This window comes from Azolla caroliniana, unplaced genomic scaffold (genome assembly GCF_043228905.1).
Source record: "Azolla caroliniana isolate FFs.n. ecotype wild unplaced genomic scaffold, voAzoCaro1.0.p SCAF_15, whole genome shotgun sequence".
Lineage (NCBI taxonomy): Eukaryota > Viridiplantae > Streptophyta > Polypodiopsida > Salviniales > Salviniaceae > Azolla > Azolla caroliniana.
In genome coordinates, this window is record NW_028230450.1 from 11,155,883 (window position 1) to 11,227,971 (window position 72,089).

Consider the following 72,089-nt stretch of genomic DNA (forward strand, 5'->3'; position numbering starts at 1 on the left):
ACTCTCTTTTGCCAACTCCTCGTCCGAATCCAACCGGTCCACTTAGCTCTTCGGCTACCATTCGGCTTTCGGCCGATTGAGTGTGTATCTCATCTAGTAATTCTCTTCCAGTCGGTTGGGATGGTGATCACTCCATCTCCCAATCGGCAATAGTTTTTTCTTCCATGAATACTATGTCCCAGCTCCTGATAACCTTCTTGCCGATCAAGTCCCATAACCAGTTGTTTTTGGGTGGGGGGTGGAGCCAATAACAGCTTGACCCTCCCTGCCAAGGGGTTTACACGTGAGGGGGAGAGAGGGGGAGGGGGGGGGGCAAAGAGAAACAATGAGATAGAGAAATGAGAGGGAAAAGTTTTATATTCCATTCTATGCCCCATAGGGGGTTTGTATAACACATAATATGACTGTTACAAAAAAGACCATTACATTCTTGTACACATGCACATAATTGTGCATGTGTTTATACACATTTATCCTTACTCACACTCACACTCATATACATTACACATATACCACAAACCCTTTATCACGTTTGACCCTTACACTACCCCGTACACTCCTACGAGTAACACTGGTAGCCGAATTCGTCTTCACGGTAACCGAGAAATAGACATAGTCGGCTCTTGGGATCAAGTTTCCCCCTCTGGTCCTTAGTTATATGCACATAGGGAAGGCAATCGAATACCCTCAGTGTTAGGAAATAGGTCCCTCCGGATGGGAAGGAAAGCATGAGCCAAACTGAAGTCCCAGGAACCAACCGGATGAAGGAGAGTGACCCAGATCAATTTGATCCAATGAAGAGTGAGCACTAGATGGGATGAGTACGAGCCGAACCAGATGGCTCCGACCCAGAGCTGGATCGGTCGGATGGCATCTGGTTGGATCCGGAGATGAATCCGGAAGAGGACATATCTGTAAATATGTTCTGATGTGCCTACTATAGGCTATATTTGTAGATAGCCCATACAATGTTTAAGTATATATACAACTAGGGCGAATCATTAATATTAAGGGACATATAGTTGTTGTTGGTCGTTGCCTTGGTAACTGAGAGTGTGTAGGAGAGTGTGAGAGAGAGTAGTAACTCTGTTGTAACGGTCGTTTGACAAAGAAGAACTCAAGGTAGTTGCCTTCGAGTTTCTTATTTGTATTCCTCCTGCATATAGTGACATTTTGGAGCTTGTGGACTCCCATGGCTTTTCCATTTTAGGATTTTCCACATAAAATACTTGTGTCTCTGTACTTTAGTTTATTTCTGTCATTTCGATCTTTGTACCCACATTTGCACATGTGACAACCGGTTGTGGCCGGTAGTATCCTCATCAAATTGGTATCAGAGCAAGAGGGACGAACATTTTGGTCGAATGTTTGTAAAGAATTATGTGCAGAAGCCAAGACAACTGGCTCGTCCGGATAACAACAGACAATAGAAAATAGAGATGGAGGTTTAATGGAAACCTTAAACACACATACACAGGAGAGAGAGAGAGAGAGAGAGAGAGAGAGAGAGAGAGAGAGCAGAACCAAACTCAACTAAAACAATAATGATCTGTACATACAATGCGCTCAGTAAGACTTTCATACAAGTCCATATAAGGACTGACAGAAGTACTGACATGTACTTCAATGCTCATACGAACGACTAACACTAACTCCAAGGAATATGCCTACGTACTAGGCTGGGACCATAGGCCTCCAACGCCGTACTGGTTCACACTATTCCGGAGTACGATCTGGTTCGCCGGTCTGGCTCTAGGTTCTGAATACTAATCTATCTGGACACTGAGTATATATTGAAGGAGGATGGTCTAGAATGCATTGTGTGTGGAGAAATCTATAGCCAAAGCTTTGTAGATTATTGCATATCTAGACACCACTAACCTTGTGGAGAGACATTTGCAATTTATTAAATACACAACCTTCAGAGTAACAATTAATCGGTCAATTATTGATTTAATGTATGCTTTAATCAATGTATCTTGTACTTGCATTGGAGGTATTGCAATAGAATGATATATGCAAAAGCAAAAGGTTTGTGAGAGAGATAGATTCCAACCTCGTACAAATTATAAGGATCAAATTTAAGATTGAAAGAGGCAAGGATGATATTAGAGAGTTGTGGTTGATAATAATACATTCCAAATTGTGGTTGAAGCAAGATTTTTTTTTGAATTTTCAGCATGAAAACTCCAACTCTATGGTACAATGTCTTGTTGGGTTGTTCCCTCCTACATGGAGGAAGAGGTCCAAATATTTAATTGGGTCTATGCTTTCCCACATTAGTATGTGGATATGTATATCGTAATGGGTTCAACTTTATGTATGAAAACGGCCCAAACAAAATTTCTTCGTAAGGGTAATAAGGGGTTTTCTAGAAACATAACCCGTATTATTACTATTTCTGTTTTTGAGAATATACTAAAAAGAACATGGAGCAAGAAAGAAAGAGAAAGAGATAGAAGATAGAAATAGAGTAGCTAGCTACTATTCTTGCCCCGATCGATGACCAAATGACCACCGATCGTCTCTAAAGTTTGATGGGTTGCTACTGATACTATCTTCTTCAAATCCAACTGTTGGATTATTGTTTTGATCTCTCTATCTTCATCGATTCTACTTTAATTAGAATTTTTGAAATTTGCCACTATATGTGATGATTTGTAGAGATTTGTTGATCCAAGGACTTACCTTGAAGATTGTAAAGCCTCTAGTTTCAAACTAGAAATGAAAACCTGTTGTACCCACTAGATTATTGATTATTAGTGGAGTGTTGGTGCCGTTGTGAACGGTCCCGTGGTTTTTCCCCACATTGGGGTCTTCCACGAAAATCTCGGGTCTCTTTGGTCATTTGTTTGTTAGTGTTTCAATGTGGAGTTTCTTGTTGAATTGTTGTCCATATTAGTTTGGTTTCATTGTGATCTTATATTTTAAAACACAAGTGGAGAAAAGATTTATTAGCTTCCGTGTGGAATAGTGGTATTGTCTTGTGCTTCCCCAACATGTCTTAATTCAATGATCTTATTGTGATTGTCAAGATATTCCAAGTAAATGTAAACATATCCTTGGAATTCGAATGATAATAGAAAGACATTTGCCAACGATGTGTGGCTTTTTTCCATTTGTAGATCATGCAACAAAAATGCGAATGGATGATGCAATATACGAACATGTGAAAATGAATGTAGTGGCAAGAAATGATGCAATAGCATACGAGTGTGATTCATCATACCTCAATTTCATGTACATACACATAAACATTTACATATATACAACTTGTACCCCTTATAGAAGCTGAATATACAAAAACTATGACTTATGGTGGCCCCAAAACATGGCGTTCCCATTGAGCCATACCAACTCCACGTCTTTGTGCCTTGTACCATGGATCTGATCCCTAATCTTAGAAGCCGTTTAAGAGGTGATCTTTGAATATATTGAAATACGAAGTTGGAAGACGCATGCAAAATTTGTTGATTCCAAACCTTGTATGAACTCCTCGATGAGCATTAGAATACAATGTCGCATATAATGGCCACAATCAATAACACTGGGTTGTGTTGGTATGTGGATCGCTTGATGTTTGTTTTCGAATATAATCTTTTGATCTTTAATGTTGGCTCAAAGAGTGTTTTACACATAATTGCATACTCAAAAATCCATGAATACTTTCCCTTTCATTACTTTATTTGCATTCAGCCCATTGGGAGTATTCATGATTTTGATCCTAAGAACCCAATATTCAGCATGAAAGCCAAATACCTATCCAATGGCACAAGTCTAAGTATGGTCTCCACCATAATGTTGTGCACATACAATTGGACCCATAAAGGATCTACAATCGAAAACTTATCTGATATGGTTTGCAGGTGCATATATTCCAGCCACATGTAGAAAAGGTTCATCGTCCATGTTCTTGCCATCTCTCCAGTGTGCATAACGTCTTTAATTCTGATTCACAAGAGCAGCAAGAAAGAATCAACCTTCTACATGCAATTTGGAACTTACTCACAATTCAATAAATCCAAATGCACATTTGCATCAATTAAACAGGCATCTCAACATATGGCTTAATACAAGCCATACCTTGTGCATCTCTTTCCACTTTTCATATTAGATCATCTCAATACATTCCCATAGCCGATGCGAACAGATCCTAAGTTATCTTGATCATCATCTGCATCAGACTAAATCACCACATTGGTTTTGGTCCACCTCTTTCCGTTTAGTCAGAATTTTTACTCTTCTTGAACTCGACTGATGAAACGACCATGGATCGTTTTGAATTTCGCTTGAATTATTCCCGTCATCTTCTCGTCCTTGCAACTGATGAGCCCTATAATACAAATACTGTTCGTGATATTATATACGTCCATGATATTAAGGATATACAATACATACTTACATATAAGCTTCGTACCTTTTCGCAATCTTTGCTTGTATCTTCTCCATCCACTTCTCTTTTGTTGAATCATAAATTTTCAACTCCAGTCTACAGAATTGTTGTATGAATTCATTATTCATCATAGTTCCAAATGTAATATAATTCAAAATCATAGTTCATTATCTGAAATGTAATATCAAAATCGCAAGGATAAAAGTATATATCAAAATCGTCAGAATACAAGGAACTAACAATAAATACTTGTTGAACTCGAAGAAACTTCTAGTTGATGAGTATGTTCACGGGATGTAATATCATCTTTTCTCGAGTGTTTGTTACCATCCTAATGGGAATTGTCTAACTCAGACCTCTCTACCTTTGGGAAAGACATGCTCGTAATGATCTCCATTAATAGTGATATCTCCATCTTTCTCGTTCTCTTACTTATGAAACCCCTTATTACAAAATACATGCTAGCATTTAAAAGAGAAGAAGTTTGGATGCACGCGTTAGAAGAATAGAAAGAAATACATTGTGGAATGCTGAAAAATAATTGATGGAATAATTACAGAAAAGGTCTAGATAAGGAAACGCAATCGAACATGTACAGAAATACCTTGCCTTGGCCGGCCCTATTTTCACCACAATCTTGATCCCTCTCAACGAAAATTGAGGATCTAGAGGCCATCTATGCTACCAATAAATAAAAAACAAGCATTATCAAATGGTCTAAGCTGTATTTTGTTACAGTAATGAAACCAATGTGTTTTTGTGTACCAAACGTTGAGCAATTTGAGAATAGTGGATTACATTTAATGAATATGAAATTCAGTGGATTATATGTAATGTTCATACAACAAAATCAAACAAAAAATAAAAACAGAATTTATATAAGCATCTCTCCCTCTCTCAGCCACAAAATCAAATAAAAAGACTTCGCAAATAGAATAAAAGCAAATACATACCACATATTAGGTATTTGCTGCAATAAAAAGGAAATACATACAAGATAACAAAAGTTCTGAGTAGTTCTCTCAATTGCAGCTACAAGTAGTTGACTAGTAATCAGGTTTCATAGATTTCCTTGCAGGTTCAGACTTTGAAATTTCGAGTAGTCCAACCCAGTTTTCGGAGGTTTAGCCATAATTATAATCGGGTTAGATGTAAATTGCGGTCAGGTTAGAACTTATTGTCGGTTTAGAATTGAGGGCAAGTTAGATGCAAAATGGCCGGGTTAGAAAGTATGCATGGGTTGGGTTAGATGTAGATCCGGGTTAGAAAAAATGGTCAGGTTAGATGTAGATAGCCCAAGTTCAAAATTATGGGTCTGATTGGCAAATACAATAGCCGATTAGAAATCACGGGGGATACGATTCCCATGCTTTCACTAGATAATGATCTAACGATGCAGATTTCACATCATTATCAAAGAACTACCTAACGCAAGCATGCGTTGCCGAGATCACCTTCCCTATTTAATATTCGGAACCCAAATGTATCAATCTTTATTTAGCTTGTGGACCTTCGTTATGGTTGTCTAACTTTACCTTGATTTTTACATGTTTTTAATAGATTATTAGTAGTCTACGTGACAAAGGAAGATAGCTATTGATGAAATTTTGTCGACAAATTATATGGTCAATGTACATATTTTTGTTAATGCGCACATGTACAAATGCAAATATATTTCCCTAATGTTATTCTCATACATGTATAAATGTATGTTAATGTGAGTGGTAGTGTGTTCGATGTTGATGAAAAGTTGATGAAATTATATATGGTCAATGTTGGTATTTATTATTACACACATGTGTACGGTTTAATTCATGTGTGCGCACTGACATGCTAAAGTTTGGGGGATGGGAATAGATAGAAACAGGGGACTTGAAGAGATAGAGAAGTGGCAAAATATTTCAACTTTTTTATGCTTGTCTTCCTTACTTTTTGGAGATAAATCATTTTATGTTTGCTAGTTGTAAGGACCTCCTAAAGTGACCACAAAATAATCCTACCAAAATTCCCATTTATCTTTACCTTGCAACTTCTATTTGCCCTCTAAAAGATATCTCACTACCAACGATCTTCTACCAAGAAAGACGCGTAAGATAGGAGCACCTCAAGAAACATGTGTAGATTCTATACTAAACCTCCTCCTTCAATTATAAGGTGAAGTAAATCATGAAAGTCAAACACTAGTAGAGAAGATAAATACGATATGACCATATGAGCATAACTAACACCATAACATGAGGATTTAATGCCAATATGAAGACCTCACACCAATGGTGTAACATTGGTGTGCAAAACTTCTATGAAGGTCTTGACCGACTACCTAGCAAAGGATTAACTCTTGGAAGTTTTGATTTATTTTCACCGCCTTCATCACTTAGGCATTTCCATTGACACTAAGTCTTACTCTAAATTCCATGGACACTTAGCTTGATGCATCCTCTTGGGCAAGTCTTCCTTCCCACACTCTCTACTCAAGACAATTATTCGAATATTCATAAGGTATTTGTCCGACTCAACGAATCATATGTTGCTTAATCATGCCTCGGATCAACATATATACGCGAATGTAATTGATTCAATATTCCACATTACATACTCCAAATAAATTACTTAAATGACTTGTTCTTTTCACACAGTAAAAAAAAAAATGTACTTCAAAGATATCATTACAACATATAAGAAATAAGGGCTGTGTTTTCTAAAATGGAGGAAGGATTTGATTGCCATAATTCCTTTTCATAATGGTGCACAAAATAAATGTCCTTCCAAGACAACAACAGCTGAGCTAAGCTCATACAAACAGATAAAAATACGAGATATATCTCAAACTCACATTGAATTCCAGCAATCAAAAATATGTCATAAGATATGAAGCATTAATTGATGCACCTTTCCTCTTTTCAATTTCCGTTGCTACTTCTCCAAAGACATGCTCATAATTTCCTTACACGAAAAAAACATCGATCGATCAACTCAACATGTGCAATATATATTGTTTTCAATGCCAATATCATATACCTTTCGAATCCGAGGTTTTTTTAAACTTTGGTTTGTTGCCAAACATGAAATTGGTGGGCAAAATCTAATGTGCCTTAGGATTCCGACATGAGTTGCGAAATCTTGCCCTCTTGAGCCACGAAGCCTTGTTCCCTGACACGCAGCCACAAGCAAACGGCACTAAAGCTCACAATCAAGCTAATGAGGCCACTGGCGAGCCCGATGCCTACAATAGTGAGCACCGAGAGGCCATGGCTACTCTCAGGGGGCAGAGGGTAGCCATAAAGGTCCGGATTGCCGACAAATGAGCTCGCATTGAAGCGGGGAGCGCCAGTCGATGTGTTAGATAATGTAGCCGGGATGGGCCCGGACAAATCATTATCCGAGACATCAAACACTTTGAGCCGTTGGAGTATACCGATTTGTCCCGGAATCATTCCAGAAAGCTTGTTCCTATGCAAATCGATGAAGTTGAGATAGGTGCAGCGCGCGAGCTCAACGGGGATGGGACCGGAGATGCGATTTCCCGAAAAGTTGAGGGCAATGAGGTAGGTGAGGTTACCAATGCTGGCGGGTATGGGTCCTGAGAGGTGATTGGACGAGAGGTCGAGGCTAGCCAGTAGGGTGCAATTGGAGAGGCTAGAAGGGATGGTTCCGACGAGATTGGAGGAATTGAGTGTTATGGAGTAGACTCGATTGTCGTTGCACGTGATCCCCGTGAGGTTTATGAGGGCCGAGGTAATGCAAGGGGTCTTGAGGTAGGGTTCATACCAAGAGGCCACAATCCCTGAATTCATCGAGGCTCGCAGACCCGAGAGGCACGCGGCATCATCACCTGTTCCTGTTCCTGTTCCTGTTCCCATGCTCTGCCCATAACAATATGCACTACTGCTAGTCTTCTTGGAGAAACCATCATGGGTGATGAGAATCAGAATTGCAACACCAAGAAGAAGAAGATGATGATGAAGAGGAAGATAACCATGATGATGATGATGATGATGAATCATGCCTGACATGGCTACTCCGTGTTGTGTTGTTGAAGGATACCATGAAAATGATGTATTCTCTCTTAAGTGTCTTCTTCCTTCCCCACCCCTATATTAGACCTACCCCTGTATCCTCTATACTTCTTCTTCTTCGTCTTCTTCTTTCTCAAATTTAAGTTGCCATGAAGTAGAAACACTCTTCTCTCTCTCTCTCTCTCTCTCTCTCTCTCTCGCTCTCTCTTTAAGTTGGAAACCCTAAATCTTCTGTAAACATGAGAAGAGAGGTGTTACCTGAGTTTTGGAGAGCTCTGAGAGCTCTTCTCTGACCGAGACTGACTGACTGACTGACTGACTGAGGAGTTGGGGAAGGTTGGCTTTTAGTTTTGGGTTGTCAAAGAATGCCTCCCAAAGACATTTTGAATGTGTGTGTGTGTGTGTGTGTGTTTCTTCTTCCTTCACACACATGGAACCAACCTCTCTCTCTCTCTCTCTCTCTCTCTCTCTCTCTCTAATCGGAATACTACTACCAGCATTATGTCTTGGGTTGGAAACCAGATTTTCGGAATGTAGGGGTTGAAGCCATGACCCCTCTCTCTCTTATAATTGATCGTAATTAGCTTTACCTTAGTGGTAAGTTGTTAACACTATAAGCATTATGTCTTTGGATTTGAAACCTAATTTTCTCACCTCTCTATTATATACTTCATACATATCTCTTAAATTCACTAGATGCCACTGCATGAAAGAAGACTACACAATTTTATGGGACTCTACTCCTAAAGCAAAATGTCATCTAGTGTGTTTGATTAGGCATGAAGCCAACGGTGTGGAATCGACTATTAATAAGATGTTTTAAAAGGGTTTCTACCATTTGTCTGAGACTTCATTGGATGGATGAACTCTTTTTGACGTCAAGTACACATAGGTTGCGTTGCCCTTGTTCATCGTGCATTTCCAAACTTCGTTCTCACCATCTAGATCTCATATATTTTCACTTGTTTTACTATTGTGGTCAACTAGATCTCACATACTTGACTCAATTTGTTGAAGGTGCATGGATATTGATAACAATTCCACCTTGATTCCCTTTGGAAGCATTTGTCAAATAATTTGCTGAACAATTGGACATCTTACACAATAACAATACGTGCGCATTATTTGCCCTTAATCCATGTTTATCCTCTAGTTATGAGCATGCGCTTGGCCTTTTCCGTTACATAATCTAGTACTCATTGTTTCTACATTTTACCTTTTTCTAGGCATTAACATGCTCATTTCTCACTCATGTGATCGATTTACCCACCTACATGACTGAAGAATAGTAAATTGTAGGGTTATTTTTATAGGTTCAAACAATAGGATATAAAATTGATACTATTGGCAAGTGCATAACACATGCACTAAACAGGTGTAAAGACCCACAAGTCCTCGGTGAATGTGTAGGCCTAACCTTGTAGTGCATGAAAAATGTAGATATAATACAATTTAGAGGTGTCGATGTGAGTGAATCATTATATCCGAAATAAGGTTCTTATTTTTTGTCAATGGGGTATGAGTAGAATATTGTGTAATAATGCTACTAAAGCAAGATCGTGTCCTCGAAAATAAAAAAAAGCAATATTGTATTCTTTAAGGACACACGCAAACTTATAGAGTTAAACACTACTTTCAAACATTGATTTTCAAATGCATCCACGAGCAAGCAAAACAATGATGATATTGTCAATGTTAAATGGCATGAAATGCTTGAATTAATTTATAATCTCAATCTCATCATCCCTCTGTATCCTCACGTGTTGTTTATAGAAGATATGGTGTGTTGGCATGTATTAAATACACATTGTCCAAGACCTATTATCAATTTCTCAATTTTGTAGACCAACGTTGTTTTTATGTTTTACCTTGTTAATAGACTTCTTTAGCTCTCTCTCTCTCTCTCTAATGGTCAAAGTTGTGACCATGTCATCAAACTTCAAGGGCAATGCACGAATACATCTCCATCTTACTTGACATGAGCAAAGAGGTAGCAAAAAACTATTTTCCTAGTCGAGAAACATAAGTGAATAAAGATACAAAAACAAAGTTTATCGAAACCTACTCAAGGATTACGAGGTTTGAAATTTTAGGCCTATAAATTAAAGTCTTTAAATTGGTCTCTTTTGACGTCAATAATGTTTTCTTAACTACACACGAGACTTAGAAAATTATAATTAGCCTCTCACTCCCTTTCCTATTCAAGTTGAATCTCTCTCTCGCTCTCCACCTCCCTCTTAGCCCTAACAACTCTCCCCAAGGGTCAACCCTAATATCACTCTCTCTTTCCTATCTTTGAAGTTTTATCTCTCTCAACTTACGTTGTAAGTGCTATTTATTTCATTCAATAAATTGGCCATTGCAAGTTACTTGATATATGAAACCCATGTATAGAAATTTTTGGACATTAAGAATCATTACTCAATTCCCTTCATACTAAGTAAAAACGTTTCATTTTTTATCCAATAGGCCATGTTTGATCTCCCAAAATGATAATAAAATAATCAAGCTCTCTCCATTGAATCCTAATCTCCCTCCATCTCCATATGATGAAAAGTAAAGCAATGAGCAACAAAAAATAATAAAAAATAAACAAACACAAAAGGAACCTATATGGAACAGTGTCATGTATCACGTGTCAATAGAAATTTTCTCTTGACATAGTAGTATCTCTTAATTGCAAGGTTCACAATTTGCTTTAAGATATATTATATATAAATATACACACATAATTAGAAGAAGTCACTTATCCAATGGGGTATGCTTTTTAGAATATGCACAAGGACTCGTGTTACTATTATACTTGCATTGACAAATACACCCCTGTCTAAGATTTGGACAAAAACATGGTAGATACAATATACGTCGGATGATTTTGTTGACGTGATATTAGTTAGTTCTATTTTTTGCTATGTTTTCATAAACCACATACACATGCGTCAAGCCTTTTTGAAATTTTGCTTAAATAAGGCATTTTTTAACATCTCGCTAAGATATGAAAAAGAGAATGCGACATATTACCTGTTTCAAATGACCCGGTGTTAACAAGACTTAAGCATTAGATTCAAGCAAGACAAACTCTCTAGTTGAACCCACCTTAGAACACTACAATGGAATGAAACTTTTCATTACATATCTTATTTGCAAAAAGACTTAACCCACTTAGCGAATATTACAAATTCGGGCTATGTAGGATGCCTAGACAATTGGAAATCAACCTCTAGCTATTTCTTCCAATTTGTAAGCGGAGCAATCTCACGAAGATCAAATTTTCAAGAATGCACAATGACCTCGACAACTAAAGCTGGTTATGTAATTGCATCCAACACAACTAAGGGAGCACTATAGCTTAGTCAACTAGTTGGCACATTTCAACAAATTGTCCCAAACTTAGCCTTTACCTTATATTTGATAACCAGTTTGCTATCTCTTTAGTGAAAATTCCAATCCATCCTTTGGCATTTGAACATATAAAAATCTAATATCACTATTCAAGAATGTGTCACCAAGCAGAAAATTGTCATCGACAAGATTTTGACACTTGACAATATACTTGAAACCATGACCAAATTCTTCCAACAGATTGATTCAAATCTTTGCGTACCAAAATGGGTTTGAAGTTGATTCCAATGCTAACTACTTGAGTTGGTTACATAGTACATGCCCATTACGGAAGAGTGTTGAATTATAGAGTACGCATGCTAATGGTTGCATATGTAAGGGTTAAGCTAACCCTAATACTTATACACCTTGTAATGTTTTTATTGTTGTTGAATAGAGTATCATCTTTCTTGCCTACATAATTTCTCGCTCTCAATGTCTATGCTCCCATTGCTTTTAATTGGGTTTACTCTAATTCCACGTCCATCATCTACTTATCATTAACTATTCAACAATCCTAGCACAATCCATGGTTGCTCTTTGATTTGTATAGGTAAAGTACCTTGTATCAATGTTATATTTGTAATTGTTGCCAAAAAATCCATAGTTGGGTGGGATGTGTAAGAATTCTCACACTTTAGCAAACACCAAAATGATTTGAGATCAAGCCTCAACGACATCTCCTACCTCTTTGACCCCCAAACAAAACAAGTGATAAAACAACACATAAGATTTGAGAAGACAGGAATGACTTTTTTTGCAAAGATTTACAGTGTTCTTAGCTAGATGATGGTACCTATAAAAACAAGGAGAGCACTTCATGGCATGACACAACCAAGTGTTGGGCACATGAAGAACAAAGAATTTTAAGTGGAATACTCCCATTTAAGTAATTGTGATCATGATGCCTTAATCATTGTCTTCCCCATTTTTTACACCCACCTTCTCAATGAAATATTGAACAATAACTATCTATGGTTGTGAGTGTGAACACATATATAGCATGGCGAATCTAAGTATGACATTTTGATATGCATTCAAGCACCACATTTGAGTTTGCATTCCACACATTGTAGCCAATCAATCGAGACCAAATGCAGACTCACGTGTCTCACACAATCAAAATCAGAATCACGATCACCATCACGATCACCATCACCATCACAATCATGATCACCATCACGATCACAATCACAATGTGACACTCGATTGTTAAAAAATCGTAAGAATCCCGCTAGGGTGGGAATCACTACTGAATTCTTCTAGACGACGGAAAAATGTTTCGCCTTTGGTCTCATCATACACAAGAAAGAGCTGGTTGTCATAATACATTGGGCCTCCTCCTCCCACCATAACATTCCTTCTCCATTCCATACACACATACATATTTCTTTCACTCCATAAATCTACACACACACACACACACACACACACACACACAGACAGATCCGTGCTTCTGCAGAGATGGCGGCGCGACGAGTGGTTGTATTTCCTGTGAGAGGCAGTAGATGGGCGTGGGGCTTGACACCTCCTCCTCCTGCTCTTGACGCTTCTGGTGCTGCTGCTCCACCCCCTCAGACCCTCTTCCAAATCTGGAAGAGAGCAAGCGACGAAGCCGTAGAGAACGCTCTTCAAGGTAAAGGTATATTGCGCAGTGCTTGGAGTACTCAATGGAATATGAGCGTCATAACACAGCACCTTGTAGACAAGGTGAGGTATTCTTCTTCTTCTCTAGTCTTTTCTTGTATTGTAAATCTCCTCTATTTTTTATTATTTATTTATTGCAATGTTTTCCTCCTTGCTTTTATTGTGTAATGTTTGCGGCAGCTTTTGGGTACCATGGAGAAGAAGTGGGTAGCTCTCGGACAAACACCTGAGGGCAGCATACGCAAACGAATGCATAGGTGAGTCAATCATCTTGTTGTATATGGGAATGTTCAAGGGATGAATTGGTGGACACCAAGAAATTCTAGCTATGATGAGAGAAGACAGAGAGAGATGATAATGATGCACTGCACCTTGTTGGAGATGGGATGGTAATACCATATTCCAATTCTATGTGAAAGTGTTGATGACACATACATTAGTGGGCGATTTTTATCTTTTGGCAATGACTTCAAAACAAAATGCCAACAACTTATAGATGGAAAACACACACTTTTTCTATATAGTATTTGAGTAGAATGGCATACAAAAATGCATATGTGCCCAATTGCAAAAATCATTTGGTTGATATTTCACAACTTTGAGCATCATTAGTTGCAATATTTATTGGGGTTTTTTCCTAGGGAGTCAAAGCTTTACCTTATGGTATTAGTGACACCTTACATATATGGTACAATTGGGGCGTGATGACAGTGGTGTATTAACATCCACGGGGAACCAACATGATCCAAGACACTGAACAATCATCATAAAGGACTCTTCCTAGCTGTGCAGGTGGGGAATCTTTAAATGGTAGATAGAAAAGAAAAGAAAAATCTGAAATGGCAACTTTGTTTCTGAATTTCACTGTTTGTCTTCCATGAATATGTTTCTGTGGTGAAGTAGAAGAGCAAAGAGCGTTCCTAATATTGTAGGCAAGGATGCATCCTTGTCTGGGGTTCTTCAAAGCTGAGCTAACATTTGTAAGAGCTCTTGACCTTCATTTCTAATGTCCTCATGTGTGAAGCATTCCAAAGTGACATGTTCATCTGTTTCTGGTACCTGATATGTTGAGGCAAGATGGTTTGCATTTTCTCTTTTTTTGCCAACCCCTGATTTCCATTTTCAATGTGCATGAGTGTGTGAATATCAGTTTAGCCTATCACCCTTTGTATTTTCCCAATTTTGACTACTGATGCAGTGTGAATGGTTTCAAACTTCGATCTATGACCTATGGGAGTCAGAAAGAGTATTAGAGGAAAACACCTTTGCTGGTGCAGAGGTGTAACAATAAGTGTCTTATGGGTTTTCTTATGATCGTTCAAATGCTCAAGGAGAGAGCACATATATCACCAACCACCCTTAATATTCCTATGGTTAAGGAGAGAGCACATGTGTTTTCTTATTATCATTCCTATGCCAAAGGAGAGAGCACACATAGCTGTCTCCAACTTGGTGAAGTTGTGGGAGGTTGGTGCCTGCAGTAATTGATAGTGGGAAGCATTTGGTCATGTATGCTTTAGATGGTAGTGTAAGATGCTCGTCATCCTTGATCTCATGCTCTACGTAGTCCTATCAAGCTCCATTCTTGATGTCATGCTCATGGCTATGACTGCAGAGGAGGGTGATTGGTCTTCTCGTATTGAACATCATGGTGGTGAGAGGATGCGATTGTGTGTCTCTCATCATTTCCTTGTTGTTTTCTTCACTTGTGGGATTTATGCGAGTCTTATGCAATTTTTCTGTTCTTGGCATCCTTATTCACATTTAGACGTGAGCACATCAATAATGCATGATTTGATATATGCCAATTCCCGTATCATCAGTAAGTTCTAATTTAATGTTGCCACATTCTGAATCATAAACCATTTCGTGTGGCTTGTCTGTAGTTAGCTAGAAAAGAAAAATTTGCTTTTATTTGTCTCTGTTTTTTTTGTTAGAATTTAAAGACTGGATTGGTAGGTGATGTGCTTCCATGTCCTTCAGTTTAAGCACATAATAGTGGACTCTCATCAGAACCTTTAATTTAATGTGGTGTGGTTGCCTTGACCCCAATGTTCCGTCACAGAAACATCCTTTGTACCTTCTCGATTCATTCCATCTACAAGGGGGTATACTTCCTCCCCCATATAACAAAACTCAGATTACCAGTGCATTGAACTGTCTGACCGTTGCCTGCCACCTTTGATGATTGTTGCGATTGCATTTGGATTCAAAGAGATGGTTGCTTTCCCAAGCCACTTTAAACCAACATTCTATGCATGGTTGGTGAGGATGTTGATGCCTAAGAATTTGAGAGAGCTCACATTCTGGCTACTTGGTGTTGACTATCATGGATCCAAATTACCCAATATTTACCAATAAGCTTCTTTTTCATAAAAATCCTTTATTAATATGAACTAAGTGTTTAAAAGAGTTGATAATCCTTGAGAAAAGAGTGATATCATCTGCATAGATTAGGATAGCCAGATGTTTGCCAAAGGTAGTAAGAAAAATTGCTCACTTCATTCCACTTGCATGATGAAATTTTCTAAATAGTCTATGCATAGGACGAATCAAGTGGGCATCCCTTGCTTTATGCCGAAATTCTTCCAAATTCATTGGAGAACCTGTGCTGTGTTTCACCAAACATCAGACTCACTGATAAGTCTGTTCTACTGTTGTTTGGTATTCGTTCTGTATACCATGTTTTGCCATGCATTCTCGGGGTCCCTTTTGATACTGTACTGAAAGATTTTTCAAAATGCACAAAGCAACAATTAAATACCATGTTTTGCCATGCGTTCTCGGGGTCCCTTTTGTGATACTGTACTGAAAGGTTTTTCAAAATGCACAAAGCAACAATTAAGAGTTCCTCACTTGAGTTTTTTTCTGAAATGGGCTCATCCAATGGCTCTATTATTGTGTTCCTTAGCCCACTTACTAATGCTCTTTTCCATAATCGTACTGGTTTCATGAACTCAGAATCTACTGTTATATGAAGGAAGTTAGAAAGATCATTATTTTCCTGCCATTCTCTGAAGTGTATACCCTGCTTCTTCCAGCTAGAGAGCGTGGGACTTCTTCATTTGTTCTTAAGCTTATTGTGCTGGTCAATCATATCCCTACATGTATTTGGTTTGCATTTAAATGGGTGGGAAATCTCTACGTAACCTCGTGCTTTCCCCTCATAAATATTTTCCATGTATAGAGACTATATAAATTGGCAGATCTCTAGTAGAAAGAGTCCTAGACATTCCTGTTCCTAGAATTTGGTGACTAGTTAAAATGATGGAAGTCCCCTCCTAGAAAACAACTCAAAGAGTGTTCCGATCTTGTAGTATACTGCGCAATGTTATTTGAAGTGCTTTACAGATTCTGGCTCCATATGGCATATTGATGTATCATCTCATCCTCAATACACCCCTTTACTCATTTTATATCATTTCATTTGATTTGATACACAACACATCAGACATATGGTTATAACTTATCTATATTACAGAGGTGTATAATAATTCCATTCTTAGTGATGTGGAGAAGGTTGCAACTGTAATATATGCCCATTCTAAAGGCTGTTTCCATGAGTTTCCCATCTTTCTTTTGTAGGACCATCTTTGCCAATCAATCTGATCTGCCACACAGGAGATCTTGTTTGATTACTTTTGTGCACCTATATCACATTTGTTATTGTCAATCAAGGTCATCTTGTCCATTATTGACCTGTTCCTTCTTTCTTTCTTAGTTCTGATATCAGCTGTCCATATTATAGATAGAGATACATAGATGCATAAATAGATGTATACATACTTGCCATATAAATGTACGTACTCAACTACATACCTCATACAGTCAACACATGTTCTATCTTTGAGGGTGGAATTTATAGGCACAATAAAATACGGGAAACCAAAATTTTTATTATTTTTGACCATTTAAAAAAATGGTGAGGATTTGATAATACATAATTATATCTGTTAAAAACGCACTATAGCACATTTTTTGTGAGTCTTGGTAGCAATGGGCACGGTTTCGGCTCAAACCGAACCGAACCGTTAAGCCATGGTTTAACGGTTTATTGGTTCCAAAAAATTTAATGGTTTGGTTTGGTTTGGATTTTTGATAAACGGTTCGGTTTGGTTCTAAAACTCGGCTTTATAGGTTTATAGGTTTGGTTTAAAGGTTTATAGGATTTTGGTTAACTTTTGTTTTACCTTAATAGTTTATTGATTTAATGGTTTAATTAATGGTTTTTTATTGATTTAATTAATTTAACTTAAATGTTTATTTAATTTAATGGTTCAATTAAAGTTTCTTTTATTGATTTAATAAATTTAACTTAAATGCTTATTTAATTTAATGTATTTTTGTTTATTTAGATGTTTAATTAGTTTAATTTAAGTGGTTAGGTTTAAATTTTTTATTAAATGGTTTGGTTTCAATACTGAGAGTTCATAAACGGTTTGGTTTGGTTTTTGTTTTAAATGAACGGTTCGGTTTCGGTTCAGTTCGGTTTCTTTGCCTTGAAAGCGAACCAAACCGAAACCGAACCGCGCCCATTGCTAAGTCTTGGTTATGAGCTACTACTCTATATAATAGATGCTTCTGAATGTTTGTTTCAAATATCAACAAATATTTTAATGCTTGTTCTGATGTCATAATATCTGAGAATTAAAAAAAAGTTGAATGCATGTGAAATTAAGGTTTACATGAAAGTGGCCTGTGAAAATTCCAGAGGGTGGTAAAATACAAATCAAACCACCCATATAGAATAAGAATTAGAATTATTTTTATCGTCCATAAAGAGGCCAATTTTGACCTATGGGACCACAGTATACATGTGTTCTTGATATATGTCTTCTTCCTAAGAAGGGGTATTCATACGTTGAAGCACAAAGTCTGTATGTGTTAATAAAGCATACACATATGAGTTCAACCTTCTAGGTGGTGTCTTAAGTATGGCACTTAAGTTATTGACCACAGGAGAAATCCTATATAAACTTTTTAAGATTTTGGACTTATTAATAGGAGTTGGCAATGGCTCGGCTCAAGCCTGAACGAGCTGTTAAACTGGTTTTAAACTGTTTAGCAGTTTGGCAGTTCAGTTCAAGCTTGAGCTTCCTTAACCGGTTTGAGCTCAGTTTGGTAAGGCTCAAGCCAGATGGAACTGGTTAGGGTCATATCGGTTCCTAAACCTGTTAATGCTTAAATGGTTTGGTTTGGACAAGGGCAAACCAAACCAAACTGGTTAAGCTGAAACTGAACCGTTCCGATTCCTACGTATTAATCCTAAAATTCACTCCCAGGAAGCTAGTTTGCCCTTGAGCAAGGAAAATTTTACCAGCCTATTGACCCCAAAAACTGGCATCCCTTTGGGAATGATATTATTGATAATAAATACAAGAGCACAATTACATAGAGGCCAAAGTCTAGAAACAGAAACCAGCATAGCATTATCAGCCTATTTCACCAACTAAAACCCACATGTAGAGCTTTGGTAGTACTATCTACTGAGCACAATAGAAAAGAAAGGAAATTAGCTATGACTCTCCCACAGCTTTATAACAGAATTTTGACATCTAAGTAAAAGGATGTTTGTTTGAATAAGGTACATCTTGCTCATACTGCCAAATGCCACCTCTTCAAAAATATAGTAGCGTTCTCACTTATCCACTCATAAGTTTTAAGTGACTTTATGTAGGGCTTACTTTAAATGAGTTTATGAGGCACAACTTTATAAATAGACCCAGACATATTCACACATTGGAACCCAGTCCTAATGGGACTGGACATGTGCCAATTCGTGGTCCTGCCAACTGTGGCTCCTTCGGTCTATAGGGTCATTAGATCTCAGAGCCAATGTCATGCTGTCTTGCATGATTTTAAGAGTTCTAGGGAGCAAGTAAACAAACTAATATTAAAAAGTGTTATCAAAGAACACAAAATAACATCCCCCAGTAAGATTGTTCAAGGGCTTTTACTTGTTTCAGAAGTTTGTTAATCTAAGGTCTTCAATATTTGGTATTTTCAGTATGGGTGAGAAAATGCTTGCTCAAATCAATCCAACTGAGACTTTTTTGAAGTCAGTGCCAAAGGATGCCAGTCGTTTGGAGATAACCTTTCCATCAAGGTAGGCACACCTTAACGAGTTTTTAAATGTTTTGTGTTTGTAAAGGATACAAATTACTGAGAACATTTATCTAATCCCTATTTTCTGTACTTCGTTTTGAACTTCTCTGCCTTTATTTTCAGCTTAAACCCAAAGCTAGTGCGGCGAAGGGTTCGACGTATTGCATTGAGGCAAGGTCTTTGTTTTCTTAACTCACTGTAAAAATCTTTTGCAGTTTTAGAGATCATACACGAAGGAAATATGAATAAAAGAACATTTCAACAAAATAACAAAATAACTTTTACATTATGAAAAACCATGTTTAAACGTCTCTAAATATCGGTTCCCTCAATATGAAATAAGTAAAATTTCACTGTGATAGCGTATATGAAGCAGTAGGTAGATATATAAATCAATAGCCTTTTGGCTTATAAGATATTGCACACCCTAATGATAAAGTCAGGTAATAATCGAGGATATCACGCTACTGAAGACACTTACATATTGGACTTGAGGTGACATATATAATGCCCTGATTTTTTTGTATTTTGTAGATCCCTGTTATTGTTCATAGGCCTTTACCACTCCCGTCTTACCTAATATGTGAGTAGTGCCTCTTTGCTTGACTGATAAAAACTTTACAAACAACAATATTGATCTTCCATATACCTTCCATACCTATAGATGAATCAAATTGACACACCTATCCAGAATTCATCTTCAGTGTCAGTGTAAGATGTAGGACAAGATAAACAGCAAATCCTCATATTTGTGTTAATCTAAGGCATATGCAGCTCACACTATGCAATATATGGATTTAGTCAAGTCTATCCAGTAGGCACCAACTGGCCTTAAAGAAGACACATTATATTAATTCTCGGTCTCTTAGATTTTCTTAAAGGAAATTATGAATATACTAGAAAGATTTTCAAGGTTCCAATGGAAAGTTTGATATCTAACTGACGTTTGATGAACAATAGGTTCTTTCATGTAAAGTAAAAACGATTTAAGGCATGATACAAATTACAATTTAGTACACATGAAATTATGGTACTAGCACATTGTGGAGCCTCAGGTCGAATTAATCTTATGATCATTAGTTAATGCAAAAAACGTGTCTTATTCCTCAACATAGAGGATTACATAACCTAGTGCACCCATCAGGTTTATTTGTATTTCCTGTCAGAGGTTGATAACTCGAGAAAAGATTGGGCTAGTTAGTGATGCAGAGGGTGAGATATGGAAGAAGCAGATATAACAACATTATTAGCATGCTTTTTTGTAGAGTGATTTGTAACAATTCCTTGATTCTTTACAGTGGAGTTCAACTTCATTCAAGATATATGTATGGATCACTTGCATTGCTGCCATTATCAATAACATTCTCGGTATGTTAAATCTCTGAGAACGTTTTTTATTTAATTTATGGTTACTTTTCATAAGCTCTTTTTCTCTCATGTCTCATATGTCTTTTGATGATGTGTGCCTGAAGACATTCAAAAGTATCTTCACATTGTTGGTCATAATAACGTGCTTGTGTTAGCTGAAGTTTAAGCTCATGATAATGAATCGAGGAATTGTTTTATATTTTTTAAGTGCATCAATGCTATAATAAGTCTGGAGTATTAGCTGAATTGCATTAATGCTATCTTTTTGAGGTGAGTTATTCCTTTGTTGTTTTTCATGCTAGATTGTTCCTGTTCCAAATGCACCATTGTTTTGGAATTTATACCGCGCATATGCAAATTGGCAAGCTCTTCAGGTTATTTGCATAAACTCTTCTCCTTCCAGTTATATAATAGTAGGCGCCCTATATAAAAAATGTGAAAGAGATCATTGAAAGCTTGAAGAAAGGAAAGGTAAGGATGGCGTTATGTACTCAATCTGGAGTTGATATATATATAAAATATATTATATATATGAAATAATAATATATATATGAAATAATAATCATAGTAAACATACACTCTTTTGTAGGGTAGTCAAAAACTTCTTCAATTCGTAAATGATGAGGATTCTATATCATTGCAAATCGGATTGAAACATCCAGATGGTGGGAATCCGATAGATGTCCGAGAAAAACTGGTATTAATTCTTTTGTTTTGATTTTGCTCAAGTGAAAGCTTCATAGTGACATTTTACTCTTTCACTGTGGACCAATTCTGTATTTCCATGAATATTGATAGCTAATCTATGTGCAATATATGCATATACAATGTGTGCCTTGCACAAAGAAATATATATAATATACAAACCACAAATAAGTCACATTTTTCTTAAAAGGTCTGTGTTTTAACTATGGATAGCGAAACATTGCTAATTTGGAATTATTCCCTTAACAATGTTTCAAAAATAAATGATTTTGCTACAACAATTATGAAGGTACTTGTGTCATGCAAAACATTGGACGATATGTTGCGAGATCAGTCAGAGCCTTTGAGTGACTCATGCATTGCCACTATTTGCCAACATTATCAACTTGAATATCCTCAAATGTTAAAATGGCGCGACCATGTGTTTAAGGTATTTTACCTCTATGTTGAAAATCTTTGCCTTACATTTTCGTATAATATATTTTCCAAATAAAAGTTTTCCAATTTCATTGCTTTTTAACAGGAGAAAGGAAGCACATGACTACAATTTCTTTTACCATGCTAGAGTACTGCCTTCGGTTTTCTTGAGACCCAAAAGCACACATTTTTCAACTATTTTTTTTCTGCCCCAAGGAAAATACTCTGTTTTCTTTACATAAAGGAGTTGGGGCGATACATTTTGCCTCTATACATGTAAAACTTCACATGATGGGCCTAATTGGCTATTATCATGGGGAGGTCCTTAACTCAAAGAGCATGGTCTCATTTATCAGAGAGACTCTTGTTTAGTTTGAAACCTTTTGGAATTGTTGAGAACTTTCAAATAAATAAATCAGAATTAGGTGAAACACTCATAAAGAAATACATGCCCTTAATTACTGAGAAATGTATGAATTAATCTGGCCTATGAGAAAATATGCAAAGGCTTTATTTTTGCTTCATTACTCGATATAATGAGCAATAATCAGTTGTGCATATATATTGCACATCACCCCTTACAACCATGGGTTCGTAGTGAGGACAATATAATCGTGACTGCATATTGATGTCACATTAATTTAAATGTTTTATTATTTGTGATTGTGAAGCTCAAGGAGATTTTGCCTAGACTATTTTGATATCTACACCTCAGTGTGGTTACTAGGACAACTTCAGCATGGGGTTTTAAGGGTTGTAGTGCTGACACAAAAATGTCAAATGCATCATATAACAAAAGTGAATTGCTTGTAAGGCGAATAAAGTAAACCATGAGAATAACGTGGTATAAAAGGTTATGATTGAGGAGTGAATTGACACATGCTATTGTGAAGAGTCAATATTTTGGAAGTGACATGGGCGATCTCGTTTTGGATGTAACATGGGCAATATCTTTCCATCATTTATTTGAGGGGGTTTGGGTGAATGAAGGTTTATCTTGCACTAACATTTTTATGAAAGAATGAGGCCTTTATTTATCTAGATTTTATTATTATTATTACTTGCTTTTGTTTCAAGTTGATATTGCAAAGTGAGGCGGGCACTTTCTATAATTTGGAGGGGATAGTAATTGTGATTGCTTCTCTTTGGCATCTTGTCTTTAATATATACTTGCTTGAAATATGAATTAAAGATGAGATGACATGAAGCTACAATATATCGGAGGCAACCACGACATAGCTTGGATTGAGTTATTAAATAGTTTGGTGGTTAATTCTCTACTGGTTTAGGGACTGGTTTGGGCCAAGTTAAGGTTTAATTGATTTGTTTTGGACAAGTCCAAAATGATTAAACTAAAACCAAATCGTTGCCGATTCCTAGCTTGGTTTGGACAAGGATAAACTTGTTGAGAGTGTTGGAAAGCGTGAAGTTTGCCCTCAAGAAATTGAGGCGAATCATGTAGGCATTGCCAAATGATATTGCAAATATATTTGGATTATTTACTTTTATTTTTACTAACTAAATTTGAGTTATTTTTTTGTTTAGATTTCTAAATGAAGATGTGATGATATTGGATTACAAAGTATCAATGCATTGGTGAGAAGTTATGAAAGTGGGAAGTTTTCCTATGGGAAATTAAAGAAGTGCATGAGCATTGTTAGGATGATATCAATGCACATACCTAAACATCATTGTTAGCATGATATCTAGATTTTGATGAATATGTGGTTAGGGTTAGAATCACATGTCATATATGCATTGATGGTTACAATCATATGTTTACAATTATCAGTTGGTGTTAGAATTAGACATCCAAAAATGTATTTTATGAATACTTGGGATACATCTAAACCCTATATAGTGCATGCACATGTTTTGTAACCTAAATGTATTTATATTTGAATGCAGGTGGCTAGTTCCTCCCTATCTAAGGTGCTGAATTATCATAAGTTTTGTGAAAGAAAAAAGGGTTTCAACTTTCTATATGGCTTGTCACTATGTGATATTGATAATGTTACGCCCCTATTTCATGGGGGTCCTTAAAACCACAAGAAAACATGATTGGGACACAAGTTAGGACATGAAACATGCTCAAACATCGTTATAAAGAAAAACGCTTACAACCGTCCCAAATTGGGACAAAACCAAAACCCAAAGCTCGGAGTTTGGACAAGTCGAGATTGAGTCAGGATGAATCAAAACTGAGTCGAGACAACTCTGAAATGACCTACTAGAGAAGGGGGGGGGGAGAGAGATATTTGCCACTATGCTCCTTAGAGGCAAAATGGTGCATCAAGGAATACTTACAAATGAGGAATGATCCTCATTATATAGGCGAAATATGGCTGTTGGGATTAGCCATTGGTGTGGCTAGGCGTTGGGATTAACTGTTGGGCTAGTTTTTGGGTGGTCTCTTGAGACCACCTATTGGGATTGGGTTTTCCCAACCCAGGATGACACCTTCTTTGGGATTGGGATTGGGCCCCTTGGTGTGTCCCACAAACAGTTTTGAGACTGTGTCCCAATTGGGACAACCTAGGGCTACCACATTCACTCGGGTCCCATGTTCAACCTTGAGTCCTATCAAGTTCACAAACTACTACTATGTGCTTTGCGGCTTGGGTTTCCACCACAACTCCTCCAAGTTGCACTCCATCTTCCTTTTGGTCTTTGCTTGAGGGAATTCCTTTGTCTCCCCATATTGTTCAGTCTTTGTCAGAGCTGCGACAAGATAGCAATAGAAAGAACGAGAGAAAGAGTGAGGGGGCTTCATTATATAGTGGCTCATGGAACATTCTAGGGTTTTCTAGAATGTTCTAGGGTTCTAAAAATTATGATATTATGTTGAGAGATCAAGCTCAACTTAGTTTAGTTAGTTAGTCAACCATGTAAGTTCTTAGTTACCTAGATAGAATCTAGTTAGAAGTGTTGACTATAACGCCTTGAATAGGACCTTGTACTTAAGTGGGATATTCTAGATCCTTCACTCTTAAGTACATTTAATATAGGACTTACACTTTTGTACCTATATTATCCTCACACATGTGCACCCTTGCACATGAGATCTATATATACCTCATTGTAGATATTTTTGTATTTGATGATGATAATGCTAATTTAATATAGTTACTCATCCCCCATCTTGTGTTGTTTAGAAGTGTTTCTTCCTCTCTCTCTTCCTCTCACACAAATACACACACATATCACTTAATTTTCCGCTATTAACCCATGTTTAATCACCTAATTATTAACATGGTATCAAAGCGTGTGGTTTAGAAAATCCACTAAGCCCACCCGACTCCGTGATTGTGTGTTCAAGACATCGACGACAAAATCCGGCTATCGGCTACCATAGTGCCGCTACGTAGCACGTGTACGTGATCGAAGGAAGAAAAGCAAAAGAAGAGAAGACACTACAATCAACATGAACACACAAATGGGTAGCTCGCTCCCTAGTGAAAAGCTAGACCGGAGCAATTATTCATCTTGGAGTACAAGATGACCCAATACCTCATTGGGCAAGGGTATTGGAGCTACATCAACGACGCTCAAGAAAATTGACCTGACCCAAAGAACGCCGACTACTCAACACGGGAGCAAGTGGCGAGTCGAGTCATGTATTGCTTGGCAACATGTGTCCACGACCACATGCTTAGCCACATTCGAGACACCAAGACACCCAACGAGGCGTGGGAGAACTTAAAAGAAAATGTTCGCCGCCAACACGATCGCCGAAATCTTCAACTCCAACAAGAGTTAAACAACATTCGACAAAAAGACATGTCCATGTCGGACTACACCGCCAAGATCAAGAGCATTTGCGACTCACTTGGCTCCATCAAATAAACGTCGACGAAGATGAGATGGTTCAAGTATGCTTGGGCGGCCTTGCACAATGATTCAACTCGTTGAGGACGACAATCTTGGCGAGGGAAAATCCTCCTTCGTTCTTTGACCTCCAATCAATGTTATTGGTCGAAGAGAACCATGTCCGAACCAAGATGAAGACGTCGGAAGGACAAATGTTCTTCTCAAGTTCGGATGGTGGCCAAGGACGAGGTCATGACAGTAGAAGAGGCCAATTCGGCCCATCACACGAAGGGAACTCAAACCTTCACAGAAGCCATCAAGGAACCTTTGGAAGAAGGGGGACCTTCCATGCTGAACATGGTCGGCAAATGAGGCCCGCAACTTGCAACTATTGCGGAAAAATCGGTCACCGCGAGGAGGAGTGCTGAAAAAGAAGAAGCGAGTCGCCTTCGACAAGTCGACAACTCACGAATTACGCCGTCAACTCTGAATACGATGATTACGGCAGACTATTCGTAATGAGGCATAGAGTGAACTCTATGTCGGCCTCCAACTCCGCAACCACCTCCAACTCGGAAGACATGTGGTTCGTCGATTCCGGCGCCTCACATCACATGACATCTCACAAAGAGTGGTTTCGTGATTTACGAACGCTGGATCGACACGACTTCATAGAGACAGGAGACGACACCACACATCCCATTCGACACATCACTAATGTCCCATTCGGGAAAGAAGGCGAACAAACTTGCATCAAGAATGTCTTGCACGTGCCCACAATAACAAAGAATTTGGTCTCGGTCGGCCAAATAGTGGAGTAAGGCATGCAAGTCCGTGTCAACAACGAATGTTGTTTCATCGAGAAAGATGGCCAACTCATAGCCAAGGGACAGAGAGACGGAATTGTGGCACAAGAGAATTGGCCACATAAACCTCCAATAGCTTCGAGCGATGCAAACCAAGGGAGTCGTCATTGGATTTCTGACATTCTAGTCGAATTGAGTCAACCGAGTATGCAAAGCGTGTCAACTCGGCAAACAACATCGATTCCCATTCCCGAAGGAGAGCTACACGAGCAAAGGCCTCCTCGACGCCATACATTTGGATGCCGATACTACGTAACCTTCATCGACGACTACTCCCGCTACACGTGGATCTTTCCGATGAAGAAGAAGAGTGAAGTGTTCTCCCACTTCCAAAAGCTCAAGGGGCAAGTTGAAAAAGAAACCGATCAGCTCATTCGATGCCTACGATCGGATGGAGGAAAGGAGTACTTCTCCGACGAGTTCACCTCCTACCACCAAAGTGAAGGCATTCGGAGAGAATTCTTGTGTCGACACACACCCCAACAAAATGGAGTAGCTGAAAGGAAGAATCGGCAAATACTTGAGGTAGCACACGCCATGTTACATGAGAAGCACATGCCGAACTTCTATTGGGCCGACACAACATCCACGGCCGTCTATCTCATGAACCGGTGCACCACCAATGGAGTCCATGAGCTTACTCCCTACGAGCTCCCCGTCGGAAGGAAGCCGATCTAGTCACACCTCAAGGTGTTCGGAATCATTGAGAATGTACACATCCCGAACGAACAATGACAGAAACCTGACAAGAAGTTAGAGGAATGTATCCTCATAGGATACTCGTCTGAGAAGAAGGCATACAAATGCTACAACCCTTTTACCTGAGCGGTTCGGGTAAGTCGAGACATAGTCTTTGACGAGTCCGCATCCTGGTACGCACCAAAGACAACTTCGACTCTGACTCTGCTTGACCCGGAATCCGCCGAACAAGAGGTAGAAGATGGAGATTGCTTCGAACACATGTTCGAAGAAAGTCTGATTACGACAAGGCCTAGTGGGCCACAAGAGCCCCCATGCGACCCAAGCACGTCGCAGCCAAGTACGAACTTGGACAATGGCAAAGGTAAGATGCCCAAATTCGAAGTTGATCACCCCGACGACAATGATTCGGATGTGTAGGCTCCCTCACTAGACAATGATTTTAGTGTACCCATCATGCGGACACCCGGAGCAAAGAAGGCGCTCACATCAGCGAGCGAAAAACTTTGACGCTCATCTAGAGCTAAGAACCCCGTCGCCCAACTCGACTACAACGAGTACATGGCCCATCACTATGCCTTTGTGATGAAGGTAGTGGCTGAACAAGAGCCCAATAGCTCCACCGAAGCAGCTCGTAACCCACGATGGGTGGGTGGAAGTAGTCGACCTTCACCCACACACTACAAACCTTCGTCACCAGCTTGAGGGGGAGGACCTGAAATTGCCACGATGAACAAAGCCGAAGGCCGAACAGAAGTCGACATCGAAAGTCGGACAACGCCGAAAGTAGAACCGGATGTTGGACGCCTCACACTTGAGCTTGTGGGGACGTGTTGAGAGATCAAGCTCAACTTAGTTTAGTTAGTTAGTCAACCATGTAAGTTCGTAGTTACCTAGATAGAATCTAGTTAGAAGTGTTGACTATAACGCCTTAAATAGGACCTTGTACTTAAGTGGGATATTCTAGATCCTCCACTGTCACGTACATTTAATATAGGACTTACACATTTGTACCTATATTATCCTCACACATGTGCACCCTTGCACATGAGATTTATATATACCTCATTGTAGGTATTTTTGTATTTGATGATGATAATGCTAATTTAATATAGTTACTCATCCCCCATCTTGTGTTGTTTAGAAGTGTATCTTCCTCTCTCTCTTCCTCTCACACAAATATACACAAATATCACTTAATTTTCTGCTTATCAACTAATCACATAATTAGGTACTAATTAACCCATGTTTAATCACCTAATTATTAACATATTACGTTAAACATGTACATCAGATAACTTAATGATTTTGTCGTCGTTTGAGGGGTTTCCTCTTTTACTTCTAGCTCCATCTCGGTTGAGCTGCCCTTAATCCTTAGCTCAGCCTTGGTTGGAGGTGACCTCTCCACTTTGTGTACCTTGAGCTCGAGCTCGAGCTCTTGCTTTGTGGTTCTTTGAGGTCCTTCTTTCTCAACCACCATGGTTATGTCCGCCTTTTCCTTGATCTTGATCTTGATCTCGGTATCAAGCTCCCCCTTCTTCCATATTCTCTTTTTGATCCAAAGTCGGAAGTTGAACTAGGAGTCGAACTCAAGACACTTGTGCTTGAAGGGGCGTGTTGAGATATCAAGCTCAACTAGGTTTAGTTATTTGATCAATTATGTAACGTAATAGTTACATAAATAGAATCTAGTTAGTGTGTTGACTTTAAAGCCTTAAAATAGAATTTGGTAGCTTGTACGTACGTGGGATATATTCTAGATCCCCCACTTCCAAGTTCATTTAAATTTATAGGACTTACATCTTTTACCTATATTCTCCACACACATGTGCACCCTTGCACATGAGATGTATATATACCTCACCGGGTATTTTTTTCGATGATTCTAATTAATATAGAGAAAGGTCTTCTAGCTACACTCTTGTTAATCATCCCCCATTGTGTTTGTTCATAAGTAAAACTTTCTCTCTCTCTCTCTCTCACTCTCACACGCACACACATACACTTACATATCACATAGTCTCCCGTTGCTTAATCACATTAATGATTAACTACTCACATAATTAGATACTAGTTAACCCTTAGTTAATTACCTAATTCTCGATCACATTCACGTGATTAACCCAGGAAACCCAGCCTTCGCCCTTCCCCAACCCTACACCCACGCAAGAAACTCAGGAACAAGGGCCACTATCGATCGTTATTCACTAGTCAATACATGCCACCGATGAAGACATCACCATCCGAGGGCACCCCATGCCCAGGCCCGAGTACCCGATTGAGGAACACCGATCGCTACCCAAACCTCATAGCTATACTCGGGATGAGACCCGGTGTAGGCCAAAGAAGATTTGACCGCTGGCCGCAAGTAGTCCAAGAAGCGTCGCCATTTGCAACGACGCAATGACGCAAAGGACCACGTACACACTACCGAGGATGACCTGCAACTGGTTGTCGCAACCGACAAAACCGTGGGCATAGTCCCAGACACGACTCTCTCTCTCTCTCTCTCTCACGGCGAAATTGTAGGAGGGCCATGCATCACGGATATCGGAGGATACAGTGTTGACCTTCCCGATTTGCCCGCCGAAGCTTTCAAGCTCAGGCCCATTTTGCAACACGGCACTTCCTTCGAGCTTATTGATTTCCTCACCTACTACAAGTAGCGACTGCGGCACGCATGGCGGAGGAACACGTAGATCGAGCTGTGGTCTAGAGAGCTATAACCGGAGAGCTAGAAGCTGAGGAAGAAGCGGCCTTACAGAAAATCGTTTGGAAGTGCCACAACCGGAGTAGCCACCTGCTCATCGAGTTGCCAGACCTGAATACGGCCCTGGTCAAAGTCTACCAAGAATTGTTGAAGACTACTTGCGCATCCAAAGCTATGGCCTCTCAAAGTAAACAAGCATGCAAACAAGCTAACCACACGATGGAGCTATGGCAGGCTTTGGAAACCAGAGTCGTCGACCTTGAATGTTAGCTTCGGGCAATAAACAGTTACGGTCAGGACAGCCCCCCCTCGCCATCCCCGCTATTGCTCGATCTCCCCAACCCAAAAGCCCCACCCAACCTGCCCCCTCAGGCCGACGCCTCGTCGCACAAATCCTTGTTGACCATCCCCAACTCGACTCGACCGACAGAGCAGAAAGAAGTTGAAATGCAAAAGCAGTTTGACACCAAGATAGAGGAATACAACGGTGCCCTTCAAGAAAAGGAGGAGCAGGCTGCAGCGACTATGCAGGTAGCAAAAGAAGAATCGGCTGCCATGATGCAACAACAGAAAGAAGTATTCCACCAAGTGCTTCACAGTCGGAATGAAGGACTCATCAATCTCCAACTCGAGCACACAGAACGACAGAGAGATTTCGGCAGACATCACCAGTTGATGTGCGAAATGAATAGTCAAACGCATGTGTTAGAAGACTCCCTCTGGTATCTTCAGAAAACATCTAAACAAGAACTGGACCAGTGCAAGTAGGAGTTCAAGGAGGAGAAGGCAAGGCTCATCCACAAATACAAGCAGGACACTGAGCTCTTCTAGAAGAAGGTCGATGGGATCATCTCCTCATTCAACCTTACCAAAGCAAAGCTTGAACTCGACTCCTAGACCGCCATAAATGATTTGTAAGTTGCGCGCCAAATATGAGATGGGCGAAAACCGAGTCAAGGCCCTGTTGGCAAAACATCATCAGCGGCTAAACCTGAAATTGGATGAAACTTTGTCTCGGGGGTGGAATGAATGGTCGGCCCAAGTAGCCAAATTACAAATACTCCGAGCAAGGAGACTTGGCCGACCAACGAACCCACCTGGACGAAGCACTCAACGAAACATCACCGCAGGGAACGTCCAAAGAGATGCCAGCCAAGCAACCAATGGCTGAGGAACAACAAACATGAACCGACCACTCGGCCGGTTTCATTGCCAAAGCGGATGACTCGCAACAGTGGGCGAGCATCTTGGACATTTTCGAAGAAGAATAATGTAGATGACACATTCTTGATTCTCTCATTTTTTTCCATTTCGATTTTTTGCATCTTTTTCGATTATTGGGTTCGACGTGTAAGGCATTGTCCCACGGGTGTGCGGAGTGTTAACCGGTGGACAAAAGGGAAAAAGTGGGAAACGAGCGAAGAAAGCCATACAAAGTGTGAAACGAAAAAAGGGGGAGCCAAGTACCACAGACAGCCGAACAAAGGAAGTCGAGCAACGTAAAGAGGGCACACGAAGACTATGAAAGCAGTCGAGCAACGTAATTTAATACACCTTCTTGTGAGATATGGCATTCAATATGTATGTGAGGACTTGTAGGTTATGTGCGCAACAAACAACACAGAGAGCATGACAGAAGAGAGGATGGAAAGGTAGACACACTTGATGCTCTAATGGAAGCTCTCGTTATTATGTAACTCTTTCTCTCACAGAGACTCAAGATCCAAAAAGGTTAACGTTACAATGTTAGGTTAGAGCTTATGTACTAAGCCCTAGCTATTTAGACTGTTCACACTAAGATACAAAGTGGAAGGAGTTGGCCATTTAGGCCAACAAACTCCCCCGTAAAAGGACTACTCTTTCTATGTATAGAAGTGATTTGAGGTTATCTCCCTCGTAAACCTAGATTACAAAACTAATCTAAATTTATGTTACAAGTCACTAGGCATATAACCGAGTCGGCAAAGGTAAAGTCGATTTCTAGCCTAGTTCGGATAGTCTCAAGGTTTGACTAATTTGAGTCGGTCAAATTGACCTGTTCGAATTGTCTTTCGTTCAAATCGGTCCGTTTGTTGGAGTCGGCTTGTATCCGATTCTCGATTTCGGCTTTGTGTTGATTGTTTGTCATCCGCTCATCCTTGCTCCTGTGTTGTTTCTTCAATGCCTCGTGTTTCCGAATCTGCGGACTTCGCTTCTCTGGCGAGTCTATTCGGGTTGGTTTTCGACTTACCTTCTGCTCCTCATTCGGCGTTATTCTGCTCGGTTGCTTGTCATAGTCCAATCTTTGTCCTCAGTGCTCTGAAGCGTTGATCGGGAAGTGGCTTCGTAAGGCAATCGACAATGTTCACCTCGGTGTCGATTTTTCGGACTTCGAGCTTCTTTTTTGTTACTAGTGTCAGGAATAGTACTGAGATAGAGGAGAAATTAGTACTAAGAGAGGAATATTAGTACTCAGAGGAATAGAGGGTGTAGAACACTCGAGAGAAGCAAAGAGAGAGAGAGAGAGAGAGAGAGAGAGAGAGAGAGAGAGGAAATGATGATAACAACGATATATTATGTGAGAAGAATATACAAGGAAGGCTATGAGGTTTAAGATTGGCATTGAACCGATTTGGTTTGAAATAATGCCTTGTGCCTCCTTTTATAGTGTTCTCAGGAGTAGTCCTGAAGCTTCTAGAATGTTCCAGAGAAATCTGGAATATACATTAATTTTCTATAGTAAAACTTAAATAAAAATAATATCTTATGTATTATAATAGATAGTGTAATGGTCAAGAGCTCGACCCATGTAACATAAGGTCATGGGTTCGAGTCTTGCCATATCATGACACTATCCCCCCTTTAAAACGATGAGTGTCACGAGTCGTTTTGGATTGAGGACCCAGTTTATCTGGATATTGACGATAGAAGTCTTCAAGAAGAGCACGAGCATTGGTCACATTCTCTATTGGTTCCCAAGTACGCTCGCTGGGACAATATCCTAGCCAATCGACTAAATAGTAGAGCTTGTTGCGAACAATCTTGGAATCGAGGATGACGTCAACCTCGTACTCAGGTTCATCTTCAAGTTCGATCAGGGGTGGAGGTTGTGGAATACGTCCTAGGATGGTGCTGTCTTGATAGGGTTCGAGGAGAGAACTATGAAACACCGGATGTATGCGAAGTTGTGGGGGTAGATCGAGACAAAAAGCGACATCATTAATCTTTCCGATAATACGGAAAGGACCTAATCGTCGATAATCCAACTTCTCGCATGGGCGAGAGTAGTCTTGATGTGTCGTCGTAGTAGCCATACCCGATCTCCAATGTTAAAACTATATGGAAGGCGATGACGGTCCGCATGAACCTTGTGTGTTTGTTGAGCTTGTTGTAGATGAGTAGATAAATTTGCTTGTATCTTGCGTAACCGCTCCAAACGACCTCTGTGCAAGGATTTGTGGGTAACTCTGGGGTTTCAAATACACATCACTAGGGTGACAACCCGTATAAGCTAAAATGCCGTAACTTTAGTCGATGAGTGGACAAAGTTATTATAGGAAAATTCGGCGAAGTGAAGAATATCTGCCCAGTCATCCTGATGATAGCTTAGAAAGCACCGAAGATACTGCTCCAATGTTTTATTTGTTCGTTCTGCTTGGTCGTCGGTTTGCGGGTGGTAGCCGAACGAGAGGTTACAAGTGACCTTGAGCATTTTAAAAAGGTGCTTCCAGAATTTCGAGACGAACTGGGGTCTGCGGTCGCTGATGATATTATTAGGAAGGCCATGATGCCGACATACTTCACGCATGACAATTTCGGTGGTTTCTTCACTAGAGATTTCCTTAGTACATGGCAGGAAATGAGCCATCTTCGTATATCAATCTACTACTGTTAAAATTGCATTGAATCCCTTAGAGACTGGAAGATCTATGATGAAATCTAGAGCAATGGATTGCCACGGCTTGCTTCGAATTGGTAATGGTTCTAATAAACCATATGGATGATGCCTTGGCATTTTTGCTTTGCAACACGTATCACAAGTCTGGACAAAATCTTCGACAAATTGTCACATACAAGGCCACCAGAATGATCGTTGTACTAAATCTAATGTCTTAGTACTACCAAAATGCCCAAATGTATATGTGTCATGACAGTTTCGGACTACTCGAAGGCGGCAAGAACCATTAGGAACATACAAGAGTTTCTTAAAGAATAGTAATCCATCATGACATTCGAATTGTCGATAGTCCATACTTGATTGTTGCGACTGTGAACAAGATGCTCGAGAGGGATCAATTTGTGCTAGAATGGCTTGGGCGAAAGCATCTATCTTCAAGTCCTCACGTATGGTATTGATAACGTGGGAATCTAAGGGCATGTCGAACATCTGTGTTGCTTGAAGTCGTGGTGGTCCCAAGATTACTTGCTTTTGGTTATCGAAAGCTGGCTCGCCGGGACGCGGTGTTAGATACAAACGCCGTTATAATGCATCTGCCTTCCCTTGGTGCTTCCCTGGACGATATGTAATTTTGAAGTCGAAACGCGTGAGGAATTGGACCCACTGAGCTTGACGTCGATTTAACACATGAGCACTCTAAAAGTAGGCAAGGTTTTTGTGATCACTAAATATGGTGACTTGATGAGAGGACCCCTCTAGAAAATTCCTCCATTGCGTAAAAGAGTCCACTATTGCTAATAGCTCCTTATCATGAATTTCATAGTTGATTTCAGCGGCGTCAAACTTGCGTGAGTGGAAAGCCACAGGATGTAGCTTTTCATCATTACCTTGTTGTGACAGAATGCTACCCAATGCGAAATTCAACGTGTCCGCTTCCATGATGAATGGTTTTTCCGGATCAACGTGAGCTAGAATAGGAGCCGTTGTAAATGCCTTCTTAAGATTCTCAAAATCCATGTCTGCTTCTTCAGACCAAACGAACGATTGTCCCTTCTTAGTAAGTTGTGTGAGAGGCAGAACAAGCTTTGAGTAATCCTGTATAAACTTGCGGTAGAAATTAGCAAAGCCTAAAAAGCATTACACATCTCGCAACGAACGCGGAGTTTGCCACTCTACCACTATTTTGACCTTAGCTGGATCCATGGAGATGCCTTCCGAGGAGATGACATAGCCCAGAAATTCCACCTGGTTGCACCTGAAACTACTTTTTTCCAGCTTTGCATAAAGACCATGTTCTCGAAGTCGTTTTAGTACTAACAATACATGAGAATCATGCTCTTCTTGGGTCTTCGAATAAACCAGTAGATCATCCAAATAGATCATCAAACAAACATCCAAGAGATCTCAGAATATATCATTTGCCATGTGCTGGAAGATTGCTAGCGCATTAGTGAGGCCGAACAGCATGACCGTATACTCGAAGTGCCCATATCTAGTGCGAAACGCGGTCTTCCATTCATCTCCTGGTCGGATTTGTATGAGGTTATATGCTCCCTGTAAGTTGATCTTCGTGAAGAACCTTGCACCATTGATTCGTTCTAAAAGACTTGAGATAAGGGGAAGTGCATACCTATTTCTGATGGTGACCTTATTCAAGCCACGGTAATCTACAACGAGACGAAGTGATCCATCCTTTTTCTTGACAAAGAAAATGGGTGCGCCGGCTGGAGATTTCGAATGCCAAATGAAACCATTTTCCAAATTCTCCTCTATATAGGCTCGAAGGACTTCAAGCTCGGTTGGTGACAAATTGTAGATCGGTCCCCATGGTGGCTCTTTTCCTGGTTGTAAATCGATGGGGCAATCATACGGTCGATGGTGAGGAAGCGTATGGCTTGTACTTTATCGAACACATCGGCATAATGATGATACTTCTTTGGAAGTTGAATGGTGGACTCTTCTTTAGTGGTGTCAGAGGGTTTTACTATATTGCGAAGAGAAACATTTCTTCCTTGCGTCCTTCTTCCTGCAACTGATGTAGCGAAATGGTTGCAATCAGATCCTTGGGCTTGTTGATACTGTATTTCTCTTGGTCTCCAATCTATGTCTGGGTTATGTTATTCGAACCATGGTAATCCTAAAACAAAGGGATGTTATGGGATACTAATTATATTAAATGATACTACACACGCTAGATTATCTAGGACAATATTAACGGGCCCTGACTCTTCTATGATATTTCTGGAAGCAATGGGACGACCATCAATGACTACTACAGAGGCTGGACATGGGAGTTTTCTGAGAGATATCTGATGAGCTTGGGCAAAATTCCTATCCATGAAGCAAGAATTTGCTCCGGAATCTAGAAGTGCTAAGACATGTACTAGAGGGGTACTTTTAGTACTAACTGTTACTTGGGCTACGAACACATTGCTAACTTGCTTAGAGGGAATGGAACCACTAATGGGCTGCACAGATCTAGGGCTGTCCAACCAAACGGCTCCTATTTTGGCTGGACTTAGTCGTTTAACTCTTCTTCTAACTCACTAAGGACATCAAATTTGTTCGCTAGATTTGGGCTATTAGTACTATTAGGACTATCTGATATTCCTACTGAAATAGACTCGGGTTTAGTACAATTAGAACTAGCAACTATTTGGTTTACCTGTCTTCTTGGCCTATGGGGACAATTTATTGCAATATGCCCTGGTCCACCGCAATAAAGACATAGTCGATTTGCTCGACGTCACTGCTTTTCTTCTTCCGATAATGGTTTGCGACGACGTGTAATGTCAATCTCCATCAGAGTCGGAGTATTCACTGGAGACGCATTATATGACTCCCTCTGAAAAGGTTTCGCTGCCACTGAGATGTAGGTGGGCTCTGGTCTTGCCCTTGGCATTTGGAATTGCCGTTCCGAATGTCGTTCGAAAAGGCGGTTGTCGCATCTCACCGCGCGACTGATTGCTTTTATTAATGACTTTGGTTCTTCGGGGAAGGTCAAGAGTAAATCCTTGACATCATTGCGTAAACCAGAATGAAATTGCTTCATCAATGCTTGATCATCCCAAGGGATATCGGCGGCGTGTAGGCGGAAATCTGCAGCGTATGCGGAGGCTGGATGATCACCTTGACGTAATCGTCGGATTTTGTTGATTGCTATCCTTATGCTGTCAGTATCTCCAAGACAACCTTTAAACTCACTTATAAATTCTACAAAATTGTTTAGTAATGGAGATTCCTTTTCTAACAACGGAGCGAACCATGCAAATGCTGAGCCACTAAGTAGAGTGCCTACTAGTCCCACTCGTGATGCATCGGTGGGATATCGAGAAGGATGCATTTGAATCACTAAACGTACCTGATTTAGAAAACCTCTAAACTGTGATCGGGTCCCATCAAATTTTGCTGGAAGAACCGATCTTGGGTTCTTTGTGAATCCCTTGAGTGCTTGATCCTTGTTGTTGTAGTGATACAATAGTCACTTAAAGTTGTTGTACACGTAACGTCAACTCCCCGTGTTGTTGTTGTTTTTCAAGTGCTATTTGTTGAAGATCCCGCAACAAACAATGATTTTCTTGTTCTAGTGCTGCAAATTTCTCTTTTAAGCATTGGAGCTCCGAGAAAACAGATTGGTATTCCTGAGCGCTAACAATTTCCATTTTACTAGGGAGGATAAGAGGATTAGTATGAAGGGAAAAAAGGGGCAAGAAAATGAGGGAAACCGGAATGAAGACCGGAAAACGGGGATATGTAAGAAGATAAAAGGAAGAGGAGGAAAGGAGGAGACGGAAGGAGGGAAAATCGGTTCAAACTATTAGGAATAGTACTGAGATAGAGAAGAAATTAGTACTAAGAGAGGAATATTAGTACTAAGAGGAATAAAGGGTGTAGAACACTCGAGAGAAGGAGAGAGAGAGAGAGAGAGATCGAGGGAGAGGAAATGATGATGACAATGATATATTATGTGAGAAGAATATACAAGGAAGGCTAGGAGGCTTAAGATTGGCGTTGAATCAATTTGGTTCGAAATAATGCCTTGTTCCTCCTTTTATAGTGTTCTCAGGAGTAGTCCTGAAGCTTCTAGAATGTTCCAGAGAAATTTGGAATCTGGACAGTTAGTTAGTGTAGCCTGATAGCTTCCTTCGTTGCCTTCGGCACTGCTATGTACTCGGCCTCCGTGGCTGACAGGGTCATGCACTCTTGAAGTTTCAACCTCCATGATATGGCACCGCCATCATAGGTGAAGATGTAGCCTGGTGTCGACTTCCAATTGTTCGAATTCTTGGCGTAGTCAGAGTCGGTGTAGCCTTACTTTGGTCGGGTTTGTCAATCCAAAAGTCAGCTGTGCATCTTTGGTCCCTCTTAGGTACCTAAAGATGTGCTTGTAGCCATGTATCGACATCCAGTGCAACTATAGCTAGTCTTTTTGAGCTTTGCATAAAGACGATGTTCTCGTAGTCATCTTAGTACTAATAGTACATGAGAATCATGCTCCTCCTGTGTTTTTGAATAAACTAGTAGATCATCCAAGTAGATGTCCAAAAGATCTTGGGATATATCATTTGCCATGTGCTGGAAGACTGTTGGCGCATTGGTGAGGCCGAATGGCATAACCGTATAGTCAAAGTGCCCATATCGGGTGTGGAAAGTTGTTTTCCATTCATCTCCCGGTCGAATTCGTACGAGGTTATATGCTCCTTGTAAGTCAATTTTTGTGAAAAAGTTTCCGCATTTAATCCTCTCTAAAAGACTCGAGATGAGTGGAAGTGCATACCTATTCCTAATGGTGACCTTATTCAAGCCATGATAATCCACGACTAGACGAAGTGAGCCATCTTTTTTCTTGATGAAGAAAATAGGTGTGCTGGCTGGAGATTTCCAATGTCGAATGAACTCATTTGCCAAATTTTCCTCTATGTAGGCTCGAAGAACTTCAAGCTCAGTTGGTGACAAGTTGTAGATCGGTCTCCATGGTGGTGCTTTTCTTGGTTGTAAATAAATGGGACAATCATATTGAAAAGAAAGGAGAGTGATTGTATGAAGCAGTAGGACCGTGTGTGAGTGTGTGTGCGTATGAGCACTTATGCGAAACTGAGAGAGAGAGAGAGTCTTAAGATGAGAAAACTATGTATTACATCCAATAGTAACAAAGTTACAAAGGGTTGGTTTAAATACCAACTAAACTAGGGCAAGGGCCCTTTCTACTATTTACAAAACTAGCCCCGATTGCTTGGTCTGGCGTGATGACTCCCCCTTCTACCGAACTCTCTAGAGCTGTTCCTGTCCGCTTGCCATTGGTGGGAGTTACGCTCTTGGATCTACCGACTGTGACGGCCTTGTCCGAATCGACCTCTACTTCCACGAACAAAATTTCTTTTATCATCCAACTAGGAGTAGGGCATCTAACCCTCAGGTGTGTTTCTCCTTTGCCATGTGTGATTTTCCTCGACCAACAATATTGAGTGGAGATTGAAAAAGGTGGGAGGATTCTCTCTTGTGAGGACAACGGACCTTATTGCGTTGAATCGAGGTGCCAAGACTCTGAGGCATATTTGCACCATTTCTTCATCGTCAATGCCAACATTGATTGACCCGAGGTCATCGCATAGCTCCTTGATCTTCAAGGCGTAGTTGCTGATTGACATGTCCCTTTGTTGAATGCCATTCAACTCCTAATGGAGCTGGAGCTTGTGGGCAGCTGTAATGGGCGCGAAGATCCTCTTGAGCTTTGCCCCACGTTTCTTTCGATGTTTTCGTCTCTCGAATATAGCCTAGCATATGATCATGTACGCATGATGCAAGGCAATACAACACACGGCTTGCGGCCTGCTCCCAAACGGGATAGTCGGCGTGTGTTGGTTTTGGTTGCGTTTCATGAGCTCCTTCAATATAGCTCTAGTATCCTTGTCCGACAAGGTACTGTTGTATCTTGTACTCCCAAGGTGCGAAGTTTGTCTCGTCGAGCTTCTCCGTAGGAAGAGCGTTTCCCATTTGAGTATTCATGATGCTTTCTTCTCTGTTTCTTAAACCAGTTTTGTTGATCGTCGGTATGTACAACACCACAGTCGATTAGTCTTGATCAGAAAACCACACGCTTTGATACCATGTAAAGAATCCAGAGATGGATTCTGTGCAGCGGAATAGATATGAATTCTGTGTGTGTATGAGAGAGAGAGAGAGAGTGAGAGAGACAAGGAGTAAGACACAGAGAAGACGCAAGGTAAAGTATATTAACAAAGGAGAAAGCCTCAACATTATACAAGGTGGGAGGGTGCTTTATATAGTCACCCTCTCTCTTCATTAACTACAAGACTCATGGAGCATGGGGAATGTGAAAGCTCATAAGTTATGTCTCATAGAATATAATTCTATGACTCATACTAAATGCTAGAATAGAATACAAAGTGGTGACATAATGGTGACTCTTGACCGTTGGAGTGTCTATTCACTCTCAAGGTAAGTTCATACACTAGACCAAGTTGAGCTTGATTCTCAACACCATGAAAAGAAAGAAGAGTGATTGTATGCAGTAGTAGGACTGTGTGTGAGTGTGTGTGCATATGAGCACTTATGCGAAACTGAAAGAGAGAGAGAGAGACTCTTAAGATGAGAAAACTATGTATTACATCCAATTGTAACAAAGATACAAAGGGTTGGTTTAAATACCAACTAAACTAGGGCAAGGGCTCTTTCTACTATTTACAAAACTAGCCTGGTATGTCCATGAGCTAGTGTGAAACCTATTTCTATGGGAAGTTGAGTTCGATTCTCAACACATACGGTCGATGGTGAGGAAGAGTACTAGCTTTTACCTTATAAAAAACGTGAGCGTAATGATGATACTTCTTTGGAAGTTGAATTGTTGACTCCCTGTTAGGGGTGTTGGAAGATTTCACTGATACTGCGAATACAAATATTGATTCTTTGCGTCCTTCCTTACGTACTTGATGTAGCGAAATGGTTGAAATTTTGTGAGTAGATTCTTGAGATTGTCGATACCTGATTTCTCTTGTTCTTCAATCTATGTTCGGATTGTATAATTCGAACCATGGTAACCCCAAAATAGTTGGATGCTTTGGACTACTAATTATATTAAATGATACCAAACACACCAAATTATTTAGGACAACACTAATCGACTCTAATTCTTTTACGATATTTCTAGAAGCAATGGGGTGACCATCAATGACTACTGCAGAAGCTGGGCAAGGGATTTTTCTTAGGGATATCTTATAAGCTTGGGCGAAATTCGTATCCATGAAGCAAGAATTGACTCTGGAATCTAGGAATACTAAGACATGTACTCGAGGGTTACTTTTAGTACTAATTGTTACTTGAGCTAGGAAGACATTGCTAACTTGTTTAGAGGGAATGGAACCACTAATGGGCTGCACAGATCTAGGGCTGTCTAACCAAACAACTCCAATTTCGGCTGGACATAGTCATTTAACTCTTCTTCTAGTTGACTAAGGACTTCAAATTTGATTATCCATCGGAATTGGAGTATTTGCTGGAGGTGCATTATATGACTCCCAACAATCGTTGATTTTCTTGTTCTAGCGCTACAAACTTTTCTTTCAAGCACTTGAGCTTTGAGAAGACAGATTGGTATTCTTGAACGCTAATAGTTGCCATAGTATTGGAGGAAGGAAGGATATGAAGATTTGTATGAAGGGAATGAGGGATACGAAGATGGGAAATTTGGTTCAAACTATCAGGGATAGTACTACATGCAAGGAGAATTAGTATTAAAGAGAGAGGAGAAGAATGAGTATTAGTACTAAGAAGGGAATGAGTGTGTGAGAATCACAAGAGAGGGGAAGAGAGAGAGAGAGAGAGAGAGAGAGAGAGAGTAGAGAGTGAGAGAATGATGACAACAGGAAAGTATATTATATTATATTATATGAGGGAAGATACAAGAACAACTAGGAGGCTTAAGATTGGCGTTGAACTGAATTGATTCTTAATAATACCATGTGCCTCAATGTATAGTATTGTTAGGACTACTCCTGAAGTTTCTAGAATGATCTAGAGTAATCTGGAATATACATGAATTTCCTAATTTGAAATAATAAATGAAAATTATATTTTTTGTAGTACAATGCATGGTTTATTGGTAAAGGTTCAACCCTTGTAACACAAGGTCATGGGTTCAAATCCTTCTGCAACCATACCATGCCATATCATGACACCTTCAACTCGAGGACCAAACACATCCAAGGAAGATACCACTTGCTTCGGGAGAAGGTAGAAGACAAAGAATTTTCTCTGACAAAGATTCACACAAAGGAGAATGGGTCGGACATGCTAAGCAAGGTGTTGACAACGAACAAGCTGGACGTGTGTTGAAGACGGTTCGGATTGACGAGACATCCCAGGTCAGAGTGAACGGGGATTTTGTTGGGAAAGTAGTCCCCCTCTGGATGGGATCCGGATGAGAAATGAACGAGCCAAATCAGACGAGTCGGAGGAAGGAACCAGACTAGATGGATACGGACAATATTAAGCTAGATCCGGGACATATTAATAAATATGTTTCGATGTGACTGTTGAGGTCATATTTGTAAATATCCCCAAAGTTATATAATTATAAATATAACTAGGGTAATAACTGTAGTGATCATCGTGTGTTGTATAGAGAGACAAAGAGATAGAGAGAGAGAGAGAGTTGGAGAAGTCACTTCTATTGTAACCGCCTTTCGCTACGAGTCGTGCTTTGTAGCGGTTGACGGAACCGTCAGCGTTGTACTTCACTTTGTAAATCCATCTGCATCCGATCGCCTTTTTGTGTGGTGAGGTGGGAATGAGATCCCACGTCTCGTTCTTGTGTAGTGCCTGCATCTCCTCGTTCATGGCTTCGATCCATCAAGGATCCTTGGCTGCTTCGGTAAATGTTTCCGGCTCACGTACTGTCACCATCTTCATGATAAAGGCATAGTGATATGCCATGTAATCGTTGTAGCCGAATCAGTTGACTAGATTCTTTTCACGGGTGGAGCGACGGAGCTTTTCATTTGCAGAGATGATGGCTTTCTTAGCTCCGATTGGTACATCGAGGCCGCCAATCTCACTGTCGAGTGAGTGAGTTGACTCATCGTCGTTGAAGTGATCGTCTTCGTATTCCGACATTTTCGCCTTGCCTTTGTCCATCTTCAGGCTAGGCCGTGATGTGCTTTGATCGCTCAAAGGCTCTTGTGGTCCGCTCAGTTGGGTCGTGATCGAACTTTCTTCGAACATGCGTGTAAGGCGATCTTCATCCTCTATCTCTTGTTCGGCGGATTCTGGGTTGAGCGGAGTCGGAGTCGAAGTTGTCTCTGGTGCGTACTAGGATGCGGACTCGTCAAAAACGACGTTTCGACTTACTCGAGATTTTCGAGTTGAGGGGTTGTAGCACTTGTACCCCTTTTGCTCCAGTGAGTATCCTACAAGGATACATTTCTCCGACTTCGGGTCAAGCTTTTGACGCTTCTCGTCGGGGATGTGCACATACGTTATCACGCTGAATATCCGGGTGTGCGATAAGTCCGGCTTCTTTCCGAAGTTTTTTTCGTGCGGAGTGTTCTTGTGCACTCCGGATATTGTGCATTGGTTCATTAGGTAGACGGCCGTATTTGTATCTTCGGCCCAATATGACTTGGGCATATGCTTCTCGTTCATCATGGCCCGCGCTACTTCGAGGACGTGCCGATTTTTGTGCTCGGCTACTCCGTTTTGTTGCAGAGGGTGTCGGCAAGTGAATTCTCGCCGAATTCCTTCCTTTCGGAGATACGCCGTGAAATTGTCCGAGAAGTACTCCTTGCCGCCATCCAAATGAAGGCATGGTACATGACGACCAATGGCTTTTTCAACTTCGTTTTTAAACCTTTGGAAGTGTCTGAACACTTCGCTCTTTTGCCGCATCGGATAGAGCCACGTGTGCCTGGAGAAGTCGTCGATGAAGAGCACGTAATATCGGCATCCGCCGAATGTAGCCGTTTGTGCCGGTCCCCATACGTCAGAATGGACTACGTCGAGTAGACCTTTGCTCACGTTCCACTCTTTCAGGAATGGGTGTTGGTGTTGCTTGCTGAATTGGCACGCTTCACATACACCTTGAATCTCCTTCTCTCTGAATGTCGGGAGTCTGATGACGACTCCTTTCGATTTCATTGCTTTGAGTTTGTTGAGATTGATGTGGCCGATTCGCTTGTGCCATAGCTCTATGTCGGAGTCAACTTTCGTGCTTTTTGCGAACATGGCGGATTTCATCTCTTGTGAATCGAGAATGAACATCCGACCCTCTCTTCTTCCGCGCGCGATGGTTCGGCCCTCTTTTTCGATGAAGCATCCTTCTTGGTCGAATCGTACTTACATCCCTTGCTCAACCATTTGGCCGACCGAGACCAAATTCTTCATGATGGTGGGAACATGTAAGAGATTTTTATTGTATGTTTGCTTACCTCTTTCGCCGAACGGAACATTGCCGATGTGCCGAATTGGGTGCGTAGTGTCATCTCTGGTTTCAACATAACCAGGTCGCTCCGGCTCTCGAAGTTCGAGAAACCATTCTTTATGAGATGTCATATTGTTTGAGGCTCCGGGGTCAACAAACCATACGTCTTTCAGATTAAGGGCACTAGTTGAGGTAGAGGCCGACATAGAGTTTGCTCTATGTTTCATCATGAACATTCCGCCACGGTCGGAATTGTGTGCATACATTTTGCCACGATCTTCGTAGTCGGAGTTGTGCTCGTACATTCCGCTATACTCATCGTAGTCGGAATTGTGCGCGTAATTCGTCAGTTGTCGGCTTGTGGGAGCCGATTCGCGCATCTTCTTTTGGCACTCTTCTTCGTGGTAGCCGAGCTTTCTGCAATATCCACATTCAGTTGCGTTTTGACGGCTCGGGCCAGAGTGGAAGCTCCCCCTTCTTGCAAAGGTTCCTCGTTGGCTTCCGTTTTGCGGCCAAAATTGGGAGTTGTTGTTGTAGGCCGGTCCTCGTCCGCCTTGTCCTTGGCGGAATCGGCCTCTCCCTCGTCCACATCCTCTTCCTCCGTTCGAGAGCGTGTAGTGCATGTGGCCTTCCGACTCATTGCTCCTTGTACGCATGTGGTTTGCATCGCGCCGAACCGTGGTGCGAGGCCGCCGAGGCATACTTGCACCATCTCATAATCATCGATATTTACGCTTATCGAGTGGAGTGAGTCGCAAAGCTCCTTGATCTTCAAGGTGTATGTCGTGATGAAAATGTCCCTTTGTTGAATGTTGTTCAACTTTTGGCAGAGTTGAAGCCTTCTTGCGGTTGTGTTCGCCGCGAAAAGCTTTCGTAGATTTTCCCATGCCTCCTTCGGTGTCTTGGCTTCGCGAATGTAGCCGAGCATGTGATCGTGAACACATGTCGCCAAGCAATACATCACGCGGCTTGCTCCCATGTTGCGTATCCAGGAGCCGTTTCGACGGGTCGGTCTTCGTGCGCTCCTTTGATGTAGCTCCAATAGCCTTGTCCGACAAGGTATTGGTGCATCTTGTACTCCCAAGATGCGAAGTTGTTTCGAGCCAACTTCTCGGTAGGAAGAGCGCTCCCCATTTGAGTATTCATTATGTCGATTCTTCTTCTTCTTCTTCTCTCTTCGAATGCGAGCTATGTAGCGAAGCTACGATAGCGATAGGCCGGTTCTTGGTCGTCGGCATAGGACACAACGCACGTAGATGGGCTAGATCGAGCTACCAAGTCGCTGTGATGCCATGTAAAGAATCAAGATATGGATTTTATGCAGCGGAATAGATATGAACTGTGTGTGTGTATGAGAGAGAGAGAGAGAGAGAGAGAGAGAGAGAGAGAGAGAGAGACAATGAGTAAGACACAGAGAATACACAAGGTAAAGTATATTAACAAAGGAGAAAGACTCAACATTATACAAGGTGGGAGGAGGGTGCTTTATATAGTCACCCTCTCTCTTCATTAACTACAAGACTCATGGAACATGGGGAATGTGAAAGCTCATAAGTTATGTGCCATAGAATATGATTCTATGACTCATACTAAATGCTAGAATACAAAGTGGTGACATAATGGTGACTCTTGACCGTTGGAGTTTCTATTCACTCTCAAGGTAAGTTCACACACTAGACCAAGTTGAGCTTGATTCTCAACACCATGAAAAGAAAGAAGAGTGATTGTATGCAGTAGTAGGACTGTGTGTGAGTGTGTGTGCATATGAGCACTTATGCGAAACTGAAAGAGAGAGAGAGAGTCTTAAGATGAGAAAACTATGTATTACATCCAATAGTAACAAAGATACAAAGGGTTGGTTTAAATACCAACTAAACTAGGGCAAGGACTCTTTCTACTATTTACAAAACTAGCATGGTATGTCCATGAGCTAGTGTGAAACCTATTTCTATGGGAAGTTGAGTTCGATTCTCAACACATACGGTCGATGGTGAGGAAGAGTACTAGCTTTTACCTTATAAAAAATGTCAGCGTAATGATGATACTTCTTTGGAAGTTGAATTGTTGACTCCTCGTTATGGGTGTTGGAAGATTTCACTGATACTGCGAATACAAATATTGATTCTTTGCATCCTTCCTTACGTAATTGATGTAGCGAAATGGTTGAAATTTTGTGAGTAGATTCTTGAGATTGTCGATACCTGATTTCTCTTGTTCTTCAATCTATGTTCGGATTGTATAATTCGAACCATGGTAACCCCAAAATAGTTGGATGCTTTGGACTACTAATTATATTAAATGATACCAAACACACCAAATTATTTAGGACAACACTAATCGGCTCTAATTCTTCTACGATATTTCTAGAAGCAATGGGGTGACCATCAATGACTACTACAGAATCTGGGCAAGGGAGTTTTTTTAGGGATATCTTATAAGATTGGGCGAAATTCGTATCCATGAAGCAAGAATTGACTCCGGAATCTAGGAATACTAAGACATGTACTCGAGGGTTACTGTTAGTACTAATTGTTACTTGAGCTAGGAAGACATTGCTAACTTATTTAGAGGGAATGGAACCACTAATGGGCTGCACAGATCTAGGGCTGTCTAACCAAACAACTCCAATTTCGGCTGGACATAGTCGTTTAACTCTTCTTCTAGTTGACTAAGGACTTCAAATTTGTTTATCCATCGGAATTGGAGTATTTGCTGGAGGTGCATTATATGACTCCCGACAATCGTTGATTTTCTTGTTCTAGCGCTACAAACTTTTCTTTCAAGCACTTGAGCTTTGAGAAGACAGATTGGTATTCTTGAACGCTAATAGTTGCCATAATATTGGAGGAAGGAAGGATATGAAGATTTGTATGAAGGGAATGAGGGCTACGAAGATGGGAAATTTGGTTCAAACTATCAGGGATAGTATTACATGCAAGGAGAATTAGTATTAAAGAGAGAGGAGAAGAATGAGAATTAGTACTAAGAAGGGAATGAGTGTGTGAGAATCACAAGAGAGAGGAAGAGAGAGAGAGAGAGAGAGAGAGAGAGAGAGAGAGAGAGAGTAGAGAGAGAGATAATAATTACAACAGGAAAGTATATTATATTATATTAAATGAAGGAAGATACAAGAACAACTAGGAGGCTTAAGACTAGCATTGAACTGAATTGGTTCTTAATAATACCATGTGCCTCAATGTATAGTATTGTCAGGACTACTCCTGAAGTTTCTAGAATGATCCAAAGTAATCTTGGAATATACATGAATTTCCTATTGTGAAATAATAAATGAAAATTGTATTTTTTGTAGTACAATGCATGGTTTAATGGTAAAGGTTCAACCCTTGTGACAGAAGGTCATGGGTTCAAATCCTTTTGGAGTCATACCATGCCATATCATGACACCTTCAACTCGAGGACCAAACACATCCAGGGAAGATACCACTTGCTTCGGGAGAAGGTAGAAGAAAAAGAATTTTCTCTGACAAAGATCCACACAAAGGAGAACGGGTTGGACATGCTAACCAAGGTGCTGACAACGAACAAGCTGGACGTGTGTTGAAGACGGTTCGGATTGACGAGACATCCCATGTCAGAGTGAACGGGGATTTTGTTGGGAAACTAGTCCCCCTCCGGATGGGATCCGGATGAGAAATGAATGAGCTAAATCGGACGAGTCGGAGGAAGGAATCAGACCAGATGGATACGGATAGTATTCGGCTAGATCCGGGACATATTAATAAATATGTTTCGATGTGACTGTTGAGGTCATATTTGTAAATATCCCTAAAGTTATATAAGTATAAATATAACTAGGGTAAGAATTGTAGTGATCATCGTGTGTTGTATAGAGAGACAAAGAGATAGAGATAGAGAGAGTGAGAGAGAGTTGGAGAAGTCACTTCTGTTGTAACTGCCGGTTAGCGAAGACAGAGCTCGAGGTCGTTGTCTTGGAATCTCACATTGTAGTACCTCTTCTCATAGTGATCCTGTTCGGAGTCTGAGAACTCTCATGGTTTTACCTCTCGAGGTTTTCCACCTAAACATTTGGTGTCGTCTCGTTTGTCTTGTGAAGTGCATTGATTCTACTTTATGTTCAATCTTCAATTTGTATTTAAGTCTCAGTTGTGGCCGAGCATGATTCTCATCATAAATAGGAGGGTGTTCTTAGCAATTAGCGGTGTCGGGGTAGTTGTGGTATTTCATAAACCCTAAACCTAGGATAAGTACAATGATGGAAATATGTTTAAAAAAAGACATATTTCATAAACCCTAACCCAAATTTCTGAAATAACCCAAAAAGTCACCAAACCCTATTCTATTTCTGTTAATCTCCATAAGCCTAAAACTTCTGTAATCCGAATCTTGGGATAGATTGTAATTTTTCTTTTCTTTGCTAATGAAAATTACCAAACTTTCTCATTTCGGTTAATTCATAAAACATAAACGCATGAATCTGGTATCCTCTAGTCGGAGGCCTTGGGGTCCTGCCTCACGTTCACGTATCTTTGTCGTATTTTCGCGACATCGGCCATGGCGTTGTCTTTCCTGAAAATATGCCGTATCTCCGGATTAAGGGACTTTATGTAAGCGATCGACCTGAGCATTGCCAAGTCTAGAGTCGTGCATCCGGAAACCATACCGAGAATCGGTAGGTAGTCCGTCTCGATAATTACCTCAGTCCCGATCAAGTAATCGTTATCGGCATTAATTGCCGAAACGATACCCCATAATTCTCTCTTGACTTAGGCGTATCCTTGTTGTCCCTCGTTTAACACCTTAGCACCGAACCGGATGATGAACCTCGCTCCGGCTTCGTCCTCTTGGTTGACCACCCATCTGATTCTAGTCGGACTTGTATCAACTGTAACATAGATTGGAGTGTTCTTTGTATACACGGATTTTTGGAGAGCCGGTGTCGTTGTTGCTGGGAAATTGGTCCCTCCGGATGGGATCCGGTTATGGATGAAGAGGACCCAGTGAGAACCGGAAGAGAAAAACTAGGGTTAGGGTTTACGAAATATGGCTTAGAAAAAAAAAAAAATCATCAATTGTTGAAGGATACGAAGCCACACTCACTAAAGGTAAAGATAGTATTGGTTGCGATATAGGTCTAAATATCACAGGGAATGGAAGTAATGAGACTACTATCATAGAGAGAAAGGTTGTAGACTATTTCAATGTTTAAACCAAGCACATCAGCAATGAAGACAAGAAGGTAGTACTTTATGAAATATTAAATGATCCATCGATAAAGGAGTTAGCTGATTGTGATGGTCTTAATGCAAACATAACATCTGTACTAGTAAATAATCTCCGAAATAGTTTCGTATCCATGAGCAGGTCAGAAGATGATCTTGTCTTAAAAATGTCTAGTTTAATGATGTTACTTAATAGTGATGTTGACGATATTAACATCAGTGTGCTATCTAAGGTAATTGGTGTTAGTAGAAAAAGTGTGTACAATACATTGAATCAGATAGTTTCCTTGGGTGAAGGAACTAGTCTTCTAAAGCTAACAACAAGATGTAAGCCAATGACACCCATAACATCAGAAATCAAGGATATAATCACAATATTTTGGACTAATGAGAGTAGGGTTTCACCCAATAAGAAGGATTTATGTAGGAAACGTGTTGGAAGGAGTCAATACGAGGAGCATCCCATTCTTCTTCTTGATGTACCTCAGGTATTTACATTTATCTCAACATTTGTTTTGACTTTTGAGCTTAGTTAATTAGGTTATTAACTACCTCCGAATATGACCATACCAGAATAGCTAATTACCTACCTCAGAATATGACCATAGCTAACTAGCTACCACAATAGCTAATTAGCTCCCTAAGAATATAAAACATAGTTATTTGCTACTAGAATAGCTAATTAGCTACCATTCATAGCTATTTAGCTACCACAATAACTAATTAGCTGCCTATAACAATAGCTAATTAGCTACCAGACTAGCTAATTAGTTGCTTATGACTATAGCTAATTAGCTACCAGAATAGCTAATCCCCTACTAGAATAGTTAATTATCTACCTAAGAATATGAGCATAGCTATTTAGCTACCAAAATAGCTAATAAACTGTGTATGACTATTGCTAATTAGCTATTAGAATAGCTAACTAGCTATTCTTAATAGCTAATTTAGTTATTACCAGCTAATTAGCTACTAGGATAACTAATTTGCTACCAGAATAGCTAATTTGCTACCAATCATAACAAATTAACTAGCACTCTCAGATAATTAGCTACCTCTGACTACAACTATTTAGCTACCATAATAGCTAATTAGATACCTAAGAATATGAGCATAGCTATTTAGCTACCCGAATAGCTAATTAATTGTGTATGACTAGCTAATTAGCTATCAGAATAGCTAACTAGCTAACTAGCTAATTAGCTAATTAACTGCATATGACTATAGCTAATTAGCTACCAGATTAGCTAACTAGCTATTCACAATAGCTAATTTAGCTATTACCAACTAATTAGTTGCTAGGATCGCCAATTAGCTACCAGAATAGTTAATTAGCTACCAATCCTAGCTAACTAACTATTCCCAATTGCTAATTAGTTATTTCCAGCTATTTAATTTCCAGGATAACTAATTAGCAACTAGATTAGCTAACTAGCTATTCCCAATAGCTAATTTAGTTATTACCAGCTAATTAGTGGCTAGGATAGCTAATTAGCTACCAAAATAGCTAATAAGCTAATTAGTTGCTAGGATAGCTAATTAGCTACTAGAATAGCTAATTAGCTACCAATCATAGCTAACTAACTATTCCCAATAGTTAATTAGTTATTACCAGCTATTTAACTGCCAGGATAGCTAATTAGCTACCAGAATAGTTTATTAGCTGCTATAACAGGTTTGGAGCATAGATATAGAGCTAATCAGTATGTCCATTTTATTACACAGGTCGATTTATTTATTAGGTTCAGACGAATGCATCCAAATATCAAAGTTCAAATACAAACATTCGAGTCTCTTAAGCCACACTTTGTGAGACACTTGAAGGATCGATACACATGTTGTTGCATTTACCATGTACAAATGGGTTTTCTCAAGTACTTTGTTAATCTACTATGTCACCATAGCACCTCCCTAAGTAATGTAGTTTGCACTTGTGAGTGCCCAATTTGTCGATCAAACCCACAATAGCACTTTAAATCATTTGAGCATGTTATCTCTTCCATGAGTTGTCTTTTAGATTCAGTATTGTGTCTGAGAGAAACGGAGGCTATCTTCCACACTCATAAATGTGTCATAGGTTTATGTCAAGATTGTTGCCCCAGTAGATTTAGGTGGTGTCCAAATGAATTGAGTAGTGAAATATTAATCTTTGTCAAGTTATTTGAGTCACTTGACACCAATTTCAAAGAAAGGTTTGAGTTCCCTTCATGTGATGGGCTGAATTGGCCTCTTCTACCACTGTGACTTCGTCCTCGGCCACCATCCAAATTTGAGAAGAACATTTGTCCTTCCAATGTCTTGGTTTTGGTTTGGACGTGGTTCTCTTCAACCACTAGCATTGATTGAAGGTTGAAGAACGAAGGAGGATTTTCCCTCGTCAAGATTGCCGTCCTCAACGAGTCAAATCGTTGTGCAAGACTGCCCAAGCATACTTGAACCATCTCATCTTTGTCAACATTTATTTTGATGGAGCCAAGTGAGTCGCAAATGCTCTTGCTCTTGGCGGTGTAGTCTGACACAGACATGTCTGTTTGCCGAATGTTGTTCAACTTTTGTCGGAGTTGAAGCTTTCGGGCGGTTGTGTTGGCGGCAAACATTTTCTTTAAGTTCGTCCACGCTTCTTTAGGCGTCTTGGCGTCTCGAATGTGGCTAAGCATGTGGTTGTGGACACATGTTGCCAAGCAATACATGACTTGACTCGCCGCTTGCTCCCATGTTGCGTAGTCGACGTTCTTTGAGTCGGGTCGATTTTCTTGTGTGTCGTTGATGTAGCTCCAATACCCTTGGCCGACGAGGTATTGGGTCATCTTGTACTCCCAAGATGAATAATTGCTCCGGTCTTGCTTTTCAGTAGGGAGCGAGCTACCCATTTGTGTGTTCATGTTGATTGTAGTGTCTTCTCTTCTGTTGCTTTTCTTCCTTCGATCACGTACACGTGCTACGTAGCAGCACTACGGTAGCTAATAGCTGGATTTTGTCGTCGGCGTCTCGAACACACAATCACGGAGTTGGGTGGGCTTAGTGGATTTTCTAAACCACACGCTCTGATACCATGTTCAGAATTAGGTAAGTAATTAAGCAAGGGTTAATTAGTACCTAATTATGTGATTAGTTGATATGCGGAAGATTAACTGATATGTGTGTGTATGTGTGTGAGAGGAAGAGAGAGAGAGAGAGAGAGAGAGAGAGGAAGTTAACACTTATGAACAACACAAGATGGGGGATAATTAGCTCTATATTAAATTAGCATTATCATCATCAAATACAAAAATACCCACAATGAGGTATATATAGATCTCATGTGCAAGGGTGCACATGTGTTAGGAGAATGTAGGTGCAAAGGTGTAAGTCGTATATTAAATGTACTTGGGAGTGGAGGATCTAGAATATCCCACTTAAGTACAAGGTCCTATTTAAGGCGTTATAGTCAACACTTCTAACTAGATTCTATCTAGATAACTACGAAGTTACATGGTTGACTAACTAACTAAACTATTTTGAGCTTGATCTCTCAACATTCCTAATAGGGATTACCATTGGATTGTCCATGACAAGGACCCCGCAACTTTTGAGGAAGCACTCAACATTGTACTTCGGTTCCATTGGACTTCCACGAAAGACCACAATAAACCTAAGTTCGCCAAAACTCAAAATGTCATGTTCATTGGGAAACGTAAGCAATCTAGTGACACTCTTGATTGTGACTCAAAGAAACCAAACCTGTTTTGTGCATATTGCAAGAAGTGAGGCCACACAAAAGATACTTGTTGTCGTCCTGAGAGGATGTCAACAAACACCCTGTGAATGTTAATGTGCAGAAGCATAAGACAGAACCGGCTCAGCCAGATAGCAATAGAAAATGAGATGAAGGTTTAATGGAAAAGCTTAAAAACACAAAGGAGACAGAGAGAGCAGAACATAAAACTATATTCAAAAATTAACTCTAAAACTCTGTTCATACAACGTGCTAAATAGAGTCCATAAAGGACTGACAGAAGTATTGACAGGTACTTCACTGCTCACACGTGCGATTGACACTAACTAGGAGACAATGATTACCTAGTGGTCTAGGCTACTACTAGGCTTCCGGTTCCCGCTCGAATTCGGCTCTTCGATCCGGTTCCCCGATCCGGCCAGTTGTTTCCGGATACCGATCCGGTTCAGGCTTATTCATCCAATCCAGATCCGGTTGAGCTTGCTCGCTCAACACTTCCCCTCAAGCTCAACTTGAGGTCGGATCATGGTGTTAGTGTCCGCTGTAGCCGGTTCTTCTACCCAGCTCCTTTTGGCGTTGCTCCACTTCGCTCACGTTCCTCGTCCGGTCCGGTCTTGTTTTCCGTGAACCTTCTGGTTCTGTGCACCTCGACCTCCTCGGTTGGCTTGTCTGCTCAATAGGCTCATTTCAGCTCCCTCGCTGCTGCGACTTCGGCGCTTGTCAACCCGTTAGTTCCTTCGTGTTGGCATCGCCTTCCGCTGCGCCTGTGGCCACTTGGCCTTTAGTTGATCCGGCTTCTCCGAATCTTGAACCGAATCAGTTTCCTTCGATTCGTTCCCGCTCTTGTCCGAGTCAGTGTTCTCCAACTCGTCTTCAGGTTTCAGGCCCTTCACCACACCGGACCACGTCCAGGTCTTGGCCGTTTTCTTCCGGTCGGCTCTATTCTTCTTGACTCTGCCGCCACTGCCGCTTGTTCCGACCTTTTCGGATGTGCGGACTCCTTCGGTCGGCTCAACTTTCTTTTTCCTCTTGTCTCCCCCTTTGTTGGTTCTTTCTTCCTCTTCGGCTCCTTGTCCGGTGCCATCCGTTCCCTTTCCTTTTCTCCCCCTCAAGTGCGGCATGTCGAGATGCTGAGCACCAAGCATGGCAGTGAAGTGCTGCAACTTGTCCGATCCGAGCGGTTTGGTGAAGATATCGGCAATTTGCCGATCCGTCTGAACATACCGAAGTTCTACTTCACCGCTCAAAACCCGCTCATGTGCAAAGTGATAGTGAACTTCTATGTGCTTCGTCCGAGCATGGAACACGGGGTTCTTGGCGAGCTGAATGCTGCTCATGTTGTCACAATAAATTAGGATCACAGGTCTTGGAGCAGTTGCCGAAGCCAGATGGCTTCACAAGTGGCATTGGTAGTGCCCTGGTATTCAACCTCAGTGCTCGATAGAGCCATTGTTGGTTGCTTTTTGCTGCTCCATGCAACAGTCGCGCTACCTAGAGAAAACATGTAATTGGAGGTGGATTGGCTATCCGATGCATCTGTATATCCGACTATTTCTTCGGTTATATCATGTGTATAACCGTCCCTGGTCCTTCGTGCCACTCACATACCGGAGTATCCGGTGTGCGCACTGAAGGTGCTTGACGGTCGGCTTCTGCATGAACTGGTTGATCACTCCAACCGGGTAACTGAGGTCGGGCTGAGTGATTGTCAAGTATATCAGGCTTTCGACGATTTGTCGGAACTGTTTCTCATCGCAGGCCGGTCCAGAGTTGGGACAAAACTTCTGGTTCCGGTCTAGGGGTGTGGAGACAAGTCGGTACTCCGTCATACCGAACTTCTACAGCATATTCAACACATAGTGTCGTTGTGAGAGCAATATGATGTCGGGGGTTCTGATCACCTCGATCCCAAGAAAATAATGAAGGTCCCCTAGGTCCTTCATTTCAAATGCGTTCGACAATTGGGACTTTACTCGACGGATTTCATTGAGTCCGGGTCCGGTGATGACTAAATCATCAACATAAAGGAGGATGCAAACCGGACCGTCCGGACCTTGCCGGATGAACAATGACGAGTTGGATTTAGAGGTCACAAACCCCATCTTACACAACCGCGTGATCTTCGCATTCCAAGCTCAAGGGGCTTGTTTCAAACCTTAAAGCGACTTCTTGAGCCGACACACCGCTGACTTGGTCATCTCCGACTAAAAACCGGGAGGTTGGATCATATAGACCCGTTCTTCAAGTTCACCTTGAAGAAACGCATTCTTGACGTCCATCTGGTGAAGGTGCCACCCCCTTGCCATAGCAACCGCCAGTACGACACGAACCACCATCATCTTCGCTACCGGGGCGAAGGTCTCGTCGTAATCGATTCCCTGGGTCTGTGCATATCCCTTCGCCACTAACCGGGCTTTGTACCAGTGAACCGAACCGTCGGCATTGTACTTTACCTTGTACACCCATTTGCAACCGATCGGTTTACAGTGTCGGGGAGGGACAACGAGGTCCCATGTGTCGTTGGCATCTAGTTCCCGCATTTCTTCCTCTATAGCGGCACGCCAATTTGCGTCCTTTGCCGCTTCTGTGTAGCTCTCTGGCTCACGCACGTCCACCACCTTAGTCATGAATGCAGGAACAGGGTTCTCCAGGCAGGAAGACCGGTGTAACTTGGTATTACCCGGTTTGGGGCCCTTCTTGGCCAGGTCGGACTTCGTTCCCGAAGATCCACCTTCATCCTTTCCGGAGTCGGATTCGCTCCGATCCGACTCAATGTTGCCGGTTTTGTATTCCGGCATCTTCTTCTTCCCCTTCTCTTTGCGCGTGAAACGTCTCCTCGGTTCCTTGCGGGGGGAGTGCACGACAGAGTCTCCACCACTCGCCGGTTCCTCATCCTACTAGTCATCCCAACTTAGCCGCTCATTTGGTCCACTTAGCCGAAATGAGATAGGACCTCTTCTAGAGTGCCGAAGTCTTCATCTTCTACCTGGACCTCCTCGGGCTCACTAGCCTCATCTTTTGGAATCGGGTCTTCGTCAGGAGTTGGAGTCGGTAAGGAGTACCATGATGATGGCTCATCAAACTCGACATCTCGGCTTACTCGGACTGCTTAGTCCGGGGGTTATAGCACTTATACCCCTTTTGCTCATGCGAGTAACGGACTAGAATGCATTTCTCCGACTTCAGATCCAGCTTCCTCCGCGTCTCATTCGGTACATGCACATATGCTATGCTACTGAATATCCGAAGGTGTATCAAATTCGGCTTTCGCCCGAAATACAGCTCATGTGCTGACACCTTGTCACTGATCCGGTTTTGGATATAGACGGTCGTCCGGACCGCCTTGGCCTAGTAGAAATGGGGCATGCTCTTTTCCTCTAGCATTGCCCTTGCCGCGTCGACAATCAACCGGTTCTTCCTTTCGGCCACACCGTTTTGCTCCGGTGTGTACCTGCAACTGAATTCTCTCCAAATTCTATTCTGCTGCAGATAATTGTAGAATTGGCCGGAAAAGTATTCTTTCCCGCCATCCGACCACAGGCACTTGATCTTCCTCTCTGTTTCCCGTTCAACCAAGCTTTGAAGGTTCCGGAAACACTCGAAGACTTCGCTCTTCCTGTCAATGAGGTAGATCCACGTGTGTCGGTTGTAGTCGTCGATGAAGGAGACGAAATACCGACTCCCGCCAAGACTAACGTTTTGTGCTGGTCCCCAAACATCCGAATGGATTAAATCGAGCTTGTTATGGCTCCTGTTTCGATTGGTGGGGGATGGAAGCCGGTGTTGCTTCCCGAGATGGCAAACTTCACAAGTTTCGCCCTTCCGACCGTTAAATTTCGGCAAACTGAAAACGACTTTTTTCGATTGCAAGTCTTGAAGCCTCCAATAATTGACATGGCCGATCTGCTTGTGCCACAGGTCGATGTCTGATTCAACCTTTTGCCCTTTCGCAAACATAGCGGTGCCGACATTATCAGTGTTGAGGATGAACATCCTCCTATCTCTACGCCCTTGCGCAATTATCCGGCCCTCTTCCTCGATGAAGCACCCTAGGTGCGTAAACCGCACTTGCATCCCCTGGTCGACAATTTGCCCAACTGACAACAGGTTCTTTGTGATAGTCGGAACGTGTAGTACGTTCATCAGCTTCCCCTTTTGTCTGACATGGCTTAAAGGGACTTCTTCGACATGCACAATTGGGTGAGGGGTGTCATCTCCGGTTTTGACAATCCCCGGTTGTTCCGGTTTCTCCAAAAAAGAGAACCACTCTTCATGGCTCGTCATGTGGTTGGACGCTCCGGAATCAACTTACCATACTTCCTCTGATCCAGAAGTAGTCTTCTTCATCGAGTTAGCCTTCTGCTTCATCACGAAGGCTGGCCCTTTACCGGTTTTCCCAGTTCTGGATCCTTCCGATCCTTCCGCGTAGTGCGAGCTTTGCCGGTTCTCCTGACCGGTTTTGCCGGGTCTGGATTTGTCTGAATCGGCGCGCTTCTTCCAGCACTCACTTTCCCTGTGGCCCTTTTTTCCACAGTACCAACATTTTGTGTCGGCCTTTCCTTGCCGGTTCTCAGCGCCGCTTTGACTCCCCCTGCTTGTGCAGGGTCTGAAATTGCTGGCGGCACAACCTTTGTGCCTCCGGTCCTACTCTTGTCGGCCGCCTCCATTGCGTGTCGACCCACCTCATCCACCATGTCCATGGGGCTGATCTTTCTCTGTGTACAACATCCGGTCGTCCGATTGAGTGGTCCTTGACCCACTTGCATGGTTTTCTTCGACCATCTGCATCAATTGCAAGTCGAAGAAGGACGGTGGTTTCTCCCGGGTGTGGATCGCTATCCGGATTGGCCCGTACCTTTGCGTTAAACCACCGAGGCAGATTTGTACCATCTTGTCTTCGTCCACCGTCACGTTGATGGACCCGAGTGCGTCGCAAATCTCCCTTATCTTGGTGGTGTAGTCCGTAACCGACATGTCTCTTTGCAAGATGTTGTTCAGCTCTTGCTGAAGTTGCAACTTACGAGCTGTGGTACATGCGGCGAAAATCTTCCGTAGATTTTCCCAGGTCTCCTTCGGTGTCTTTGCATCCTTGATGTAGCTGAGCATTTGATCATGCACACCGGACGCGAGACAGTATAGTACCCGACTCACTCCTTGCTCCCATACCAGGAAGTCTTTGTGTGACGGCTTCGGTGCTACTTCATTTGTTCCTTCCATGAAACTCCAATATCCATGCCCTAGCAGGTACTGGTGCATTTTATATGACCAAGACACATAGTTGTTCCGGTCGAGCTTCTCTGTTGGAAGTGAACTTGCCATTCCTCTGTCCATATCTTCTCTCTATTTGGTGTTACCAGGTTCTAGGGTTCGTCTACGGAAGCAAATGTCGGCTGCAGAGGTTCTCAACCCTTGCGCTTTGATACCATGTGAATGTTAATGTGCGGAAGCGTCAGACAAAACCGGCTCAGGCGGATAGCAACAGAAAATGAGATGAAGGTTTAATGGAAAAGCTTTAAAACACAGAGGAGACAGAGAGAGCAGAACATAAAACTATATTAAAATATTAACTCTAAAACTCTGTTCATACAACGTGCTAAACAACACTATTTATACAAGTCCATAAAGGACTGATAGAAGTACTGACAGGTACTTCAATGCTCACACGTGCGACTAACACTAACTACGAGACAATGATTACCAAGTAGTCTAGGCTACTACTAGGCTTCCGGTTCCCGCTCGAATCAGGCTCCTCGATCCGGCCGGTTGTTTCCGGATACCATCCGGATACCGATCCGGCTCATCCTTCCAGATGCCGATCCGGCTTAGGCTTATTCAGCCGATCCGGATTCGGTTGAGCTTGCTTGCTCAACACACCCCTCCTCAAGACAAATCTCTGAGTCACACAAGTGAGTCTTTTGATGTTATTGACATTCATACCAACCACTTAAGCTCATGTGAATGCACTTTTCCTCCACATTTACTTGGACCTAATGATTTACTCCGAGCGCTCGGGTATATCAATGGAACACAAGCACATTTCTTGTTTGATTCCAGTAGTTCTCACATTTTTCTTAATGATCACTTGGTGCGACAAAAGCAACTCCACATAAATGCAAGTGATCATATCTATCCAGTTCACATGGCAAATGGAGGCATCCAATACATCAGTGGCATTGTTTGTCAACTGCCAATTCAAATCTAGATACCTACATGGAGAAGCGTGACTTTGATGGTATGAAACTACAATCCCCAGATGTCATTTTAGGATACCTTTGGTTTCTTAAAAAAAATCCTGCTTTGTCCATTGATTGGGTTAATCACTCAATCACATTTGAACTTAATAATTGTAAACATTTTATTCAATGTTCCAAACTTTCTTCTCGCTCACTTGTGTCTTTTAAAACTTTAAGTATTCTAGTTCATCAATTTATTCGTGTGTAATTGATCCCACGCTTCAATTTTATTATTTTAATCTTGATGCCACGCAATTACCACATTATGAACGACATTTACTCGACTCTATTTTAGAAGATTTTCAAGATGTGTTTCCTAATACATTTCCACTTACATTACTAATGAGGAGAGACAGAAAAATGATAGAGAACAGAAGAAGAAGAAGAAGAAGAAATACTTTAATATACTATTAGAAAAATAATACAATCTTCTTGGACTCTACAAAGAGCAACCCCACCAAAGAACTGCCTTAATCTCAATGACACTAATTCATAATAGTCTTTCCTTCTTCTCTCTTTCTTCTATTAAGATTCCCTTCACTTCTTCTAGCCTTCTTATTCCTCCCGCTATCGTGGAGAATGTGCTTTACGATATAAAAATGAACCTAAATATTGTATTTAGTAGTAATTAAGAGACTTGAACCCACACACTTATATACAAAGTACAATATACATACCCCTAGGCTAGGCTATTTATTTTTAAAGGTATTGATTGTAAAGAATATGCTTCATGATATAAGAATGAAGCTAAATGTTGTATGGAGTAAAATTTACAGACTTCAACCCTCAAACTTGTATACCAAGCACAAGGTATACACCACTAAGCTAGGTTTTTTTTTAAACATATTTCCATCATTGTACTTATCCTATATCTATCTTCATACATATTTCATAAACCCTAACCCTAGTTTTTCTTATCTAAGCCATATCTCATAAACCCTAACCCAAATTTCTGAAATAACCCAAAAAGTCACCAAACCCTATTTTATTTCTGTTAATCTCCGTAAGCCTAAAACTTCTGTAATTCGAATCTTGGGATAGATTGTAATTTTTCTTTTCTTTGCTAATGAAAATTACCAAACTTTCTCATTTCGGTTAATTCATAAAATATAAACGCATGAATCTGGTATCCTCTAGTCGGAGGCCTTGGGGTCCTGCCTCACGTTCACGTATCTTTGTCGTATTTTCGTGACATCGGCCATGGCGTTGTCTTTCCTGAAAATGTGCCGTATCTCCAGATTAAGGGACTTTATGTAAGCGATCCACCTGAGCATTGCCAAGTCTGGAGTCGTGCATCCGGAAACCATACCAAGAATCGGTAGGTAGTCCGTCTCAATAATTACCTCAATCCCGATCAAGTAATCATTATCGGCCTTAATTGCCGAAACGATACCCCACAGTTCTCTCTTGACTTAGGCGTATCCTCGTTTAAGACCTTAGCACCGAACCGGATGACGAACCTCGCTCCGACTTCGTCTTCTTGGTTGACCACCCATCTGATTCTTGGTTATCGACCGTAACATAGATTGGAGTGTTCTTCGTATACACGGATTTTTGGAGAGCCGGTGTTGTTGTTGTTGGGAAATCGGTCCCTCTAGATGGGATCCGGTTATGGATGAAGAGGAACTGGTGAGAACCGGAAGAGAAGACATATTTGTAAATATGTTTTGAATAAGCCTATTGAGGCTATATTTGTAAATAGTCCTAAGTTCATATAAGTATAAATATGACTTAGGGCAATCACTTTATGTGAGTTGTAGTCATATTGTTGTATGTGTATAACTGTTGCATAGAGTGAGTGACAAAGAAAGAGAGAGTGAGTGAGATGAAGAACGGTTTCTGTTGTAACCACTACTTGGCGAAGAAACAAACGTCGAGGTTGTTGCCTCTGAGTCTCTGATTGTACCTTTCTCATATAGTGATAGTTCGGAGCCTGTGGGCTCCCGTGGTTTTTCCCTATTAGGGTTTTCCACGTAAACGTCCTGTGTACTCTCTATCGACTCGTGTGTGAACGAGTATGTATCTTTATTCCCATTTCTATGTTTGATCCTTAGATGAAGTTATTCAAGACTCGGTTGTGGCCGAGCAATATTCTGCGCTATTCTCTTCAAACTAGTATCAGAGCGAACAACACAAGAAATGGAAGAATCGTTCGGCGGCATGTTCAAGATCACCGACTCCAACTACTCAGTCTGGACGTCACAAATGAGGGATATGTTGGTGGTTAAAGATCTTTGGTTTCCGGTTCAATTCGGGGACAAGAGATCGGATAATATCAACGCCACAGTGTGGGAGGTGATGCACATGAAGATGACGACATATATCCAATGCTTCATCGACATCAGCCTATACAACAACTTCAATGAAGAGAGCGAGGCTCAAGAACTCTAGGAGAAGATTGACATCATGTTCCAGAACAAGAATGTCATTAATCAGGTTTCGGTGTTCCGGAAGCTAGTGAGGCTCCGGTACTGGGATGGCTCCAATATGGCTGAGCACATCAATGCCTTCCAGGGACTGATTGTTACGGGCATGACCATATAATATCCCGTGGTGAGAATTTACTGTAGTATTCTATACACGTGGATAAGTGTGAGGGTTAAGCGAGAGTGTAAAGAAGGGGAGGATTACTTTTAATCCTCGGGATTGAGACAACCCATTAGGCCAACTGTGAACTTGCTTGGGAGCCTTGGGTATCGCTATAAAAAAGAGGCCTAGCTACCCTCATTTCATCAACTTTTAACTACTTCCAGACTCTGTTTCGTGGTGGTTCAATTCTTGTAGTGAGCGCGCCAGCACCAGGTATGACTCGACGCCACAGCGGTGGTATGAGACGTCGATCGAGGCTCGAGTCTGTCTCGATCCCTTCGCTCGGGGGTGGTCGGGTGGATCGACCCCCTTCTTTCTCTCTCTCCTTTCTATCTATCTATCTATCATTCTTTTCTCCTTATCATACGCTTACATTACATCATATCTCTAATAGTTGGTATCAGAGCTCATGTTCTAATGTTTCTTTTGTTGTCTTTTGTCTTCTTGATTGATGGTGATCGATCGATGTGCGGTCGGCCTTGATCCAGACAACGATCCCTTCTATTTTTTTTAGTAATCTTTCTTGTTTTTTTCTCTATTTTTTCTTCTCCATTCTAATCATGTATATGGTCATATGTAATTTTTTTTTCCATTAATTCAATAATGTTGTAGTGGTAATTAATTGGTTATATAAAATGTTTACATATGTGCACGAGGTCAATACCTCATTTGACATATATTTAATATGTGATTAGTGTCGTATGCATACGAGGTTAATACCTCAATTACGCATTACGTTCACAAACACATGTTGCGTTTGCATATGAGATCATTACCTTGATTTGTATGTAAATGATATGTGTTTGGTATCGTATGCGTATGAGGTCAATACCTCAATTTCCTATTACGATTAACCCTTATTTTTAGATGTTTCATGTGCGTAGAGAGTATATGCCTCGATTACGTATCTCGATTACACCATTTTTGGCTATTTTATATTACGATTTCCTTTATGTATGCATATGTGGTCACGTGTATACGTATTTGATCGTATATATGTGATAATATACATATGTGTATATAAGTTCTTATGTGATTTGAATATCGAATTTTTTCCTTTTCGAGGAAAGGATCTTGGTGGCCGTCCTCACATTTTTGTGAGAAGGGCGTTGTCACCATCACTTTTTCAACAAATTTTTATTGTTGACATCCCCATTGGTGACTTTGATTTCATTACGTAATGAAACAATCTTAGCCACAATGGTGTTGAGAACGTAGGGCTTGACCAACTTGATGTGAGGTCGCTCTTATGACACACATATCCAACATCCCTCCCTCATTACATGGATATGATGCCACCATGGGATCATTCTTATGAAAGGCATTTGTAATGACATAACCATGTGATGGGCTACGTGGGCCTAGTACGAAAAGAGGGCTCATTTGGCTTGACCATTAGGTTGTCCTTTGCGTATGCCATCATAATTATGAGACTTGAGGTTAGGTAACGTACCAATAAAGTTTGTGGTAAATGAGGGGGAAATAAGGACTCTTGACATATATGTTTCTTTTAAAAAAACATATATGGGCAAATGCCTCGCATATCTCTTATACGCATTAAATATTAAACATTCAAGAAGGGAAACTGGCTTGGTTGGGTCAAGTGTTTAATGCATTTGTTCTCAAGGTCTCGAGTTCAAATATGACCAAGACCATACATATGACTATAACACATGTTTAGACTTCAGGTCTAAATGCACTTCGGGGTCCTCGTAATAGGACTTAAATAGCCGAAACCACATATGTGGGCATTGAAACATAGTTTATTGTTAACATTTTTTTCGTGTATAAACTATTCATGATTCGAACATTCATGGTTGAGCCTCGGGGAGCCGCCCCCATGGTTTTTAAAACACCTTTGTGTTACAATAGTAACCTGATCTTCAACCTCATCTCATACGTCTAGAGGGGTATTGACGTGAGATCATGATATCGATTAATGTTTGCCCATGATATGTTTACATCATGACATGATGTTATGACTATTTGTCTGACGTTATCCTATTTCTTTGCCAGAAATAATCATTCAATGGCTCAAAATAATGACCCGATGTCATCCGCTCAAGTGGAAGGAACTCAAGGGAATCTTCCTGGACAAATGTCCATTGAGATGTATTTTTCACAAATAAGCCAATACCTTAGTTTCACCGCTCAACAGATCACCGCAATCTCAAAGTGCTCTCGAGGCACATGTCATTAGTTTACAATGTGAGACTAATAGACCTGATGAGCGACAAGGTGAACCATTGTTTGTCGTTAAGCCATTTATGGGAGAAAATAAGGAAAGAACCGAAGAAACAATCTGCACGTGGTTGGGCCGATGGGAGTCTCATTTTGAGCTCTATCCCATGCTAGATAGTACGAAGATTGCATATGTCGGCCGAGAACTAGGGGGTAAGGCCGCCGCCGGGTGGCATGGGCTCCGAACTTTGGCGAAATTGCCCGATACCTGGAGAGATTTTGTCACAGTTTTTAAGGGCCAATTTCTGCAACCTCCCTCTCGAACCGAGGCAACACAAGCTTTAATGAACCTCTCTAGCAGGAAGTTTTCCTCACTAGAAGACTATGTTCACCATGCTAGAACCAAATCCAAAATTCGAGTCTAGAAGGGGAGAAGTAGTTAATAGCTTGTTTTGTCAATGGCATCCCCAATTCAGACTATCACTAGATAACGATAAGGATCCAAAATCCTTCGAAGCGGCCGTTGAAATAGTTCTTCGATATCAACACACTTCGAAGAAGGACCACAACAAACCCAATGAAGCTCCCAGGACTAAGAAGTTGCAATTCGCTAGGAAATGCAAGACACCCAACGAATTCATGGATCGCGATTATAAGCGACAACATCTTTTTTGCATATTCTGTAGAAAGAAGGGTCATACAAAAGAGCAATGTCGAAAGCTCCAACGGAAAGAGCACGACAGCAAAGCTAAAGCTACAAACCATAAAGGTCAGATTCCTAATGTCCTTCAGGTCTATACACATCATTTAAGTAATTTTCAATGTTCTTTCCCCAACTATGTACTGGGTCCCAATGGTTTACTATGTGCAAACGGGTATATCAATGGATATGCCGTACAATTTTTGTTTTATTCGGGAAGCTCACACAACTTTGTGAATGATCATTTGGTTCAGATATGGGGAATCCAACCCACCGTAAGTGATCACACCTATATGGTGCACTTGGATGATGGAAGAGTACAATACATCAATGGGGCGATTCATTCATTAGGAATTTCTATTGATACCTATATAGAGGAAGTAGACTTCCATGTAATGAATCTTTGTACCACTGATGTAATACTAGGTTATCCGTGGTTCTATAATAAAAACTCTTCTTTATCTATTGATTGGGTTCATCATTCAATAACTTTTATACTGAACGATTGTACTCATTTTATTCAATGTGAAAAAAAACAATCCCTCTCGATTGTTTCCTCTCCATTAATATCCGAGTTGTCTTGTTCTACTCTATTTCGTACACACGTACAAAATGGGCCCGATTTCGGCTTAAACCGAACCGAACCGTTAAACCATGGTTTAAAGGTTTAAAAGTTCCAAAATAATTAAATGTCATGGTTTGGTTTTAATTAATAATAAACGGTTCGGTTTCAGTTCGGTTTGGTTATGAAACTAGGGTTTATAGGTTTATAGGTTTGGTTTATAGGTTTATAGGTTTTTGGGCTATCTTTTTTTATCCATTAAATGTTTATGTAATTTAATGGTTTAATTAATGTTTTTCATTGGTTTAATTCACTTAACTTAATTGTTTATTTAATCTAATGGCTCAATTAATCTTATTTACTTATTTATTTATTTTAACATAAATGCTTATTTAATTTTGTGTATTTTTATTTAATTAATTTTTTAATTAGCTTGGCTTAAATGTGGTTAGGTTTAAACTTTTTATTAAATGGTTCGGTTTGGTTTTAACTTTTCCCTAAACGGTTTTGGTTTAAATGGTTTAGTTTACCTTTTCTTTTAAATGGTTTGGTTTAAATGTTCGAATGTTCATAAACGGTTTGGTTTGGTTTTTGTTTTATATAAAGGGTTTGGTTTGGTTTCAAGGCATAGAAACTGAACCAGGCCCATTGCTATGTGTATTAATTACCAACGCTTGAATAAAGTGACGATCAAGAATTCATATCCATTGCCCCAGGCTGACAATCTAATTGACCGTCTCTAGGGAGTTTGGTATTTTATAAAACTTGATCTCCGTACTGACTACCATCAAATTCGTATAAGTGAGGACGATGTTCCTAAAATGGCATTTCGTACGTGCTATGGCCATTATTAGTTTTTGGTTATGCCTTTTGGTTTGACCAATGCTCCGACTACATTTCAACAATAAATGAATGACATTTTCTGAGAACAACTTGGAAAATTTGTCGTTATTTTCTTGGATAATATTTTAGTTTATAGCCGTACATTTCAAGAACATGCTAAACATGTCCGCTTTGTTTTACAAACATTGCATGACAAACAGTTTTATGTGAAGATCTCAAAATGTGAGTTCTTCAAGAAATCAATTACTTATCTTGGACATCTCATAACCGAACGAGGACTTGAAATTGATCCTTCTCGCATCGAGAAAATCAAGCTTTGACCCACTCTTCGGAATATTCGTGAAGTTCGATCATTCCTTGGTTTTGTCGAGTTTTTTCGAAAATCCCTTCATAATTACTCCCAATTGACGACGCCGTTTACTGATCTTCTAAAAGGTCAAACGCGTAAGTCTACAAAACCTATTGTCTGGAATGCCACACTAGACCTCACCTTTAAGGAACTCAAGGACTTGGTGTGCAAGGTTCCTTCGCTTCTTTTAGCTGTTCCTTCAAAACCTTTTGAGGTTGAAACCGATGCAAGCGATTATGCTATTGGTGTTGTCTTATATCAAGATGGTAAACCAATAGCATTCGAGAGTAAGAAACTTGATTCTGCTCAATGTCAGTATACCGTTTAAGAAAAGGAGTTATTTGCAGTTATACATGCACTCCAAACATGGCATCATTATCTTTATGGAAATCGTTTTGTGGTAACTACGGACAAGACCTGAAAGGTCGTAAGGAAAGATGGGCTGATCTCATGCAGGACTTTGATTTTTCCATACGATATCGTAAAGGTTCCATGAACATTGTCGTGGATGCACTAAGTCGCATCCGTGAAGTTAACATGCTTAACTTCACTAAAATAACATTAGATCTTTATGATCACCTTTGAGGAAAGTATCTTGATGACAGTTATCTTGCGAAATATTGGGCAAGAGTTGAGTTTGGAACAGACACCACCACATCCTCGAAGGAATACTTCCACATTGCTAATGGTCTGCTCTACCGTAATGGGAAGGTTTGTGTTCTAGATTTGCCTGAGGTCAAAAAGAGAATTATTTTTGAATGCCATGATGCACCCTCTGCGGGGCACCCTGGAATACATCGTACACTCGTTCTCATCTCCACTCAATTCTATTGGCCTAAGATGCGTACTGACATACATAGCTATGTGACTAAATGTCACCAATGTCAGGTTAACAAAGTTGAGCGACTTTAAGCCGCAGGACTTTTACATCCCTCGGACATTCCCAATAATAAGTGGGAAAGTATATCCATGGATTTTATTGCTAGTCTTCCTCGCATCCAAAAAGGCCATGATGCCATCTGGGTTGTGGTTGATAGACTAACTAAAATAGCCAAATTTATTGCTACGAAAACCACGGTGACAACTCCTGAATTGGCTTACCAATTCGTTGACGAGTTATTTCGTTTTTATGGGTTACCGATGGATATCGTGAGTGATCGAGATCCAAAGTTTACTAGTGACTTCTAGACGCAAGTCTTTAAGAAGTTAGAAACTACGTTGAGCATGAGCTCCACAAATCATCCTCAATCCGATGGACAGACAGAATGAGTAAATCAAATTATTGAGGACATGCTTCAAGCATACGTTGGTACAAAACCAACAAAATGGGAACATTATCTCCCAATTTTGGAGTTTGCTTATAACAGCTCCAAGCATACATGGACAAGATATAGTCCTTTTATGTTGATGTATGGCTTTCAGTCACGAGCCCCGATTGATGTTAATATACATCATGATGAGTTGCGAAGTACGCAAAACTTTCTTCGGGATATGCAAGATATGTTGCATATTGCACGTGATAATATAAAAACAGCTCAAGATAGAGCGCTTTTTTATGCCGATCATCATAGGCAACCTCGTGTATTCAACCGTAGACAAAAGGTATTTTTACGTGTACCTCACAATTCCAAGACATTGTCTTAGGGTAAGTGCGCTAAGTTAGCCCCATGGTTTTTTAGACCTTTTACAGTCCTCAAACACATTGGGTAATCAGCCTATTGTCTCGCTCTTCCTGATGGTGTTGAAATTCATCCAGTTTTTCATGTGAGTCATCTAAAAGAACTTCTAGGTTCTGGCGACAATACAGTTACAATTGAAACTCTGGTTACTTCTAAAGAATTATCTTCTAAACCACATGTACTAGAAAGAATTCTCGATGTTAAAACAAAAAAATTACGTACTAAAGAAATCCGAGAATTTAAAATAAAATGGATGGATAAATCAATAAAAGACGCCACATGGGAACGTGAAAATACTCTTAGAACTAACTTCCCTAACTTTCCATTGCAAGAGTGCAATGTTTTAAAGAGGCATGACCATATAATATCCCGTGGTGAGAATTTACCGTAGTATTCTATACACATGGATAAGTGTGAGGGTTAAACAAGAGTGTAAAGAAGGGGAGGATTACTTTTAATCCTCGGGATTGAGACAACCCATTAGGCCAAGTGTGAACTTGCATGGGGGCCTTGGGTATTGCTATAAATAAAAGGCCTAGCTACCCTCATTTCATCATCTTTTGACTACGTTGAGACTGTGTTTCGTGGTGGTTGAACTTGTTGAGAACAAGACGTTCCTTATGTCTGACGCTCGGCCACAACCGAGATTCTTTTCATACACAGAAAAACAGGTAATGAAACGCGACACAAAGGGGAGAAATGGTACACAGGAGGTTTACGTGGAAAACCCCAAAATAAGGGAAAAACCACGGCAGCCCACAGGCTGCAAACTGTCACTATGTAGGAATATACAACAGTGAGTTCACTAAGGCAACGACCTCGTGCTCTCAGATCTTCGCCACAGGCGGCGGTTACAACAGAGGCAACGACCTCGTCTCTCTCTCTCTCTCTCTGTATAGTTACGCGCTCTCTCTTCTTCTTGCACCAACAAGGAAGAATAACGACAACAAAAAAAACAAAAACAAAGTTTGCCCTAAGTCATATTTATACTAATATGACTTTTCGGCTATTTACAAATGTAGCCTCGATGGGCTCTCAGAAACATATTTACGAATATGTCTCTTCCTCCGGTTCATACTGGGCCTACACCATCCGGCTCTCCGCAGTCGTGTAATCCTTGGCCGTCGTTTCTTCGTAAGACAAGAAGGTGACTTGTTTCGCACCTTCTCTCTCGGTACCGTCATACCGAACCTTAGCCTTTGTATCGGCCACTTCATTAACCCGCATTTGTTGGAAGGTCTCTTCTTCCTCGATCATCCCCATGGGCCATCTTGTTGTCGTCGATATTCTCGCTCACCCCTTATCGTGTAGTCGGCATACACTTTCCACTTTGCTCCAATCCTCGATGAGGCCATTTGCACCATCATCTTCTTCAAGTTTGAGGCCGATTTCCATCCTTTCCATTCGATCGATTGACTTCACGAACATAAGGACCTTATCGACCCCCACCAGTCTTTGTTCCCGCTTCGAGAGTTGAGAAAAATGATGCTCGAACTCTACGAATTCTTGTGTCGCGCCTTGGTGGGTCTTCGCTGATGTCACCCATTGGTCGAAGTTGCGTCGATCTCGTCCCTTCAGTCTCTCATAGCCATATTCCTCCAATAGAGCCTTCTCGAAAGTCTCCCACGAATCATGAGCTTCTAGAAGCTCTTTTACATCTTTGAAGATCGGATGAGACACCACTCGACAAAAGTACTCCAACCTCATAGCTTCGTCCACACCTCTTGAATCCATCTCCGCATTGTAGACTTTTCGAAAACTTTGGACTTTAGCGCCGTTGAAATAGCTCACTCGCTCGACTACGCTATCGACGGCTTGTTGGGCTTCATTTCGTCTTTTCCCTTCATTCAAAAACTCCATCATCCTTTTTGACATTGCCTCCATGAGATATTCGCCATCCATCTTCGTCCTCCCCTGCTGCTCTTCATGTTGGGGTCACCAAATGATGTCGCGAAGATTCGCGCGTGCGTGTGCTACTCGAGCGACCACCGGGGTCTTGGACTGGGGAGGATGTTTGCAGAATTATCGAAAACATGACGATCAATGTAAGATTTGATGAAATTTGTTCACTTGAGAAGAAGAAGGATTGTACACTTGAGAAGTAGAAAAAAATGAAGAAGATAAAGACAAATATAATTATATTGATGATAATGGTGTTGGTGATATCACATATTGAGCCCCCCTTACACAAGCCCAACTAGAGGCTTTTATAGGTCTTTCCATGCTTGTGACATGCACAAAACCATGGTTTTGTGCACACGGTTTTGCTTATGTCATGCACAAACCATGGGTTTAGAACCATGGTTTTGTGCACATGGTTTTCTATGTTTGTTTCATCTATAATTCATATATAAAAAGGAAATACATAGAATTTACACTATATGATAGTTGTCTTAATGGTAAGGCAATCATCTTGTATCTTAGAGGGGCAAGGTTCAAACCTTGCTTGCACCCCTGTGTATGAACTCAAGTGCCACTAGGCCTTAGGTTTATTTGCTAAGTGCATGTGCAATGTTGCACATCCTTGGTTTATTCGTCTCACTCGGTTTCACACCGTTGTCGCGTTGTTACGCGCGTGCGTGGAGAAAGGCGGGACCACGGGGGTCTTGGACTAGAGAGTGACGGAGCGTAGGAAGTCGTACTTCACCGTTTCCGCGGCATCCCAGAAGCACACCGGAGGCAACCAAAGAGAGAGAGAGAAAGAGAGGGAGCGTGCGCTTAACACCGACTCACATACACACACACACACGCACACAGGCTGACCCGGCTCACACCCTTATGTACAGGAAACGCAGGAAAGGGGAAGCACCCGACACCAACAGAGATGCGAATATACACAGACAGACGCAAATGTATATATATAAGAGGAAGAATACATTCCCGGCTTCGAGCCGGACCAAGGTAGGTTACAGTAGTCTTCAACTGCCAAGCCACCGGTCGTGGAGCTCACGGGCTTGTCGCGCCGAGCGGGGTCTTGCGCAGGAGACGAGCTGAAGCAAAACCTAAGCGAACCCAAAGGGGGAGAAGAAGAAGAAGAAGAAGAAGAAGAAGAAGAAGAAGAAATGTAACTAACCCAAAATCTAACGGTATACCCTCTAGCGCAAAATGGGCAACCCCTTTCACGAAGGGCGCTCCCTTCCTTTTATAGAACAAGGAGAGGGATGTGTTACAATGTGGGATAAATCCCGACTTACATGGGATCGTCTGTCCCGACTTGACTACTCTTCAGCGCCATAAAGACGCCCTCGTTATTCACACTAAATGTACATGGGTGAGCACACATGCTGCACCCCGCCGATGTAGCCAATGTTTCCCGGTTTCCGCCTCTGGCCAAAATTCTCCACGACATCCGCCCCCACCTAACCGCACGTCCACCGGTACGTGCCAAATCCGGTGAAGGGTGAGCACACATGCTGCACCCCGCCGATGTAGCCAATGTTTCCCGGTTTCCGCCTCTGGCCGAAATTCTCCACGACATCCACCCCCACCTAACCGCACGTCCACCGGTACGTGCCAAATCCGGTGAAGGGTGAGAGATTTCAGCCGGTGAGAAACCGGTCTTCCGTGATCCGCATCCCGGCTCGCTGCCGGTTTGATCCGTTGGCTTC

General features: G+C 41.0%; 2 protein-coding genes across 3 annotated transcripts; one reads left to right on the top strand and one right to left on the bottom strand.

The window, feature by feature from the left end:
- Nucleotides 1-7,218: 7,218 nt before the first annotated feature.
- Nucleotides 7,219-8,769, bottom strand: LOC147854623 (receptor-like protein 44). Its single transcript, XM_087330874.1, has 2 exons — nt 8,518-8,769; nt 7,219-8,485 (listed from the first exon to the last, which is right to left on the bottom strand). The coding sequence occupies exon 2, from the start codon at nt 8,404-8,406 to the stop codon at nt 7,486-7,488; it is 921 nt and encodes a 306-aa protein (XP_087187000.1). The 5' UTR covers nt 8,407-8,485; nt 8,518-8,769; the 3' UTR covers nt 7,219-7,485.
- A 4,435-nt stretch (nt 8,770-13,204) lies between these two features.
- On the top strand, nt 13,205-22,845 carry LOC147854624 (K+-H+ exchange-like protein). 2 transcript variants are annotated; one of them, XM_087331676.1, is made up of 9 exons: nt 13,205-13,500; nt 13,618-13,694; nt 19,445-19,543; nt 19,666-19,718; nt 20,846-20,910; nt 21,213-21,284; nt 21,500-21,607; nt 21,905-22,045; nt 22,139-22,845. In XM_087331676.1, the coding sequence occupies exons 1-9, from the start codon at nt 13,255-13,257 to the stop codon at nt 22,154-22,156; spliced, it is 879 nt and encodes a 292-aa protein (XP_087187802.1). In that variant the 5' UTR covers nt 13,205-13,254; the 3' UTR covers nt 22,157-22,845. The 2 variants fall into 2 exon arrangements, with proteins under 2 accessions (XP_087187802.1, XP_087187803.1); XM_087331677.1 differs by having other exon boundaries at nt 13,324-13,505.
- The last annotated feature ends 49,244 nt before the right edge of the window (nt 22,846-72,089 follow it).

Excerpts from the sequence above, each read along its gene's own strand:
- LOC147854624 (XM_087331676.1), top strand. The coding sequence starts at position 13,255 with ATGGCGGCGCGACGAGTGGTTGTATTTCCTGTGAGAGGCAGTAGATGG. Across the intron at positions 19,544-19,665 it reads GAGATAACCTTTCCATCAAG|CTTAAACCCAAAGCTAGTGC; the intron begins GTAGGCACACCT and ends CTTTATTTTCAG. Across the intron at positions 21,608-21,904 it reads TAGATGTCCGAGAAAAACTG|GTACTTGTGTCATGCAAAAC; the intron begins GTATTAATTCTT and ends ACAATTATGAAG.
- LOC147854623 (XM_087330874.1), bottom strand. The coding sequence starts at position 8,406 with ATGTCAGGCATGATTCATCATCATCATCATCATCATGGTTATCTTCCT.